This window comes from Heptranchias perlo, unplaced genomic scaffold (genome assembly GCF_035084215.1).
Source record: "Heptranchias perlo isolate sHepPer1 unplaced genomic scaffold, sHepPer1.hap1 HAP1_SCAFFOLD_54, whole genome shotgun sequence".
NCBI classification, from domain to species: domain Eukaryota; kingdom Metazoa; phylum Chordata; class Chondrichthyes; order Hexanchiformes; family Hexanchidae; genus Heptranchias; species Heptranchias perlo.
This window is the reverse complement of record NW_027139559.1, coordinates 2,316,895-2,388,983: the sequence shown is the minus strand read 5'-3', so window position 1 is coordinate 2,388,983 and position 72,089 is coordinate 2,316,895. Positions and strand designations below refer to the sequence as shown.

General features: G+C 44.2%; 2 non-coding genes across 2 annotated transcripts; one reads left to right on the top strand and one right to left on the bottom strand.

The window, feature by feature from the left end:
* The first annotated feature begins 35,464 nt into the window (after window positions 1-35,464).
* On the top strand, window positions 35,465-35,537 carry trnap-ugg (transfer RNA proline (anticodon UGG)). The gene has a single exon. It is a non-coding gene; the product is annotated as a tRNA-Pro (tRNA).
* Window positions 35,538-40,474: 4,937 nt separating this feature from the next.
* trnai-uau (transfer RNA isoleucine (anticodon UAU)) lies at window positions 40,475-40,570 on the bottom strand. Its single transcript has 2 exons — window positions 40,533-40,570; window positions 40,475-40,510 (listed from the first exon to the last, which is right to left on the bottom strand). It is a non-coding gene; the product is annotated as a tRNA-Ile (tRNA).
* Window positions 40,571-72,089: the final 31,519 nt, after the last annotated feature.

The following is a 72,089-nucleotide window of genomic DNA, read 5'->3' as shown; positions in this document are numbered from 1 at the left end:
CTAAGGAGTCTTCCGTCATGTTACTGAACGTTTAAGTGATCATTTCTTTCAATAATTTAAAACACCTTCCAACGATTGTCCAGTCCCACAATGTCTCGACAGGAAGCTGTAGTGAAATTCCCGGCCACATTCAAGATTCACCGCAGGGACCTCAGAGGTTGTGATCGTCCGCAAACTTCCATTCAAATTAGGAACCAATGATAGTATTTTGGACTGGTTCAGTGTCATAGCCGATTGACCACAATATCTCTATGGCACAGAGCCCGGGGGCGGAGCGGTTCCGACAGAACATAAAAGAGGATTGAGTTCTGATGCTGGGAATTTTTTTGTTGTTCTCATCATTTAATGATTTCAGCAATTAGAGAAAAGGGATATTTCAGCATATTTTTCAACTGCTCTCTGAATTTAGTCTGGGTCACAGCATAAATACAAGTGTTTGTGCAGCAACTCAGGAGCTGGAGCATGAATCCCAGTTCCATTAGAAAGATAGGCGGAATTGCAGACGGACGTATGAAATCCAACACCCGCACCCATATAGAATACAACATAAACATCGCCCATAACAGCATGAAATTCCCCGAGATGACGAACAGTAAAATAATGGACTTCCTTCGACTCGTAATTTCTGGGTCACTGGGACTCTCTTCACTGCTGTGGTCCCGGAGTCTCCTGCGGGCTCTGTTGGCCACTACAATGTGTCTGACGATTAAAACATTGAGCAACAGAATCAGAACAAATGCGACCCCCGGGGTTACAATATAATGCAGGAGTTCGATTGATCCCCCCACCCGGGAATATTTTAAACCACCATCATCACTACAAAACCAGGGAAGGTTGCCAAGAGCATACCCACTCGATAACATAAAGTACCAGGTGATGTTCTTCAAACAGCTCAGCACAGTCACTGTTCCCAGAACCACAGCCGCCGTTTTCTCGGTGCAATATTTAGTTTTCAGTTTCTGGCAACAAATGGCCAGAAATCGATCAAAGGTGAAAGTGACGGTGAACCAGACAGAACAGTCTGTCGCTGCATAAAGCAGGACGGCGTGGATATTACACACGCGGATGTCGGACAGGAAAGCAAAATGTTCGAAATAAACAATCGGAATCTGTCTCAATATCAGATCGATGACAACGACCACTAGATCCGCCGCTGCCATGGCCACCAGGTACCGAGTGACACATTTGGAGAGACCGCACTTTCCTCGCGACAGGATCACAATCGTCACTAAGTTAACTGTAAGGAAGGTAAATGAAGAGGGAAATTATACATCAGGCTGGGAGCAAAAGCAGCAGTTTGATGGAGTTCGGGGTGAAATTTGCTGATTTTTTACTGCATCCAGTGATGGGTCTGATTATTATACTTGTGATACGGCTTTCTACTGGAGACAGAGTTTAAATATAATAATAGTGATTGGACTGTGAAACAGAGAAACAAACAGGGATTTCTGCTGGAATCAGGAGTGGATTGAGAACTAAATAAAATAAAGGAATTAAATTACACATGAAAGATAATCGGTTTCCAATGAATCACATCCCCCTGTATTGGTAGAGCCTTTGATCCACGTGTAAATATTAATACTATCCGTGGTTCCAAAGTCAACTTTGTCATAATCTGTGGACCCACTTGTCAACATCGTACCGTCATTTTAACTCTTGTCGATATGGCCACAGATTCTCGGCGCCACTATAAACATTCGGGAAGTCCAGAGATCCAACTTTAAGTATTGGTAATTTCTCCGGATCCCGTGTTAATGTGGTATCGTCTCTAAAAACCTCTGAAATTTTGGTACAGTCACTAAATCCCCCATTAATGTTGATCTTTCCATTCAATCTCCAGACCGTGTTAGTCTAGACAAGCGTCAATGGACAGTGTCAATATTTCAGACAGTAAAATAATCTTAGAGCATACAAGGAGGACACTCGGCCCAACGTGCCCATGCCGGCTCTTCTGGAAGAGTTATCCAATTATTCCCACTCCCCTGCCCTTTCCGTAAAACCCTGAAAATGTTTCCTTTTCAAGTGTCTGTCCAATTACCTTTGGGAAGCTACTGTTGAATATTCTTCCACCACCTTTCAGACAATACATTCCAGATCATAACAAGTCGCTGCATAAAAAAAATCTCCTCATCTCCCCCTGGTTCATTTCCCAATGATCTTAAATCCGTTCCTTTGGTTACCGACCCTCCTGCCAGTGGATACAGTTTCTACTTTCTAACTCTCTCAAAACCGCTCATTAATTTGAACACCTTTATTAAATCTCCCCATGGCTTTTTTCTGCTCTAAGTGAACAATCCCAGCTTCTCTAGTCTCTCCACACAATGAAATCCTTTATGCCTGCTACCATTTTAGCTAATGGCCTCTGCACTCTTTATTTGACGAACTTTCAAAAGTATGGTGACCAGAATTGGGCACAATAACCCAGCTGAAGCCGAACGAAGCAGTGGCAGAGCGTGTACATATTCAGGCAGACGCCAGAATGCGCCAGTGATTACATGCATGGGTGAGTCAATATTTACAGGGTTACCAGGGAGCGTGCCCATTCAGGAAACACCGAGTGCGTTGATATGTACAGATTCTGTAACAATAAGTCAATGCAAACCTAGGACACAGGACCAGGAGTAGGCCATTCAGCCGCTCGAGCCTGTTCACCATCCAATTCGTTCATGGCTGATCTGCATCTCAACACCTTTTAAACCCCTTTTGATCCATATAATTTGTTAATAAACATAAAGCTATCGATTTCAGTCCAGAAAATGTCAATTGACCCAATGCACACAGCCGTTTGGGGAACAGTGTTCAAGGTTTCCACTTCCCGTTGGGTCAAAAAGTGCCTCCTGATTTCGCTCCTAAATGGAAGAATTTGCCCGCTCCCTTTGGATTCCACCAGAATAGAAAACATTTGTCGGTATCTACCCGATTCAATCCATTTATGACTTTAAAAACTTCGATTAGATAACTTCTCAGATTTTAAACGAAAGGGAATACAAAAAAGTTTATGCATCCCACAAGTACTGACACGCACAAAGGAACATCCAGTAAAGAGTGAGAATCACTTTTGAATAACTTATAATGACTGACACACAAATAGAAAGATCCAGCAAATACTGACACTAATTTAAAAACATCCTGTAAATACTGATACTCAACCACGAACATCCTGTCAAAACTGACACTCAACAAGGAACATCCTGTAAATATTGACAATCAACCAGGAACATCCTGTAAATACTGATAATCAACCAGGAACATCCTATAAATACTGACACTCAACCAGGAACATCCTAAAAATACTGACACTCAAACAGGAACATCCTGTAAATACTGACACTCAACCAGGAACATCCTATAAATACTGACAGTCAACCAGGAACATCCTGTAAATACTGACACTCAACCAGGAACATCCTGTAAATACTGACAGTCAACCAGGAACATCCTGTAAATACTGACACTCAACCAGGAACATCCTGTAAATACTGACACTCAACAAGGAACATCCTGTAAATACTGACAGTCAACCAGGAACATCCTGTAAATACTGACACTCAACCAGGAACATCCTGTAAATACTGACACTCAACCAGGAACATCCTGTAAATACTGACACTCAACCAGGAACATCCTAAAAATATTGACAGTCAGCCAGGAACATCCTGTAAATACTGATACTCAACCAGGAACATCCTGTAAATACTGACACTCAACCAGGAACATCCTGTAAATACTGACACTCAACCAGGAACATCCTGTAAATACTGACAGTCAACCAGGAACATCCTATCAATACTGACAGTCAACCAGGAACATCCTGTAAATACTGACACTCAACCAGGAACATCCTGTAAATACTGACACTCAACCAGGAACATCCTGTCAATACTGACAGTCAACCAGGAACATCCTATAAATACTGACACTCAACCAGGAACATCCTGTAAATACTGACACTCAACGAGGAACATCCTATAAATACTGACAGTCAACCAGGAACATCCTGTAAATACTGACACTCAAGCAGGAACATCCTGTAATAACTGACACTCCCTCAGGAAAATTGTCTAAATGATGTTTCTCACCTAGGAACATCCTGTAAATACTGACACTCACTCAGGAATACCCTGTAAATACTGACACTCACTAAGGAACATTATTGAAATACTGACACTAAGCGAGGAACAGACTGTAAATACTGACACTCACCTCGGAGCATCCTGTAAATATTGACACTCACCGAGTAACAGGCGGCAAATACTTACACTGACACAGAAACATCCTGAAAAAATTGAAACTCACCCAAGAACATCCTCTAATTTCTGACATATACCTATTAACAATCTATAAATACTGACACTCACCGAGTAACATCCTGTAAATACTGACACTCATCTTAGAGCATCCTGTAAATACTAACACTCAAACAGGAACATGCTTTGAATACTGATACTCACGTAGGATCTGCCTGCAAATACTTACTCTCACTCAGGAACATCCTGATAAAATTGAAACTCACCCAGGAAGATCCTCTAAATACTGACATTCACCTTGGAACAATCTATAAATACTGACGCTCACCTAGTAACATCCTGTAAATACTGACACTGACCAAGGAACATCTTCTAAATACTGACACTCACCCAGGAACATTCTATAAATACTGACACTCACCCAGGACCCTGCTGTAAATACAAACAGTCAACGAGGATCATTCTGTAAATAATGTGATTCACCTAGGAATATACTGTGTATACTGAAATTCATCCAGGAGCATTCTGTAAATCCTGACACTCACGCAGGACCATGCTGTAAATACAAACACTCAAACTGGAACATTCTGTCAATAGTGACACACACTCATGGACATCCTGCGAATACTAACAGATGCTCGGGAACATCCTGTAAATAATGACGCAATCAGGAACATCCTGTAAATACTGACACTCATTCAAGAATGAACTGTAAATACTGAAACTCACTCAGGAGCATCCTGTAAAAACTAACACTCACTCAAGAACATCCTGTAAACAATGACACAAACTCCGGAACAGAATGTAAATATTGACACTCACCCAGGAACGAACTGTAAATAATGACACTCACTCTGGATCGTTCCGTACATACTGACACGCACTCGGGAACATCGTATAAATACTGAGACCTACCCAGGAACATTGTTTTAGGAAGGAATCTCGCCGAGGAGCATCCTGTAAATACTGACACTCAAGCGGGATCTTCCTGAAAATACTGACAGACACTCAGGAACATCCTGTAATTACGGACACACACTCAGGACCTTCCTGTAAATACTGACACTCACTCGGGAACACCTTGTAAAAAAAGACACTCATTCAGGAAAATCCGGTAAATACTGACACTCACTCAGAAAAATCCTGTAAAAACTGACACATATTCAGGAACATCCTGTAAATACTCACGCGCTCAGGAACATCCTGTAAATACTGAAACTCAAAAAGGAACATCTTGTAAAAACTGACAATCAATAAGCAACATCTTATGAATACTGACACTCACACAAGAATATTCTGCAAATACTGACACTAACTCAAGAACATCCGGTAAATAATGACACTAGCCCAGGAACATTCTGTAAATACTTACACTCACCTGGTACATCCTGCAAAAAATACATCACGCAGGAAGATCATGTAAATACTGACACTCACCTTGGAACAGCCTGCAAATACTTACGCTCACTAAGGAACATCCTGAAAAAAAAGGCAATCGCTGAGGAACATCCTCTAAATACTGACACTCACCTCTGAACAATCTATAAATACTGACACCCACTCAAGAATATTCTGTAAATACTGAAACTCTCTCAAGAACATCCTGTAAATAATGACACTCGCCCAGGAACGTCCTGTAAATAATGACACTCATCCAGGAACATTCTGTCAATACTTCTACTCACCTGGTACATCCTGCTAATAAAACATCACACAGGAACATCCTGTAAATATTGACACTCACCTGGTACATCCTGTAAATCCTGACACTCACCCAGGAACATCCTGTAAATACTGACACTCAAACAGGAACATTGTTGAAATACCGAAACTAACCGGGCAACACCCTGTAAATACTGACACTCACCTCGTAACATCCTGTAAATACTGACACTCATTCAGGAACATCGTCTAAATACTGACACTCACCGAGAAACAACCTATAAATACTGACACTCACCGAGGAACAACCAATAAATACTGACACTCACCGAGGAACAACCGATAAATACTGACACTCACCGAGAAACAACCTATAAATACTGACACTCACCGAGGAACAACCTATAAATACTGACACTCACCGAGAAACAACCTATAAATACTGGCACTCACCGAGGAACAACCTATAAATACTGACACTCACCGAGAAACAACCTATAAATACTGACACTCACCGAGGAACAACCTATAAACACTGACACTCATTCAGGCAAAACCCGTAAATATTGAAACTCACTCAGGAACTGCTTGTCAATCCAGATACACACTCGGGAACATCCGGTAAATAATAACACTCACTCAGGATTATCCTCTAAACACTGACAGTCACTCAGGAACATCCTGTTAATATTGATACACACCCAGCAACATCCTGTAAATACTGACATTAAAACAGGAACATCCTGAAAACACTAACAGTTATTCAGGAACATCCTGTAAATACTGACACTCACTCAGGAACATCCTGTAAATATTGAAACTCACTCAGGAACGGCTTGTAAATACAATCACTCACTCAGGGACATCCGGTAGATAATGACACTCACTCAGGATCATCCTGTAAATAGTGACACTCACTCAGGAGCACCATGTAAATACTGACACGCACGCTCGAACTTCCTGCAAATACTGGACTCACAGAGAAACATCCCGTCAATACTGACATTCACTGAGCAACATCCTGCATAGACAGATGCTCAACAGCTTGATCCAGTAAATACTGACACTCACTCAAGAGCATCCTGTAAATACTGACACTCACTCAGGATCGTCCTGTAAATCCTGACACTCACTCAGGAAGATTATGTAAATACTGAAACTCACCTAGGAACATCCTCTAAATACTGACACTCAAACAGGAACATTCTTGACATACTAAAACTAACCGGGCAACATCCTGTAAATGCTGACACTCAAACAGGAACATTCTGCAAATGCTGACAGTCACCCAGGGACATCCACTAAATACTGACACTCACCTATGAACAATCTATAAATACTGACACTCACCTCGTAACATCCTTTAAAGGCTGACACTCATTCAGGAACAACCCGTAAATACTGACACTCATTCAGGACCATCCTGTAAATATTGAAACTCACTCAGGAACGGCTTGTATATACAAACACTCACTCGGGAACATCCGGTAAATAATGACACTTACTCAGGATTATCCTGTAAATACTGACACTCACTCACGAACATCTGGTAAATACTGACAGTCACACAGGAAAAACCTGTAAATACTGATACACACTCAGCAACATCCTGTAAACACTGACACTAACACGGAACATCCTGTAAATACTGACAATAAAACAGGAACATCCTGTAAACACTGACACTTATTCAGGTACATCCTGTAGATACTGACACTCATTCAGGAGCAACCCGTAAATACAGACACTAATTCAGGAACATCCTGTAAATACTGACACTCACTCAGAAAAATCCTGTCAATGCTGAGCCTCAGAGAGGAACATCAAGTAAATACTGGCACAGAATCAGGAAAATCGTTTAAATAATGGCAATGAAATCGGAAAAATCTGTAAATACTGAGACTCACCCAGGAGCCACCTATAAATAATGACACTCATGCAGAAAGATCCTTTAAATGTTGACATTCGCTCAGTAACATCCTTTAAATACTGACACAAATTCAGGAACATCCTGTAACCACTGACAGTCACTCAGGAACAACCTCTAAATGCTGACACTCTACAAGGACATTCCGTTCATAATGACACTCTCTCAGGAAAACCCTGTAATTACTGACACTCATCCAGGAACTACCTGTAAATGTTGACAATAACCCTGGAATGATCTGCAAATAATAACACTCGCACAGGGATCCAAATACATTTTTGTGAATCACCAGGAGTTCCCATAATTACATCTCCCATCCCAGAAAACCCATACAGAAAATGGGACATGCCAGTCGATATCGGAATTACATCTCCCATTCTAGAAACCTACACAGATATAAAGACTTAGCAGGACACCTCCGCAATTACATCAACCATCCCAGAGACCGCTTAAAGATATAAAGACCTAAGAAGAGTGCCCGTAATGAGATCACCCATCCCGGAAACCCCATATCGATATAAAGACTTATGAGGAGACACCTGTAACTACATGTAACATCCCAGAATCCCCACATAGATATTCAAAACTTGCAGCAGAACCCCGTAATTTTATCTCTCATTCCAGAAAACCCATAGAGGTGCAGAGTCTTACGAGGAGACCCCAAAATTACATCGCCCATCCCGGAAAACCCATATTGATAGAGAGACTTCCGTGGAGTCCCCGTAATTACATCTCCCATCACGGAAAACCCACACAGATATAGGGACAGACCAAGAATTCCTGTAATTATAACTTCCATTCCTGATACCCCATACAGATTTAAAGACATCCAAGGAGACCTAGTTTCCATCCTGGAAACCAAATTTTGATGTTGAGTGACCAGGGGATCCCTTAATTGTATTTCCAATCCTGGAAACCCCATATCGATATAATTTCTCAGCAGAAGACCTCCGTTAGTACATCTCCCATCGGAGATACCCTATATAGATATAGAGACTGAAGAGGACAGCCCAGAATTACATCTCCCATCCCGGATAACTCATGTAGCCACAGAGACTTAGAATGAAAACCCGTCATTTCCTTACATCCTGGAAACCGATCTCGATATAGAGGTTCACGAGGAGGTAATTGAATCTCCGATCCCGACAACTCCATATGGATATAGAGACTTACCAGGAGATCCCGGAATTACATCTCGCATCCCAGAAACACATGTAGATATCGGACTTACCAGGAGACCCCGTAATTACATCTCACATCCTGGAAACACATGTAGATATCGGACTTACCAAGAGACCCTGTACTTACATCTCGCATCCTGGAAACACATGTAGATATGGAGACTTACCAGTGGACCCCGTAATTACATCTCGCATCCTGAAAACACATGTGCATATGGAGACTTACCAGTGGACCCCGTAATTTCATCTCGCATCCTGGAAACACATGTCGATATGGAGACTGACCAGGAGACCCCGTAATTACATCACGCATCCTGAAAACACAAGTAGATCCAGAGACTTACCAGGAGACCCCGTAATTACATCACGCATCCTGAAAACACATGTAGATATAGGGATTTACCAGGAGACTCCGTAATTACATCTCGCATCCTGGAAACACATGTCGATATCGAGACTTACCAGGAGACCCGTCATTACATCACGCATCCTGAAAACATATGTGGATATAGGGATTTACCAGGAGACCCCGTAATGACATCTCGCATCCTGGAAACACATGTCGATGTCGAAACTTACCAGGAGACGCCCTAATTCCATCTCGCATCCTGGAAACAGATGTAGATATAGAGATTTACCAGGAGACCCCTTAATTAAATCACCTTCCCGGAGATCCAATATAGATATCGAAACTTACCAGCAAACATCGTAGTTACACATTGCGTCCCGAATACCCCATATACATATGCAGGCTTAGCAGGAGCTCCAGGAGAAGTGAAGATGAGGCAGTAAATTACGAGAACAGTAATACAGTGAAAGGTAGTTTACAAAACTAAAAGCTGGATATAGAGGCTTATCAACAATGGCATCATCAGCGAGGAGCAGACAGTAAACGGGAAGAACAGTATGACAGTTAAACACGTGTTATAGAATTAATAGCTGATATAGAAGTTCCCAGGGACACCGACAGCAGCGAGGAGGGAATTGTAAATGACAAGAATAATAATACAGTGAAACCTGTTTTATGGAGTGAATAGGCGAATATAGAGAATAACCAGGAACACTAACTGCAGAAAGGAGGGGATGGTAGCTCACAAGAAATGTAATACGGTAAAACGTGGGACATATACATAATAGCTCGACATTGAACTCAGCACGATCACCAAAATCAGCGAACTGGAAGAAATAAATGAGAGGAGCAGGCGTACAGTTAATCGTGGATTATAGAATCGATAGGTTGATATAGAGAATTAACAGCAAGGAAGGGGAAGTAAATGAGAAGAACAGTAATAATACAGTTAAACATGGTTTAGGGAATTAATAATAAAGAATATTACCAGGGACACCTGCAACAGCGAGGATGGGATAGTAAATCTTTTGAATAATCAGAAGTGCCAAATATATCCGAACAGCTAATCTTAGTCTATCATAATTTGCAGAAAGATAATCAAACTCCCAGGAGAAACTCCTGCCCATTGTTGTAACATTCCAATCGATTGTAACCAGATTATGACCCATTGTTGTAACATTCCAATCTATTGTCCTCAGATTATGGCCCATTCTTGTCACATTCAATTTATTGTTCTCCGATTCACACGCTTTCTCCTCCTCTCTGTCGAGCCGCTGATCCCTGTTAAGGCCGGAGGTGGTACTTCACCTGACATATGGGATAACACATTGCATGGAGCTCCATATTTATATCAAAGGGAAACTCTCCAGTGAAACAATTAGGGCCCGTGGAGGCTGACTTGAATTACAGTCACAGAATAAACAGGTTCAGTTAACGCCTTTCAACCCAATACATTTTATATCACAACATATATTTATCCAAATATTTCACAGTTGTAAATCTAAAAGCTCAGCACATTATTTTAACTAATATTTGAAAGAACAGCAACTATGAGACCCGCAATCTGACAGCATCTGTATGAAGCGAGAGCAGCTTCAATTACAGATTGCAGATTACTTCTGAACGTGATTTATTAATTAATTTCAGTTCGTTTCTACCCATTTCTAAAGGGTTGGGTTTACACTGAGAGATAGAAACAGAATCATTTGATCAGTCAGCTTGAAGACCACCCTGCCAATATTGGTGTAATCTCTGGATACCCCTTTAATATTTGGAAATCAAACGATTATATTGCAAATATTGGTACCGCTTCTGGATCTACCTTTAAGTATCGGTAATTCACACAGTCTATTGGTCTCCCTGCAAATATTCCTATAGACTACGATAAAGGCTCTGGATAATTCTAAAATTATTGGGCCATCTCAAGATTTCCCAGTATTATTGAAACATCTCTGGATAACCCACTTAAATATTAGCAAAATCCCTGCATCCCTCTCTAAATACTAACAAACTGTCTGCATCCCATGTAAATATTAGTCCAGTATCTCCATGCACAAAGAATTTCAGTGCAGTCTATGAATCTATTGTAAATATTGTTTTTTTTCTGGATCGCTTTGCAATCGTTGTAGAGTGTGTGGTTCCCCTGAGATAAGAATTACAGCCTTAACCTCTCATTATTTAATGGCAAGAACTCTGTCGCCTTTGCAAATATTGGTAGAGTCTCTAAGTTTTCTCCTTTTCTATTTGAACACTAACTACATCCATTCTAAATATTGGTGCAATCCATAGACCATAGGGACTGACTGAAAGTCTACTTTCCACGGTGCACCGATACAGAAGAACATAAGATATCGGAGCATCATGAGGCGATACGACCCCTCGAGACTGCTTCGCCATTCAATCAGATCATGGCTGATCTTCTACCACAATTCCACTTTCCCGCCCGATCCCCAAATACTTTGATTCCCTTAGTGTCCAAAAATCTATCGACCTCAGCTTTGACTGTACTCAGCGACTGAGCTTCCACAGCCCGCTGGGTAGAGAAATCCAAAAAATCACAATCCTGTGAGGAAAGATTTTTTTCTCATCTCAATCCTAAATGGCGGACCAAACTCCAGAGAAAACATGCCAAATCAACACAATTTCTCCTCAAAGGACAACCCTCTCATCCCTGGAATCAATCTAGTGAACCTTCGTTGCACTATATCTAAGGCAAGTACATCCTTCCTTCGGTGGGAAGGCCCAAACGTATGCAGTAAATCAGGCGTGCACTAAACACCTCTTTAATTGCAGCAAATGTCCTTACTCTTATACTCCAACCACATGCCATCAAGCCTAACATATCATTTGTTTTCCTTATTGCTTGCTGTCCCTGCATTTTCACTTTTTGTGATTCATGTATAACGACACCGATATCCCTCTGAATATCAATATTTACCAGTCTCTCACATTTTAAATCATATTCTGCTTTTCTGTTCTTCCTACAAAGTGGATGATTTCACATTTCCCCACATTATACTTCATCTGCTGGCGATTTGCCCAATCACATAAACTGTCTTTAACCCTTTGCATCCTCTATGTGTCAATCTTATAGCTTACTTTCCCACCTAGCTTTGTACCGTCAGCAAACTTGGCTACATTACACTAGGTCGCCTCATCTAATTCATTAATATAGATTGTAAAGAGATGAGGGCCATGTACTGATCCTTGCGGCACCCCACCAGTTAAAACCTGCCAACCCGAAAATGAACTGTTTATTTTTACTCTGTGTTTTATATCTGTCAGCCGATCCTCAAACCATGCTAATATATTACCACCCAACTCCACGAGTCCTTATTTTGTATGAAAACCTCTTATGATGCACCTTATCAAACGCCTTTTTAAAGTCCAAACATGCTGCATCCACTGGTTCCCCCTTATCTGCCCTGCTAGATAGACTATCAAAACACTTTGATAGATTTGTAAAATACGATTTCCCTTTTATAAAACCGTGTTGACTCTGGCAAATCACTTTATGATTTTCGATGTATCCTTTCATCACAGCCAAATAATAGATTCTATCATTTTCGCTACCACTGATATCAGGCTAACTGGCCTTTCGCTCCCTGTTTTCTCTCAACTTCTTTTCTTGAATAGCGGGGTTACATTTGCTGCCTTAGTATCGATGGGGATCGCATTGGAATCTCGGGAATTCTGGATGATGAAAACAAGTGCATCCACTATCTCTGGAGCCATCTCTTTTAAAACCCTAGGATTTAAGCCAGCAGGTCCAGGCGAGTTGTCGGCTTTATGTCCAATTAATTTATCCACTACCTTTTCTTTCCTAATCTTAATTACTTTAAGTTCCTCACTCTCATTACATCCCTGGTTCACCACTATTTCCGGTAGCTTTTCTGCTTCGACTGTGAAGACAGATACAACATATTTGTTCAATGTCTCTGCCATTTCCTTATTCCCCATTATAATTGCTTCTGTCTCTGCCTCCCCTAAAACCATTATTTTCTAAGCAGTATTGTGTGCGGCATTGCTGTGGTCGGGGCAAGACTACCGTAACTGATGTGTGGTGCAGTGATCGTACAGTGGTTACACACGTCTTAAAAATGGGTGTAAGGATAAACTCAACAACGACAGGCCAGTCAGTTTAACCTCGGGTGTGGGGAAACTTTTAGAAACGATAACCCGGGACAAAATTAACAGTCATTTGGACGAGTGTGCATTAATTACAGAAAGCCAGCACGCATTTTTGAAGGCCAATCATGTTTGACGAACTTGATTGAGTATTTTGATGAGGTTACAGAGAGGGTCGAGGAAGGCAATGCGGTTGATGAGATGTAAAGGGACTTCCAAATGGCGTGTGAAAAATTGCCGCATAATAGGCTCGTCATCAAAGTTCAAGGCCATGGAATAAAGGGGACAGTGGCAGAATGGATACGAAATTGGCTCAGTAACAGGAAACAAAGACCTGTGGTGAACGGTTGTTTTTCCGACTGTCGGGAGGTGTACAGTGATGCTCGCCGGGGGTCGGTACTAGGACCACTGCTGATTTTAATATTTATTCATGACTTGGATTTGGTTGTACAGGGCACAATTTCAAAATTTGAAGATGACACAAAACTTGGAAGGGTAGTGAACAGTGAGGAGGAGAGTGATAGAGTTCAAGAGGATATCGACAGGCTGGTGTCAAGGGCGGACACGTGGCAGATGAAGTTCAACGCATAAAAGTGTGGAATGATATATTTCGGTAGGAAGAACGAGGAGCGGCAATATAAACTAAAGGGTACAAACTGAAAGGGGTGCAGGAACAGAGAGATCTGGGAGTATATGTGCACAAATCGTTGACGGTGGCAGGGCAGATTGAGAAAGCGGTTAATAAAGCATATGGGACCCTGGGCTTTATAAATAGCGGCATAGATTACAAAAGCAAGGATGTTATGATGAACCTTTGAAAAACACTGCTTCTGCCACAACTGGAGTATTGTGTCCAGTTCTGGGCACCGCACTTTAGGAAGGATGTGAAGGCCTTAGAGAGGGTGCAGAAGAGATTTACTAGGATGATGCCAGGGATGAGAGACATCAGAGACGGGCATAGAGTGGAGAAGCTGGGGATGTTCTCCTTAGAGGGGAGAAGGTTGAGAGGAGATTTGATAGAGGTATTCAAAATCATGAAGGGTCTGGACAGAGTAGATGGAGAGAAATTGTTCCCATTGGCGGAGGGGCCAAGAACCAGAGAACATAGATTTAAGGTGACTTGCAAAAAAACCAATGGCGACATGAGGAAAAACTTTTTTGCAAATCGAGGCTTCACATCCTTCATAAAGTACGGTGCTCAGAACTAGGCACAATACTCCTGATGTGGCCGAACCAGTGTTTCATAAAAGTTCATCATAACTTCTTTGCATTCATACTCCATGCCTCCATTTATAAAGCCCAGGATCCCGTGTGCTTTGTTCAACCTTTTTTATGATGTGGAGATGCCGCTGATGGACTGGGGTGGACAAATGTAAGGAGTCTTACAACACCAGGTTATATATAACCAGGACTGTAACCTGGTGTTGCAAAACTTTTTTTACACAGCGAATGGTTGTGACCTGGAATGTACTGCCTGAGGGGGTGGGGGAGGCAGAGTCAATCGGGGCTTTGAAAAGGGTATTGAATAAGTACTGCAATGGAAACATTGCAATGCCACGGGGATAGGGCGGGGCAGTGTGACGAGTTGGATGGCTCTTGCTGAGAGCCGGCACGGACTCGATGGGACGAATAGCCTCCTTCCGTGCTGTAACCATTCCATGATTCTATGCTGAAGTACTGAATATCACGACCAGAATAAGAACCCACGCAATCTGAACACATGGCCTTAGACCATGCGGCCATCCTCGCTCCCGGGTGCATCATTCAAATCCATTCATCAACCGGGAACGTTCTGTTTCAGATTGCCGGAAATCCTAACACGGTTAGCGAGTCGCCGTCAAAAATGTAATATGTGGTTTGTATTTTGCCCATGTTGATCGTCATCCATTCTCATTACACAAATGGTATTTTGCGACTTCGTTAAACATGTTCCGTGTTGATGTCACCATGAATCTAAGAACAATTTAAATTATCCACCTCACTAAAACACAACAGTAACTATTGCCCCCATTCTATCTTGCAAACACACCAAGTGCCGCCTCAATTAAAAAACCTGAACTCATACCACGACCCTTTCCGCCACTATTGTACAACCTCTAGTATATAAATACAAACTGTGAGTGTGTTTATTTGAATGTGATATTTATGTAATAGAAGCCTCTAATCCCTCCGTGTCTATGGAAAGTTAGTGACGAAAGTCGAATCGCGCCCTCACAATACTGGAGCATCAATGTCCGGGCTCAGGCCACTCGACCACGCTCTCTCCCAGTGTTGTCCAATGGAAATTGCTGATTAACCGCAGGTGTGGTTATGGCGACACCGTTTTGTCCACATGAACGGATTTTAGTGGAAAACATCTCCCACACACAATGCAGGGAAATGGGCCTGTGATCTCAATAATCATATTCGCCGGCGGTTTGCATGTGAACTTCAACCTTAATGTGTTGTTGATAAAATAATAAGATGAAAAGCAGATTGTGCGAGTGTTGTTTCGTCGTTGTGAGTGTTTCATTTCTTTGGTTACTGAATGGTGAAAGATGTTATGAAATACACAAATGTGAAGTCCTGTATTGTGTGTGGGAGATGTTTTCTACGAAAATCCGGACATGTGGAAAAAACGGATTCGCCACAGCCACACCTGCGGTCACTCAGCAATTTCTATTGGACAACACTGGCATAAAGCGTGGTCGAGTGGCCTGAGCCCGGACATTGATGCTCCAGTATTGTCAGGGCGCGACTCGACTTTCGTCACGAACAAAATTCCCATGGACACGGAGGGATTGGAGGCTGCGATTTCATAAATATCACAGTCAAATAAACACACTCACACTTTGTATATACACACTTGAGGTTGTACAATAGTGGGGGGCACTCGTTAATGTTCTTTAAATGAGGGGGACTAGTTGGGGTTGTATGATTGAGTGGAGCAGTAATTACCGTTGTGATTTAATGAGGTTGGGAATTTAACAAAGGTTGCACCAGATTCCTGGTGTCATAAACACGGAACATTTTTAATCAAGTCCTAAAATACCGTCTGTAAAATGAGAACGGGAGACAATTCCACACATGCAAAACACAAAAACTTTTTAAAGGTTTGACTGTATCCGTGACCATGTTAGGATTTCCTTCAGTCTGAAACAGAAAGTTATCGGTTCATTAATGGCCATTAGAACAATTATTCATCTTTTTTACAGAGTTTAATGAGTTTTGCGTAATTATTACAATAAACTGTTTTGTAATGGTTAATTCCCTGAACGGGAATCGAATCCTCGTCCTGCATTAATCATATTTGGATCACGCTGTTCTCTTCTGAGTTATTCCTATAATAATTTACAGAGCTGAGTTTCCGCAGTGTAGCGGTTATCACTTTTACCTAATATACAGAAAGTTAAAGGCTCGAAATCGAGTAGCATCATTTTGCAAACGATCTTCATTGAAAATAAATCAATTCTAACGGTGGAAGATTTCACTTGGAGGTTAAATATGAATAAAATACCATATCACACAGCCCCGGTATATTTTTTATTTCTCTCTACAGTTCTACACACATTCCAACACCACACAGATACCGGCAGTATCTCTACTTCACTCCCGTTTCCTGCTCTGAAGATGCGGACAGCTCCTCTCGAAGCTGCACATTTCGAATGGTTTCAGTTAAGAACATAAGAACATAAGAAATTGGAGCAGGAGTAGGCCAATCGGCCCCTCGAGCCTGCTCCGCCATTCAATAAGATCATGGCTGATCTGATCCCAACCACAAATCTAAAGAACACAAGAAGTCGGAGCAGGACCCGGCCACATAGCCCCTGGGCCCTCTCCGCCACCCACAGGGCATTGACCGATCCGAACTCAGCTTCATGTCCAATTTCCTGCCCGCTCCCCATAACCCCTAATTCCCTTTACTTCTAGGAAACTGTCTATTTCTGTTTTAAATTTATCTAATGATGTTGCTTCCACAGCTTCCTGGGGCAGCAAATTCCACAGACCGACCACCCTCTGAGTGAAGAAGTTTCTCCTCATCTCAGTTTTGAAAGAGCAGCCCCTTATTCTAAGATTATGCCCCCTAGTCCTAGTTTCACCCATCTTTGGGAACATCCTTACTGCATCCACCCGATCAAGACCCTTCACAATCTTATATGTTTCAATAAGATCGCCTCTCATTCTTCTGAACTCCAATGAGTAGAGTCCCAATCTACTCAACCTCTCCTCATATGTCCGCCCCCTCATCCCCGGGATTAACCGAGTGAACCTTCTTTGTACTGCCTCGAGAGCAACTATGTCTTTTCTTAAGTATGGACACCAAAACTGTATGCAGTATTCCAGGTGCGGTCTCACCAATACCTTATATAACTGCAGCAATACCTCCTTGTTTTTATATTCTATCCCCCTAGCAATAAAAGCCAACATTCCGTTGGCTTTCTTGATCACCTGCTGCACCTGCATACCAACTTTTTGATTTTCTTGCACTAGGACCCCCAGATCCCTTTGTACTGCAGTACTTTCCAGTCTCTCGCCATTAAGAAAATAACTTGCTCTCTGATTTTTCTTGCCAAAGTGCATAACCTCACATTTTCCAATATTATATTGCATCTGCCAAATCTCTGCCCACTCACCCAGCCTGTCTATATCCCCTTGCAGGTTTTTTATGTCCTCCTCACTCTCTACTTTCCCTCCCATCTTTGTATCATCTGCAAATTTTGATATGTTGCACTCGGTCCCCTCCTCCAAATCGTTAATATAGATTGTAAAGAGTTGGGGACCCAGCACCGACCCCTGTGGAACACCACTGGTTACTGGTTGCCAGTCCGAAAATGAACCATTTATCCCAACTCTCTGCTTCCTGTTCGATAACCAATCCTCCACCCATGCCAGAATATTACCCCCAATCCCGTGATTTTTTATCTTAAGTAATAATCTTTTATGTGGCACCTTGTCGAATGCCTTCTGGAAGTCTAAATACACTATGTCCACTGGTTCCCCTTTATCCACCTTATACGTTATATCCTCGAAGAACTCAAGCAAATTTGTCAGACATGACTTCCCCTTCATAAAGCCATGCTGACTTTGTCCTATTAAATTATGCTTATCTAAATGTTCCGTTACTGTCTCCTTAATAATAGACTCCAAAATTTTACCCACCACAGATATTAAGCTAACTGGCCTATAATTTCCAGCCTTCTGCCTACTACCCTTTTTAAATAACGGTGTTACATTAGCAGTTTTCCAATCTGCCGGGACCTCTCCTGAGTCCAGGGAATTTTGGAAAACTATCACCAAAGCATCCACAATCCCTACTGCCACTTCCCTCAAGACCCTAGGATGGAAGCCATCAGGTCCAGGGGATTTATCCGCCTTGAGTCCCATTATTTTACTGAGTACCATCTCCTGAGTGATTTTAATCGTATTTAGCTCCTCCCCCCCCGAGAGTCCCCTGTTTGTCCAGTGTTGGGATATTCTTAGTGTCCTCTACTGTAAAGACTGAAACAAAATATTTGTTCAGCATTTTTGCCATCTCCATGTTTCCCACCATTAATTTCCCGGTCTCATCCTCTAAGGGACCTATGTTTGCCTTAGCCACCCTTTTTCTTTTTATATAACTATAGAAACTCTTGCTATCTGTTTTTATATTTTTTGCTAATTTCTTTTCATAATCTAACTTCCCTTTCTTAATCAATCCTTTAGTTACTTTTTGCTGTCTTTTGAAGAATTCCCAATCTTCTATCCTCCCACTAAGTTTGGCTACCTTATATGTCCTTGTTTTTAGTCGGATACTATCCTTGATTTCTTTACTTAGCCACGGATGGTTGTCATTTCTTTTACACCCTTTTTTCCTCAGTGGAATAGATTTATTTTGAAAGTTGTAAAATAACTCCCTAAATGAACACCACTGCTCATGTACCGTCTTACCCTTTAATCTATTTTCCCAGTCCACTTTAATCAATTCCGCTCTCATAACATCATAGTCTCCTTTATTCAAGCTCAGTACGCTTGTTTGAGAATCAACCTTCTCACCCTCTAATTGGATATGGAATTCAACCATGTTGTGGTCGCTCGTTCCAAGGGGATCCTTAACTAGGACATTATTAATTAATCCTGACTCATTACACAGGACCAGGTCCAAGGTTGCCTGCCCCCTTGTAGGATCAGTTACATACTGCTCAAGAAATCCATCCCTGATGCACTCAATGAACTCGTCCTCAAGGCTGCTCTGCCCAATTTGATTTGTCCAGTTAATATGATAATTAAAATAGCCCATAATTATGGCTGTTCCCTTATTACATGCCCCGACTACATCCTGATTAATAATTCTTCCAGCAGAGTTGCAACTATTAGGAGGCCTGTATACTACGCCCACTAATGTTTTTTTTCCCCTTATTATTCCTTATCTCCACCCAAACTGTTTCATTATCTTGATGCTTTGTCCCAATATCATTTTTCTGTATTACAGTGATTCCTTCCTTTATTAACATAGCCACCCCACCTCCCCTTCCTTCCTGCCTGTCCTTCCTGATTGTTAAATACCCTGGCATATTTAATTCCCAGTCGTTGTCACCCTGCAGCCATGTTTCTGTAATGGCCACAAGATCATACCCATACGTAGTTATTTGTGCCGTTAACTCGTCCATTTTATTACGAATGCTACGTGCATTCAGATAAAGAACTTTCAAATCTGTTTTGTGACGCTTAGTTCCTGCTTTTTCCTTTTTTAACACTTTACCTATTACTCCATACCTTCTGTCCCTTCCTGTTACGCTTTCCTCTCTCTCCCTGCTCAGGTTCCCAACCCCCTGCCACTTTAGTTTAAACCCTCCCCAACAGCACTAGCAAACACTCCTCCTAGGACAGCAGTCCCGGCCCTGCCCAGGTGCAGACCATCCGGTTTGTACTGGTCCCACCTCCCCCAGAACCGTTTCCAGTGTCCCAGGAATTTGAATCCCTCCCCCTTGCACCAATCCTCTAGCCACGTATTCATTTGAAATATCCTCCTATTTATACTCTGACTAGCACGTGGCACTGGCAGCAATCCTGAGATTATTACCTTTGAGGTCCTATTTTTTAATTTACCTCCTAACTCCCTATATTCTGCTTTTAGGACCTCATCCCCTTTTTTACCTATATCGTTGGTGCCTATGTGCACCACGACAGCTGGCTGTTCGCCCTCCCCCTCCAAAATGTTCTGTAGCCGCTCCGAGACATCCTTGATCCTTGCACCAGGGAGGCAACACACCATCCTGGAGTCTCGGTTGCGGCCGCAGAAACGCCTGTCTATTCCCCTTACAATTGAGTCCCCTATCACTATAGCTCTGCCACTCTTTTTCCTCCCAGCCTGTGCAGCAGAGCTACCCGTGGTGCCAGGAAGTTGGCTGCTGCTGCCTTCCCCTGATAAGTCATCCCCCCCAACAGCATCCAAAGTGGCACATCTGTTTGAGAGGGGGATGGCCACAGGGGACCCCTGCACTACCTGCCTGCATCTCTTACTCTTCCTGGTGGTCACCCATTCACTTCCTGCCTGTATACCCTTTACCTGTGGTGTGACCAACTCGCTAAACGTGCTATCCACGAGTTTCTCTGCATCGCGAATGCTCCACAGTGAGTCCACCCGCAGCTCCAGCTCCGAGATACGATCGGTCAGTAGCTGCAGGTGGACACACTTCCCGCACACATGGTCGGCAGGGACACTGGTAGTGTCCATGACTTCCCACATCTTGCAGGAGGAGCATATCACGGGTGCGAGGTCTGCTGCCATGACTTGCCTTAGCTTAGTTACCCCTTTTAAATTACGTTGAAATTAGAAAATGTTAACTATACTAGGGACCTAGGTTCACTAAAAAAAAACACTATCTGCTATAAAACCTGCAGATCTTCCCTTTCTTATTACTTTACTTACAGGAAAATGGTAGAAATACTCACCTGAACCTACTCACCAATCAGCTGCCTCCCCTGTGCCGCGTCACTTTCTGACTGGTGACGTCACCCTGAACTCTGCCGCTGGTCTCAGAGTCTCGCTCTCAGAGTCAGCTCTGGTCTCGCTCTCTCCGCGCTGTTTATATCCCCGCTCTGGTCTCGCTCTCTCCCGCCTCTCACCGACTGAACTCTCGCTCTCTCCACGCTGTTTATCTCCCCGCTCTGGTCTCGCTCTCTCCCGCCGCTCACTGACTGAACTCTCGCTCTCTCCGCGCTGTTTATATCCCCGCTCTGGTCTCGCTCTCTCCCGCCGCTCACCGACTGGACTCTCGCTCTCTCCGCGCTGTTTATATCTCCGCTCTGGTCTCGCTCTCTCCAGCCGCTCACCGACTGGACTCTCGCTCTCTCCGCGCTGTTTTTATCCCCGCTCTGGTCTCGCTCTTTACCGCCGCTCACCGCTCTCAGGTCCACTACCGCTCTGCAGGAAAAGCAAGGCAAAGCAGCAGTTGATCTGTGAGGGAACATTCAAGGATCCCGCAGCACTGCCTCCCTTAATAACAATAGGTTGTAACTGCATTTCAGCCGCGGCAACAAAGCCATCAGTTTTTCGCTGTTCCCCAGCTGCCGGATTGAGTGAGGCCGCGACAAGCAGCAAGATTGAGGCCGCCTGTCCGGCCCCGCTCTCTCCAATCACCCGCTGCTGGTGGAAAGCAGCAAATGCAGCCTCAGACAGCTCATCACTGCCCCTCCCTGGGAAACAAGATAGCACGGCCCGGTCAAACCTCCACACACACCGAGCAGATGGACAGAAATGACTGGGGAGATTGTATCCCAGTCGCTGAACCATTTACAGAACCTCCCGCGCTGCGATCAGGTCGCGAGGAGACGTTTCTCCAATCCTGCACACGGTGCTTAGCTTTGAAACTGTCCATCACCACTGTGCTCGCTCACCTCCGTTGGCTCCCGATCCGCCAATGCCTCGATTTTAAAATTCTCACCCTTGTGTTCAGATCCATCTGTGGCCTCGCCTCTCCCTTTCGCTGTAACCTCCCACAGAACTACAACCCTCCGAGATCACTGCGTACCTCAAATTATGGCCTCTTGTGCACTCCATTGGCGGTTTTCCCTTCAGCTGCCTGGGCCCAAACTCTGGAATACCCGATTTAAATCCCTCCGCATCTCTCTCCTCCTTTACGATGCTCCTTAAAAACTATATTTTTGACTGAGGTTTAGTTCACCTGTCCGAATATCTCCTTTTGTGGATCTGTGTCAAATTTTATCTGATAACGCTCCTGTGAAGCTCCTTGGGACATTTTATTGTGTCAAAGGCAACAACAATTAAAGTTCTTGTTAATTTTAAGTTTTCTCACCATTCAAAGAAGTAAGGATATGACACTCAGCTTGGTAACTCCGAACCGTCTATTGCTGCACCTGATTCACCGTTTCCATCACCAGCCCAGGAGCACCCTCTCGAGAGAATGTATGTACTGTGACTGATGGTATTTCACAGGTTGAAGCACCGAGCACCAGAGTGAAGGGGGAGCTGCAAGTAATTCTACGTTTCTCCTCTGGCGAGGCTGAGAAACAACTGCCCTTGGCTGAGGGGCCCAAGGCCTCAGATCTCAGGACCCCAGTCTTCAACAGAACTTCGACTTGTTCGCACAGGCCGAATGACCAGGCCGTGGAGACAGTCACCTCCCAGATTCTGGAGATGGACGATCAGTTGTAGAAGTTGAAGAGCCTCATTTGTAAAACAGCACAGGAGGCATGTAAGGCCGTGCAGAGCACCCTGGACAATGAGGCAGTCCAGGTGATTCCTGCAGCAGCAAGGGATCTGGTGGAGATTCTTCTGGAGCGGCAGCTATGACCGCTCCAATAGATTACTGGTGTGATGCCATGAAGAGCATCATATCTCAGGGCTTTCCCAGCTTCATTGTAACAATGTGGTCTGTCTCACGCTGAACTACAGCCCAACCGAGCCCATTCCCAGCACCAATGGCCTGCAAGGAGTGGTTGCAGATGTCACTGTTTCTGATGACGTGGATACTGAGGTTGTTTCATTCCATTGTGTGGTTCTGGGCCGAACCCAATAGGCATTACATGTACAAGTGAGATGAGAGCAGAAACAGGTCCTGCAAGAACATCAACATCCCATCAGTCCAAGTCCCATTGCTGCTGATGTGTTGGACCTAACACAGAATGGCTGCAGAGAAGATAGTTTGCGTTACATTGAAAACAGGGATAAAAGTAAAACGTTTTATTCCTTATACCCAAGTTGACCGAGGAGCCCCGATATAAACAGTGTATTGATACAGGAACAAAATGTTTGACTATTCGAGATGTGGAAAGTGACTTGACACTTTGGGCTGCTTGCCAGATCATCAGTGAGTTCAATCTGGAGGAAACCTGTTGAGTGCCGCGGATCAGGTCAGAGGCTGGTGGCTACACACAGTTCCTCTAATCTCTCCACATAACTTAAGTCCCTCATCCCTGAAATCTTCCTGGTAAACCTCCTTTGTACCCTCTCCAATTCCATGACATCCTTACTAAAGTGTGGTGCCCAGAATTGTACCACATACTCCAGCTGAGGCCTAACCAGTGATTTGTAAAGGTTCAGCAAGGACTTCCTTTTTTTGTATTCAATGCCACTATTTACAAAGCCAAATATCCCATACGCTTTCTTATAAACTTGCCCTATTCTGTGAATATGCACACCCAGGTCCTCTGTTATTGCATCCCCTCCGCCTCAAAATAATATAATTTACATCATAGTGCCCCTCTCCATATTGTTCCTCACAAAGTGCATCACTTCAAACTTATCCGCATTAGATTGCATCTGCCATGTGACTGCACATTTTACCAGTCTGACCATGTCCTCCAGAAGTATTCTGCTAATTTTCCTCATTATTCACTCCATTGCAAAGTTTACACATCGAGTTGTTATAATCTGGAATGCACTGCAAGAAGGGGTGGAGGAGGCAGATTCAATTGTGACTATAAAAAAGGGAATTGGAAAATAATGGAAGAGGAAAAAAAATACAGGGCTATTATGAAGGAGCTGGAGAGTGGGACTAATTGCATAGCCGAAAACGAGCCGACATCGCGATGATGGGCTGAATGGCCTCCTCCGCTGCTGTGAGATTCAACGAACGTTAAGGGGTAAAACTCCCTGTTACCAGAAGATGGAATCTTTGCCTAAAACATTCTCGCTCACCCCAGAGGATTGTTGGAATCATAGATTCAGAGTATGGTTAAAGCACGGAAGGAGGCCATTCGGCACGTCGAGTCGGTGCCGGCTGCCTTCAACAGCAATCCAGCTAGAACCACCCCTCCGCCCTTTCCCGGTAGCACAGATTTTTTCCCCTTCAAGTCCTTATCCAATTCTCTTTTGAAAGCCACGATTGAAACTGCCTCCACCACCCCCTCAGGAGGGTGATCATTCCTGATCACAGTCACTCGCTTTGTAAAAAAGTCAGGAGCGGGGGCGAGATGGAGAAAGAGGGTGAGGAAGAGACAGAAAGAGAAAGACAAACACACACACGCACACAGCGAGTCAGAGAGAGAGATAGAGAGAGAGAGACAGAGAGATGAGGAGACAGAGAGACAGAGATAGAGATAGAGAGAGAGGCAGATTGAGCGAGGTAGAGGGAGAGAAACAGAGAGACCGAGAGATAGAAAGACAGAGAGAGACAGAACGTAGAGGGAGAGAACAAGAGGGAAAGGAACTGAGAGAGAAGGACACACACGCACAGATTGACAGAGACAGAGAGTCACAGAGAAAGAGAGTGAGAGAGGGGCGAGACGGAGAGAGAGACAAAGAGTGACGGAGAGAGAGACACAGAGAGTTCGAAGGAGAGACACAGAGAGAGAGAGAGAGATAGAGAGACAGAGAGAGAGAGAGACAAGGAGTGGGACAAAGCGATCGAGACAGATAGAGAGAGACAGGGAGGAAGGGAGAGTCAGGGAGAGAAAGGGAGAGAGACACAAAGAGAGACGGACAGAAATACAGTTAGACGGAGAGGAAACAAATATGTAATGATTAACAGGAACAAAATGAGAGAGTGAGCGAAAGGCAGACAGAGAGACAGGGAACGAGAGACAGAGAGAGACCAAGGGAAGAGGAAGATAGCGAGAGATAAGAGACAGAGCGAGAGACAGACTAGAGAGGGGGCAGAAGGGGAGTCAGTGAGAGAGCGAAAGACAAGAGGGAGAGACAGAGAGAGACAGAGAGTGAGAGGGGGACAGAGAGAGAGGGAGATGGGGAGAAAGTCAGAACGAAAGGGAGAGAGAGGGGAGATAGAGACAGAGAGAGAAACAGAGAGAGATTCACGGACAGAGAGAAAGAGAGAGACAGAGTGAGGCACAGCGAGAGAGACACACAAAGAGAGACAGAGAGAGTGTGACAGATTCAGAGAGAAAAAAGGAGAGAGAGCGGCACAGTGAGACAGAGAGAAAGACTGTGCAGTGTGAGGAAACAACTCTGAAATAATCAACAGAAACAAAAAAGAGGGGGAGAGGGAGACACTGAGAGAGTGAGGGAGAGCAGAGAGGGGGCAGACACGAGGGAGAGAGAGTGATCTTCAGAGCGAGAATGAAAGAGAGAGGAGAGAAAGAGAGAATAAAGAGAGAGAGAGAGAGCGTGGTCGGAGAGAAACAAAGCAGACTAGAAAGACAGAGAGACAGAGAGGGACAGGGAAATTGTTGAGGCAGAGGCAAGATTGAGAAAGTAAAATAAAAACAGCGAGAGAATGACAGGGAGAGAGAGAAATAGTAAGAGAGATAGAGAGAGTAGATAGAGAGGAAAAGTCACAGAAAAGAGGGAGAAAGAGAGAGACAAGGTGGAGGGACAGAGGGATCGTGAGAGAATGAGAGATCGAGATAAGAGAGAGAGACACAGAAGAAGAAAAGAGACGGAGATTGGAGGGTGATAGAGAGATAGAGAAAAAAAGCGATAGAAAAACAAAGATAGAGGGAAGAGAAAAGAAGGGAAACAGGGTGAGAGAGATAAAAAGACAAAGAAAGACAGACAGGGAGATAGAAATAAGATGGAGAGAGACAGGAGGAAACCAAAAGTGCAACCCAGCTGATGAATTCGTAGCTAATGTCTCCATATTCATATCTCATCGCCCTCACAGTGAAAAATTAGCAATTTTATTATACTTTTGGATCAGTGGATAACCTGCGGATGCCGAGACAGTTGACAATGCAGCTTTGGAGCAATAAATTCTGCAAAGTTTTACTTGATAATACAAGTCGTTCATTCAAAACGCATGTGGTAAAGAGAGTCTAATATTGATGACTTGAAATAGTTAGTGCTCAACTTGACATTGCTGTACATTGGATTAGAAAACGAGATTGGATGAACAGAAGTGGCCTGAAAGGCTGGGTGGTCTGCTGTGCGTGGCTGCGATTTATACATTGTCTGGACAGCAGTATTTGTGGTTCCCTGTTGTTTGAGGCGTATCATTTTGTCTTTCGGGCGGTTCAACTGATTGTGTTTGTGAGCGGTCCCGGGTTCAAATCCCAATCAAGTACGGCTGTACCGCCACTTACAGTGAAAATGGACTTAATTCCAGATCCTGTTTCAGAGGACAGAATGCCGAGGTTTCGTCAACGCAACGCACGTGGAGAAAAGAAAATGTCTTAAGATGTTGAGCAGGTTGAAGCTGAATATGAATGTATCCCAATTCACGCGATGTCATGAACGCCGATGAAAATGCTCCTGCATTGGACGGTAATCAAACCCCAGCTTCCTGTGCGGCAGGCAGAAATTCGACAACGAAAACACCAATGTCCGAACGGCAGTTGTCTGCTTGGAAACTTGTCTGAAAGAACAGACAGTCTCACAGGCCGCAAATGACACTGTTTGCTGGGCACACGAACCGTGGGCGGCTCTAGTGGCGCAATGGGTTAGCGCGCAGTACTCAAATTCGAGCAATGCTCGAAGTTGTGAGTTCGATTTTCCCCTGGAGCAGTTTTACCTTTTGCTTCTGAACATTTCCACCGGAGCTGGTATGTTTCTTGAAGCATCTCCTTCTTCGTGTTTTCATGTGGGCACTTGGAGTCCTCTGGCCGGCCGTATCGCAATAGCAGGTGTGAGTTTATTTGTAAATAGGCGGGAGAGGGGGCGATTCGCGACAGCATGAAATGGAAAAGGAGGCGGCACGAGATCTTTAAATCTAAAGAACCGAACACACAATTCTTCTTTTCGTGAAACAGGCATTCTTCTGTTTGAAGTGTCGTGTCGGAAAATTCGGATTTCTTTGCTCGAATAAATTAGATACTTTTTATCCCCCACCCTCTCCTTGCAGACACTTCCAGCATCATCTCCGTGGGCGGGAGAATGCAGAGACATTCAGCGCTACAAATCAATCCGTGCTGCCTCTTACCGAAACTCGGGAACAATGTGAACCATTTCAGCCTCTCAGATGCCGATGTCGCCAATTTCATCTCGTGCTGCAAGAACCCCTGGTCATTTCACAGTCACTGAAGTTCGTTTCACTTTCGCCAAAGTTGACTCCAAGAGAGAACAACGAAAAATAATATAAAATTGAGCGTTGCGTCATTGGTGGCGAAGCAAAATCGCTGCTTTCATTCCTTCCACCGTTGATCTTCCTTCAGGCTTTGAACCTTCTGCGCTCCGCAATTTTTTCACATGACCAGGGACGAGAAACAAGTTGAATGTGAAAGTGGGAGCAACAAACTGGATCAAGCGGATAGGCGGGGCGGGATATTGCAAAACAAACAGCCAAGCAACGAGGAGCGGGTCAGCTGTTACATAAGAACATAAGAAATAGGTGCAGTAGTCGGCCTTTCGGCCCCTCGAGCCTGCTCCGCCATTCAATAAGATCAGGGCTGATCTTCGACCTCGAATCCATCTTCCCGCCCGATCCCCTTTTTCCTACACGACACTTCAAACAGAAGAATGTCCATTTGACCAAAAGAAGAATTGTGTGTTCGGTTCTTTGGATTTAAAGATTTCGTGCCGCCTCCTTTCCCATTTCATGCTGTCGCCAATCGCCCCCTCTCCCGCCTATTAACAAATAAACTCACACCTGCTGTTGCAATAAGGCCGGCCAGAGGACCCTAAATGCCCACATGAGAACACGAAGTCGGAGATGCTTCATGGAACACACCAGCGGTACCTTCAAATCCGGTGGAAATGTTCAGAAGCAGAAGACTCAAATATTCCAGGTGAGGCGCGAACTCACAACCTCGGCAATTCTCGAACCTGATACTGTTATTTGAATACCGTACGCAAACCGATTGCGCTCCTGGAACCAAGTCAGAATAATAGTCTCATCAAACACTCTCATTTTCGGCCTGTAAGATTGTATGTTCTTTCAGGCAGGTTTACAAGTCGAAACATGGCGGCACCTGCCTCTTGGGCATTGGCGTTTTATTGGTCGAATTCGTGCCTGCCACAACGGAAGCGCGGGTTCGATTAACGCCCAATGAAGGAGCATTTTCATTCTGCATTCATGACACCGCGTGAATTGGGAGAATTTCATATTCAGCTTCAATCTGCACAACATCTTGAGACATTTTCTTTTCTCCAGGTGTGTTGCGTTAACTTAACCTCGGCTTCTATACACAAAGGTTGGGACACGTTTGAAACGACCTTCTGCAGATGGTAGTTGATGGTAGCTCACTTGTGAATGTTAAATCTGAGATTGATAGATTTCTGTAAACCAAGGGAATTAAGGGATATCGGGCTAAGCCGGGTATATGGAATTAGGTCACAAGTCCACCATGATCTCAGTGAATGGTGGAACAGGCTCGACGAGCTAAATGCCACTGCCACTTGCTGCCTCCTGATGTGCGCCACCTTCTCCTGTCATGGTTAAATAGCTGCCTGTATGTGTGGCCTGTGAGTTGTGGGTGTGCGGCTTGCAACAGTGGTAATGTGTAAGGGTGAGAGGAAGCCTCTGGTTACAAGAGTTGAATACTGATGGAAAGATTTTGTTGATATGTGGGGGATGGTGGGTGTATTTCGTGTTGCAGTTGGTAGGAGATGCCACTTGTGATTTGACCTCACTCACCTTGACGACTCATATCAAAGCATTGAACTTCTTCCTGCACTGTAGCCAATTCTATGATGCTGTGGGACTGGCATTGACTTCGTCCCCCGCTGCCTCCCGCTGTCTTTTGGTATATGTCTGGAGGCCTCTTGCACCACCACCCCCCACCACCCCCCCCCGACCACCACCCTCCCCCTGGGGATATAGGATGTCCCTCCTTCTGTCCACCTCTTGCACCAAGGTCTGTCAGCATCAGCAGAGAACATTGCTGCATGCACTTTCTAGGTCTGGTACCAACTCAGATCGGCAGATTGGTGAGATCTGGCGTGCAGATTGGAGGATGTGAGATTTAGTTTTGGACAACATTTATTCAATGTTTTAACATAACTCATCGGCGTGTGAATATAACGATGGAACCTGCATCTGTGTTTTACGTGTGCGATGTCTGATCTCAGTTCAGACTCCGCGCAGACAGTAGATTGATATTTTCAGCAAATAACAGGTGCCAGCGACCTTTGAAAGAATTCGAAGAAACATCTTCCCTTTAAGAGATTGAGCTCCCCTGGTGGTGGAAAGTGCGAATTGATTCCACGTCCAAGGCCCGGAATGGATCGCTGATTGCAGGTGAGTCTTCGGCCAGCCGAATCTTGCGTTCTGCCTCCACAAGGGGAATTGGGCACGGGGAAACAGCGCATCACGCTCCCTCCGCCCAGAAATGGCCCTTTTCCAATTTTTCCCCCAACGTTTTCTGCTTGCGCCAGTCGACAGGATTTCGTTATGGTGCATGGCACATGGGGCCGCGGGAAGAAATATTTCATTTAGATAGATCAATTTACCACCTCGGACGTCGAAAAGCGCTTTACAGACAATGAAGAACTTTTTGAGGTGTAGTCACTGCTGACATGTAAGAAACGATGCAGCCATCATGCGCACAGCAAGATCCCAAACACAGTGATGTTACAATGACCAGATAATTTGTTATCGTGATGTGGCTGATGGGATAAATGTTGAAAAGGGCTCCAGGGAGAAATAATCACCTTCAAAGACGGAGACGAGGTGATTGGATGAGTCCGAGTTTTGACCTTTTTAATGTTTTTCTTTCCTTATTTTCATCTTCTTCAGATTCCAACTGATCAGAAAACTGACAAGTGAAGTCTCAATGAATTTTCGATCAACCTGTCACTCAAAACAAACAATGTTATAAATAATGAAATAAAGCGGATTGAGACGGTTCATTCACTTCACTGAAACGTCTAATTCCGGTTAAACCGGCGCGGCGGAGTCACAGCAGCTCATCGCTGATCTGAACCTCAACTCCATTCAACGAAATAAACACTGGAAAAATCATGTTTCGAGACGAGTTTGCTAATTTCCTGTGAAATGAAGATCACTAAACCAGCAAAACATTCCTGCCCTGATGAAACACACAGCACGGGGATGTGTCGAATGTGTAGCAAGAAACCCGCGATTTTATTATTACACGGATAGAATCCCGTGCTCAATATTAACATTAACACTGAGCGCCAGGTCTGGATCTGACCCGTTTACCCCGTGGTGCGGGACCCCGTCGCGTTTATATTTACCAAAAAAAAGAAAATACGAAAATAATAATCACACCCAGCAGAATTGGGGATTGTTCGTATTTTACAGCACCGGATGAGGCCACTCGGCCCGTCAGTCTTGGATAGCAAATTCTGTTCACAATCTCCACTCGTTGTTGTTCACCGTGTACATTTTTAGTTAACCGATTTTACTTTTATTTTATTTCACCTCTCTCTATTTTGCAGACAGAGTGCGAAAGAGATTCGCTTTGGAGGCTGAACATTTTGATCAAATATTTGAAAATTGTTTATTCTGATTGTAGGTTTCTCGGAGATCCAGCGGGAGTTCAGTTCTCAGTTTCCGGATGAGTCGGAAACAGTAAGGCAATTTGCTGCAAGAGAGAAAACAATAAATGAACAACAGCAATAAAGTGAAAGGAAGTGAAAGATACAAGCAGAGTCTGAACCAGCCCTGCCCAGGATTTAACTTTATTTGGAGAACGAGTCCACGATGGATCGCGTGGCCTCATGGATAAGGCGTCTAACTTCAGAATTAATCGTGATATTATCAGACGATTGTAGGTTCGCGGTCGTTTTACTCGCTGGTTGAGATTGTGTCCACCGTGCGCCATCACTGTTTTGCACCCGACCGTTTCGAACAGTCGGATGGAACGGAAATCCGTAAATTCCTGTGGTTCCAGAAGTTGACCCGAAATTTTCAATATTGTCGATCTGGGTGCACGGGCAGGACATAAAGTAAACGTGACCTTATTTCTACTGTTTGGATTCAGAAATGGTCGGCTAATCCATTGTGCTCTTTATGTCTGGGTCCGAATCCCATCCGTGAACTTTTTGTATTGAACTTTTGATGCAGCCTTACTTAAGTTTTGCAGAATCAAAATGTGCTTGAATGCTATTATTATCAATCCGACACCGGTGGTTTAAGTCTGTGTTCCTGGATTGTTTATATACTGTCAAATCTCCTCTTAACCTTCTCTGCTCTAAGGAGAAAAATCTCAGCTTCTCCAATCTCCACACATAACTGAAGTCCCTCATAGCCGATACCTTTTTTGCAAATCTCTCCTACACCCTCTCGAAAGCCTTGATAACCTTCCTAGAATGTGGTGCTAATCATTGAACACAATGCTCCAGCTGAGGCCTAACCAGTATTTTTAAAAAAGTTCAGCATAACTTCCTTTATTTTGTACTCTATGGCTCTATTTCCAAAGCCAAGGATCCCATTTGCTGATTTTACAGCCGTCTCATCTTTTTCTATCACTTTCAAAGATTTGATAACTTAAACCCCCAGATCTCGATGTTCCTGCACCCGATTTAAAATTGTACCATTTATTTATATTGCCTCTCCTCATTCTTCAGAACAAAATATATCACTTCACACCTCTTTGAGTAAAATTTAATTTGCCATGTGTCTGGCCATTTCATCAGCCTGCCAATATCGTCCTGAAGTCTGTTAATATATTTGAAATTGTTTACCACATTGTCGAGTTTCGTTTCATCTGCACACTTGGAAATTCTGCCCTGTCCATCCAAGTCCATCTTGTACACTATCTATTTCAAGCCGACACTATCAGGCCTTCTTTACCAAAATCGTTTTCAATGTGCGACATGCATTATCAAGTAAGGCTTTGCAGAATGTATGAGGTAAGAAGCTACATTGTTGTCTATAAGTGCAACGGAATAAAGTGCTTCCTGATTTAGCGTGAAAATCCGAGCTCTAATTTTATGCCCCGCCCCACCCCACCACCACCAGAGGAAATAGCTTCTCTGTATCTACTCTTCCGAATCGTTTTATTATTCTGAATACCTCAATCAGATCAACCTTTCAAACAGAAGGAAACACCATCCAAGTGTATACAACCTGTCCTCATAATTTAACCATTTAAGACCAGGAATGATTCTGCACCCCCTCCAAGGCCAATATATCCTTCCTGACGCTCGGTGCCCAGAACTGAACGCAGTTCTCTCGATGTAGTCTGACCAAGGCTCTGTGCAACTGAAGCATAACTTCCTCCTCTTTGCATTCCAGTCCCCTTAAGATAAAGGCCAACATCCCATTACGTTTTGTATTGTCCACTAGATTTTAGTGATTTGTGTACATGGACACACAAATCCCTTTGCTCCTCCGCTGTTCCTAATATCTCGACATTTAGAACTTTTTCCGATTGATTGGATCCAAAGTGAAATACCTCACACCTCCCCACATTGAACTCCATTTAACACAGTTTTGCGTGTCACTTAATCTGTTTCTGTCCCTTTGTAACTTCCTGATCCCACCCACACAGGTAACTGTGCCTCCGATCTTACTGTCATTTGCAAACTTGGATATACAACTCTATATTCCTTCATCCAAGTTACTCAGAAATATTGGGAGCACATTCCCGAGTGTTCACTGAAATCAGGTACCTTAATATTTTGAGGATTCCTCTAAATCCCACGGTGTTTCCCCACAGAGGTTTCAGTGAGCGCTGCAGTAAATCTCGTCCTCGGGACTTTATTGAAAACCCTCAGTTTTTGATGTTCAATCAGAATTGTCTTTGCATCCCGTGCTGGCGAGTCAGGGATTAGTGTTCCAAGAATCAGGAATATGATCTGGAACCAGATCTTGCCGACTGCGCTACTGGAGAAATATGAGTTCGATTTTTGTTTTTGATCCGCTCGATCAGATTGAATTTGACCCAGAAACAGGAAGCGGTTTTGGTGAAACTGATCCGAGGGTGAAGCGCGAAGGTGGTTGAAGCGATGAGCTGCTCAGTGATTGGATCCAGCCCGTGTGGCTCGGGATCCCGGTCTGGTCTCGGTCGCCGACACTGTTTCCTCCCTGATCGGTTTCCATCTGCTTTCACCAATTGCCCCAGGGACCACCGTTTATATCTGGATTCAGCACCAGGCAGAGAGATAGAAACAACTGTCTGCTGTTTATTGACCTGATCGGGAGTTTAATGTCACCGACGGCTGATTCACTGAGATCTCCAGGCCTGTGCTCGGCCACCATTTGGTTTGGTTCGCTGTTACGACGCTTGTTCTCGCCGGGTGAAGAAGACAGATTTTCTCTTTCACCAAGTTGTTACAATACTGGACCAGGCTCATTTTCTGTGTGAATACCTGGGAAAAGCGGGCAGAGCAGGGACAGAGAAGGCTGTTGTAACCCGCAGTGGAACAAGGCCGAAATTTTGACGGACCAGAATTATTTCACTTTCATTATAATCCTACAATTGCTGGGACCTCGAGCCACAATGATGCATTCACGGCGTGCGCCATTGTCGATAGGTGAATGTTGCAGCAAGTGAGATACGGGATGGGGTGAATTGCCCATAATTTCTGGAACATTTGCGCCGCTCGTCCGGAAAACTCGATGAAACGATAAAAGTTGTTTTCGTCGCTCAGCCCACCGTTGCCGTCAACCGTGATGCCGAATTCGCTGTATTTACGTCATTAATCGCGCCGCAATCACTTGCAATTGGACAATAACGGCAAATGAAGTATGAGGCAGCAAGAAATGACTGAGAAAAGTCACAAACTTCAGCCTCTCAGCTTTATCTCCTGCCTTCTCACTCTCTTTCTCTCAGGTGCAACATTTTGTTTCTTTTCAATCGTTTTTGTTTCACTCTCCTGCTTTCCTTCCTTCTTTCCATCACCGCCTTCTTTCTTGGGAAAAAGGCGCTTCTGCCATCCACAACTCTGAGAGAAGCGATTTGGTGATTATTGACTCAGATCAAAAGCAGAGTGAGGTTTAGCAAGTATTCGAAACGCGGATTTCTCAACTATCAATCAATGAAAGGCCCAAAACGAGATTTACACCCCTCGACCAACGAATCTCTGGCAATTGAAACACACAGCCACTGAAAAATTTCGCCACCACCCACAGCCGATGAGCCATCCTTTCAGACGGTTCCTGCCCATCCAGTCTCGCTTTCTATTCCGATGTTCAGCACCATCGAGTTGTACACTAATTATTTCAAGTAAACAATATCAGCCTCTCTTCACCAAATTTTGAATGTACAACTTGTCTCATCAAGTAAGATTTTCTAAAATCGATATGCTCTGAAGCCACATTGCCGTTTGTGTGAGAATAGGTACACCAGGTAGACCAGCGCTGGTACATATTGCCTAATCTAAAACACACACACTTTAAACTATTGTGCAGTAGTTGTGGGAGGTCACCCACAGGAGGAGGTCAGGACCTGGTGCATCACAGACATTACTCACCAACATTTCGTGGGAAGAGATGAGAAATGTAATAGGATCAGACCAGATAGTGTGGAGTGAGTGTGGGAATACAACATGATGAATAGGGCTAGATATATGATGTACTGACAGGGGATAAGGAAGAGAAGGTCATTACTGATATCCATGGTTTCTCATGCAGAGACCGATGAACAAAAGATCGATGTTATTGCGCAGACGCATTGAAGGAAGAGACTCAACAAAGTCTCTTGGCACAGGTATCAATGCCATAACGTTGGGAAAGAGTCGCGCAAATATGGCGCCGTGGCTCAGTGGTTAAAGCACCTGTCTTGGAAACAGGGGATCCTGGGTTCAAATCCCAGCGGTACCTTTAGCTTATGTTGTTTGTCTCCATGTTTTGTTGCTCCCATTTTTCCACCCGTTTCCTCCTCCACATTTGTTACTTGCAGAACCCCTTGGTTCACTTCCCAGCCTCTCTGTGTTGACTGCCGAGTTAAATTCGTTCCGGAGATTCCCATCCACGGGTTTACAATTGCAACGAATCATCTCCGTGAGGTTAAAGTGCCCCCTGCTCCTTTATATTTCCATTAAATATAAAAATTCAGCTGTTCGCTGATATTCTGTATTTTCCCCAATCAATTAGACAGGAGGGAACGAATCTTTCTGTGAGGACGTTGGACAAACTGATTCTAGGGTAGAGCTAAACATTCATGGTGGAGATTAAACACAGACCAATACCGCGGGAGCGCTTCTGGCCAGATCCCTTTTCATTTGCTTTTCCCGTTAATCTTTCATTCGCTGTAAACCCCAGAGGCAGCAAGGAAGGACAGAGAGATCTATCTCCGATCCGTCCTCTCTACTCGACCTTTAGCCCATTACAGCAGGTGTAAAATTCCAATTGTCCCTCTCCATTTGAACAAAATATGAACAATCCTGGGACACAGACTTAAAACACCGGTGTCGGATTGATAGTAATATCATTCAAGCCCATTTTCATTCTCCAAAACTGACGGAGGGCCGCAACAAAAGCTCAATACAATTACGACACGGATGGGATTCGGACCCACACGTAAAGAGCAGAATGGATTATTCGACCATTTCTGAATCCAAACAGTAGAAATAAAATCACTTTTACACTATGTCCTGCCCGAGCACCGTGACCGAGAATGTTGAATGTGTCGGGTCAACTTCTGTCAGGAAAGGTATTTACGGATTTCCGTTCAAAGAGGTCAGTCACTGCAAGAACGATCGGGGATCAAACAGCAACGGCACACGTTGGAAGGATTGTAAAAACGACGGCGGTCGGACTCGAACCTGCAATCTTCTGATAACACTCCGATTAATACCGAAGTCAGACGCGTTATCCATTAGGCCACGCGGCCGCTGCCGCAACGTTTCAGCAAAAGATCTTAAACCCGGGGCAGGGTGGTTAAGACTCTGTTTGCATCTTTCACTTCCTTTCACTTTATTGATGTTGTTCATTTATTGTTTTCTTTCTTGTAGCAAGTTGGCTCTACTGTTTCCGACTGATCAGGAAACTGACAACCGAACTCCCGCTGGGTCTCCGAGAAACCTACAATCAGAATAAACAATGTTCAAATCTTTGATCAAAATGTTTAGCCTCCAAAGCGAATCTCTTTGCCACCCGGTCTGCAAAATAGAGAGAGTGGACATAAAATGGATATCAAATCAGTAAACTAAAAATGTACACGGAGAAAGACACAGAGCGGAGATTGTGAACAGAATTTACTGTCCAAGCCAGACGGGCCGAGTGGCCTCATCCTTTCCTGTAAAATGCGAACAATTCCCAATTCTGCTGGGTGAGATAATTAGTTTCTGATTTTCTTTTTTTGGTAAATATAAACGCGGACGGGGTCCCGCACCACGGGGTAAACGGGTCAGATCCAGACCTGGCGCTGAGTGTAAATGTTAATATTGAGCACGGTATTCTATCCGTGTAACAAAAAATCGCGGGTTTCTTGCTCTGTATTCGACACATCCCCTTGCTGTGTGTTTAATCAGGGCAGGGAATGTTTTGCTGTTTCAGTGATATTCATTTTTCAGGAAAACAGCAAACTCGTCTCGAAGCATGAGATTTCCAGTTTCTATTTCGCTAAATGGAGTTGAGGTGCAGATCAGCGATGAGCTGCTGTGACTCCGCCGCGTCGGTTCAACCGGAATTTGACGTTTCAGTGAAGTGAAGTGAACCGTCTCAATCCGGTTTATTTCTTTAGTTGTAACATTGGTTATTTTGAGTGACAGATTTATCGAACATTCATTGAGAGTTCAGTTGTTAGTTTTCTGATCAGTTTGAATCTGAAGAAGTTAAAAATAAGGAAGGAAAATATTACGAAGGTCAAAACTCGAACTGATCCAATCACCTGGTCTGCGTCTTTAAAGGTGATTCGTTCTCCCCGGAGCCCTGTTCAATATATTAAAATGCAATCTTTCTTCCTGTGGCCCCAAGTTCCAGGTACCATATCGGATCCAGTCGACTGGCGCACGAAGGAAATGTTTGGGGGGAAAATTGGATAAGGGCGGTTTTTGGCCGTGGGTAGCGTGATGCGCTGTTTCTCCTTGCCCAATGACCCTTGCGCTGGCTGGACGCAAGATTCGCTGGACGGAAGACTCACCTGCAATCAGGGTTCCATTCTCGGCCTTGCACTTGGAATCAATGCAACACGCGCTTTCCACCACCAGAGGGAGGACAATCGCTTAAAGGCAGGTTGTTTCTTCGAGATCTCTCAAAGACAGCTGGGACCTCTTATTTGCCGAAAATAACAGTCTACTGTCTGCACGGAATCTGAACTGAGATGAGACATCGCACACGTAAAGCACAGATGCAGGTTCCATCCCTATGTTTACACATGATGAGTTATCTTTAAACACTGAACAAAGGTTGAACACAACTAAATCTCACATCCTTCAATCTGCATGCCAGATCTCACCAATCTGCCGATCTGAGTTGGTACCAGGCGTGGAGAGTGCATGCACCAAGGTTCCCTGCTGGTGCTGAGAGACCTTGGTGCAAGAGGTGGACAGAAGGAGGGACATTCTATATCCCCGAGGTTTGGAGGGGGTCGGGGGGCAAGAGGCGTCCAGACATATATCCAAAAGACAGCGGGAGGCAGCGGGGGACGAAGTCAATGCCAGTCCCACAGCATCATAGACTTGGATACATTGCAGGAAGAAGTTAAATGCTTTGATATGAGTCGTCAAGGTGAGTGAGGTCAACTCTCAAGTGGCATCTCCAACGAGCTGAACCACGCAATACACCCACCATCCCCCACATACCAACAAACTCTTTCCATCAGTATTCAACTCTTGTAACCAGAGGCTTCATCTCACCCTTACACGTAACCACTGTTGCAAGCCGCCCACCCACAACTCACAGGCCACACACACTGGCAGCTATTTTGCCATGACAGGAACATCACCCAGACATACGTCCCGTTTTTTGGCAGAAGAAGGTGGCGCATATCAGGAGGCAGCAAGTGGCAGTGGCATTTAGCCCGTCGAGCCTGTTCCACCATTCAATGAGATCATGGTTGACCTGTGACCTAATTCCATGCACCCGGCTTAGCCCGATATCCGATAATTCCCTTGGTTCACAGAAATCGATCAATCTCAGATTTAACATTCACAAGTGCGCTACCATCAACTATTATCTGCAGAAGAGCGTTTCAAACGTCTCCCACTCTTTGCGCAGAGAAGCCGAGGTTAAGTTAACGCAACACAACTGGAGAAAAGAAAATGTCTCAAGATGTTGTGCAGATTGAAGCTGAATATGAATTTATCGCAATTCACGCGGTGTCATGAATGCAGAATGAAAATGCTCCTGCATTGGGCGGTCATCGAGCCCCCGCTTCCTGTGTGGCAGGCAAGAATTCGACCAATAAAACACCAACGCCCAAGCGGGCAGGTGCCGCCATGTGTCCACTTGGGAACCGACCTGAAAGAACAGACAATCTTACAGGCCGAAAATGAGAGTGTTTGATGAGATTATTACTCTGACGTGATTCCAGTAGCAAAATCGGTTAACGCGGGTATTGATATAACAGTATCAGGGCTCGAGAAATGCCGCGGTTGTGAGTTCGTGCCTCACCTTGAATGTTTGAGTCTTTTGCTTCTGAACATTTCCACCGGATCTGAAGGTACCGCTGGTGTGTTCCATGAAGCATCTCCTTCTTCGTGTTCTCATGTGAGGACTTGGGGTCCTCTGGCCGGCCTTATTTCAATAGCAGGTGTGAGTTTATTTGTTAATAGGCGGGAGAGGGGCGATTGGCGACAGCATGAAATGTGAAAGGAGGCGGCACGACGTCTTTAAACCGAAAGAACCGAAATCACAATTCTTCTTTTGGTGAAATAGACATTCTTCTGTTTTTAGTGTCGTGCATGAAAAAGCGGATCGGGCGGGAAGGTGGATTCGAGGTCGAAGATCAGCCCTGATCTTATTGAATGGCGGAGCAGGCTCGAGGGGCCGTAAGTCCGACTCCTGCAACTATTTCTCATGTTCTTATGTAACAGCTGACCCGCTCCTGGTGGCTTGGCTGTTTGTTTTGCAATATCCTGCCCCGCCTTTCCGCTTGATCCAGTTTGTTGCTCCCACTTTCACGTTCAACTTGTTTCTCGTCCCTGGTCATGTAAAAAAATTGCAGATTGCAGAAGGTTCAAAGCCTGAAGGAAGATCAACGGTGGAAGGAATGAAAGCAGCGATTTTGCTTTGCCACCAATGACGAAACGCTCAATTTTCCTTTATTTTTCGTTGTTCTCTCTTGGAGTCAACTTTGGCGAAAGTGAAACGAACTTCAGTGACTGTGAAATGACCAGGGGTTCTTGCAGCACAAGATGAAATTGGCGACATCGGCATCTGAGAGGCTGAAATGGTTCACATTGTTCCCGAGTTTCGGTAAGAGACAGCACGGATTGATTTGTAGCGCTGAATGTCTCTGCATTCGACCGCCCACGGAGATGATGCTGGAAGTGTCTGCAAGGAGAGGGTGGGGGATAAAAAGTATTTAATTTATTCGAGCAAATAAATCCGAATTTTCCTGCACGACACTTCAAACACGAAAAGAAGAATTGTGTGTTCGGTTCTTTCGATTGAAAGATCTCGTGCCGCCTCCTTTCCCATTTCATGCTGTCGCCAATCGCCCCCTCTCTTGCCTATTAATAAATAAACTCACACCTCGTATTGCGATGCGGCCGGCCAGAGGACCCCAAGTGCCCACATGAAAACACGAAGAAGGAGATGCTTCATGAAACATATCAGCTCCGGTGGAAATGTTCAGAAGCAAAAGGTAAATCTGCTCCAGGTGAGGTTCGAACTCACAACCTCGGCATTTGCTCCAATCTGATACTGTTATATAAGTACCGCGTGCTAACCGATTGCGCCACGAGAGCCGCCCACGATTAGTGTGCCCAGCAAACAGTGTCATTTGCGGCCTGTGAGACTGTCTGTTCTTTCAGACAAGTTTCCAAGCAGACAACTGCCGTTCGGACATTGGTGTTTTCGTTGTCGAATTTTTGCCTGCCGCACAGGAAGCTGGGGTTTGATTACCGCCCAATGCAGGAGCATTTTCATCTGCGTTAATGACATCGCGTGAATTGGGATATTTTCTTTTCTCCACGTGCGTAGCGTTGACGAAACCTCGGCATTCTGTCCTCTGAAACAGGATCAGGAATTAAGTCAATTTTCACTGTCAGTTGGGGTACAGCCGTAATTAACTGGGATTTGAACCCGGGACCGCTCACATACACAACCAGTTAAACCGCCCGAAGCCAACATTACACCCCTCAAACAACAGGGAACCAGGAATACTACTGTACAGACAATGTCTCAATCGCAGCAACGCACAGCAGACCACCCAACCTTTCAGGCCACTTCTGTTCATCCAATCTCGTTTTCTAATCCGATGTACAGCAATGTCAAGTTGAGCACTAACTATTTCAAGTCATCAATATTAGACTCTCTTTACCACATGCGTTTTGAATGAACGACTTGTATTATCAAGTAAATCTTTGCAGAATGTATTGCTCTAAAGCTACATTGTCAACTGTCTCGGCATCCGCAGGTTATCCACTGAACCAAAAGTATAATAAAATTGCTAATTTTTCACTGTGAGGTCGAAGAGATATGAATATGGAGACATTAGCTACGAATTCATCAGCTGGGTTGCAATTTTGCTTTTCCCGCTGTCTCTCTCCATCTTATTTCTATCTCCCTGTCTGTCTCTCTTTGTCTTTTCATCTCTCTCACCCTGTTTCACTTACGTTGTCTCTTTTTCTCTGCCCTGTCTCTCTCCCTTCCTTTCTCTTCCCTCTATCTTTGTTTTTCTATCTCTTTTTTCCTCTCTATCTCTCTATCACCCACTTATCTCCGTCTCTTTTCTTCTTCTGTGTGTCTCTCTCTCTTATCTCTATCGCTCATTCTCTCACGATCCCTCTGTCCCTCCACCTTGTCTCTCTCTTTCTCCCTCTTTTCTGTGACTTTTCCTCTCTATCCACTCTCTCTATCTCTCTTACGATTTCTCTCTCTCCCTGTCTTTCTCTGTTTTTATTTTACTTTCTCAATCTTGCCTCCGCCTCCACAATTTCCCTGTCCCTCTCTGTCTCTCTGTCTTTCCAGTCTGCTTTGTCTCTCTCCGACCACTCTCTCTCTCTCTCTCTCTCCCCGTCTTTATTCTCTCTAACTCTACTCTCTCTTTCATTCTCGCTCTATATATCACTCTGTCTCCCTCTTGTCTTTCTCTTTCTCAGTGTCTCCCCTCTGCCCCCTCTCTGCTCTCCCTCTCATTCTCTCAGTGTCTTCCTCTCCCCCTCTTTTTTGTTTCTGTTGATTATTTCAGTGTTGTTTCCTCTGTCTTTCTCTGTCTCACTCTGCCTCTCTCTCTCCTTTTTTCCCTCTGACTCTGTCACACTCTCTCTGTCTCTCTTTGTGTGTCTCTCTCGCTGTGCCTCTCTCTGTCACTCTCTTTCTCTCTGTCCGTGAATCTCTCTCTGTTTCTCTCTCTGTCTCTATCTCCCCTCTCTCTCCCTTTCGCTCTGACTTTCTCCCCATCTCCCTCTCTCTCTGTCCCCCTCTCACTCTCTGTCTCTCTGTCTCTCCCTCTTGTCTTTCTCTCTCTCACTGACTCCCCTTCTGCTCCCCTCTCTGCTCTGTCTCTTGCTCTCTGTCTCTTATCTCTCGCTATCTTCCTCTTCCCTTGGTCTCTCTCTGTCTCTCGTTCGCTGTCTCTCTGTCAGCCTTACGCTCACTCTCTCTTTTTGTTTATGTTAATCATTACAGATTTGTTTCCTCTCTGCCTCACTGTATCTCTGTCCGTCTCTCTTTGTGTCTCTCTCCCGTTCTCTCTCTGACTCTCCCTGTCTCCCTGTCTCTCTCTCTCTCTGTCTCTTTCATTGTCTCTCTCTCTCTGTCTCTCTCATCGTCTCTCTCTCTCTCCCCCTGTTTCTGACTATGTCTCTTTGTATGTCTCTGTCCATCTATGAGACTCTATGTCTGTCTCTGTCTCTCTATCTCTGTCTTTCTGTCTGTCTCTCTATCTCTCTCCCTGTGTCTCTCCATCTAACTCTCTGTGTCTCTCTCTCCATCACTCTTCGTCTCTCTCTCCGTCTCGCCCCTCTCTTACTCTCTTTCTCTGTGACTCTCTGTCTCTGTCACTCTGTGCGTGTGTGTCCTTCTCTCTCAGTTCCTTCCCCTCTCGTTCTCTCCCTCTACGTTCTGTCTCTCTCTGTCTTTCAATCTCTTGGGCTCTGTTTCTCTCCCTCTACCTCGCTCAATCTGCCTCTCTCTCTGTCTCTCTGCCTCCTCATCTCTCTGTCTCTTTCTCTGTATCTCTTTCCCTCTGACTCGCTGTGTGCGTGTGTGTGATTGTCTTTCTCTTTCTGTCTCTTCCTCACCCTCTTTCTCCATCTCTCTCCCCTCCTGACTTTTTTACAAAGCGAGTGGTTGTGATCAGGAATGATCACCCCCCTGAGGGGGTGGTGCATGCAGATTCAATCGTGGCTTTCAAAAGAGAATTGGATAAGCACTTGAAGGGGAAAAAATCTGTGCTACCGGGATAGGGCGGAGGGGTGGTTCTCGCTGGATTGCTGTTGCAGGTTGCCGGCACCGACTCGACGTGCCGAATGGCCTCCTTCCGTGATTCAACCATTCTCTGCATCTATGATTCCAAATATCCTCTGGGGTGAGCGAGAACGTTTTCGGCAAAGATGCCATCTTCTGGTAACAGGGATTTTTACACCTCAACTTTCGTTGAATCTCACAACACCGGAGGAGGCAATTCAGCCCATCATGGCGATGTCGGCTATTTTTCGGCTATCCAATTAGTCCCACTCTCCAGCTCTTTCATAATAGCCCTGCAATTTTTTTCTCTTCCATTATTTTCCAATTCCATTTTTATAATCACAATTGACTCTCCATCCTCCACCCCTTCTTGCAGTGCATTCCAGATTATAACAACACGATGTGTAAACTTTGCAATGGAGTGAATAGTGAGGAAAATTAGCAGAATTCTTCTGGAGGACATAGTCAGACTGGTAAAATGTGCAGTCACATGGCAGATGCAATCTAATGCGGATAAGTGTGAAGTGATGCACTTTGTGAGGAACAACATGGAGAGGGGCACGATGATGTAAATTATATTATTTTGAGGCAGAGGGGATGCAATTACAGAGGACCTGGGTGTGCATATTCACAGAATAGGGCAAGTTTATAAGAAAGCTTATGGGATACTTGGCTTTGTAAACAGTGGCATTGAATACAAAAACAAGGAAGTCCATGCGGAACCTTTACAAATCACTGGTTAGGCCTCAGCTGGAGTATGTGGTACAATTCTAGGCACCACACTTTAGTAAGGATGTCAAGGAATTGGAGAGGGTACAAATGAGGTTTATCAGGAAGATATCAGGGATAAGGGACTTAAGTTATGTGGAGAGATCAGCGGACCTGGATGCAGCCACCAGCCTCTGACCTGATCCGCGGCACTCTGCAGGTTCGCTCCAGATTGAACTCACTGATGATCTGTCAAGCAGCCCAAAGTGTCAAGTCACTTTCCACATCTCGAACAGTCAAACACTTTGTTCCTGTATCAATACACTGTTTCTGTCCGGGCTCCTCGGTTTTATCCCTGTTTTCAATGTAACGTAACCGATCTTCTCTACAGCCATTCTGTGTTAGGTCCAACAAATCAGCAGCAATGGGACTTGGACTGATGGGATGTTGATGTTCTTGCAGGACCTGTTTCTGCTCTCATCTCACTTGTACATGTAATGCCTAATGGGTTCGGCCCAGAACCACACACTGGAATGAAACAACCTCAGTATCCACGTCATCAGAAACAGTGACATTTGCAACCACTCCTTGCAGGCCATTGGTGCTGGGAATGGGCTCGGTTGGGCTGTAGTTCAGCGTGAGACAGACCACATTGTTACAATGAAGCTGGGAAAGCCCTGAGATATGATGCTATTAAGGTCATCACACCAGTAATCTATTGGAGCGGTCATGTCTGCCACTCCAGAAGAATCTCGACCAGACCCCTTGCTGCTGCAGGAATCGCCTGGACTGCCTCATTGTCCAGGGTGCTCTGCACGGCCTTACATTCCTCCTGTGCTGTTTTACAAATGCGGCTCTTGAACTTCTACAACTGATCTTCCATCTCCAGAATGTGGGAGGTGACTGTCTCCACGGCCTGGTCATTCAGCCTGTGCGAACAATTCGAAGTTCTGTTGAAGACTGGAGTCCTGAGATCTGCGGCCTTGGGCCCCTCAGCCAAGGGCAGTTGTTTCTCGGCCTCCGCAGGGGAGAAACGTAGAATTACTTGCAGCTCCTCCTTCACTCTGGTGTTCGGTGCTTCACCCTGTGAGATACCCTCAGTCTCACTACATACATTCTCTCGAGAGGGTCCTCCTGGGCTGGTGATGGAAACGGTGAATCGGGTGCAGGAATGGACGCTTCGGAGTTACCAAGCTCAGTGTCATATCCTTATTTCTTTAAATGGTGAGAAAACTTAAAATTAACAAGAACTTTAATTGCTGTTGCCTTTGACACAATAAAATGTTCCAAGGAGCTTCACAGCAGCGTTATCAGATACAATTTGACACTTATCCACAAAAGGAGATATTCGGACAGGTGAACGAAAACTTAGTCAAAAAGTTAGTATCTAAGGAGCGTCATAAAGGAGTGGAGAGAGGCGGAGGGGTTTAAGTCGGGTATTCCAGAGATTTGGGACCAGCCAGCTGAAGGAAAAACCGCCATTGGTGGAGCGAATAAAATTTGGGAGTGCACAAGAGGCCATAATTTAAGGTACGCAGTGATCTCGGAGGGTTGTAGGTCTGTGGAAGGTTACATCGAAAGGGAGTGGTAAGGCCGCAGAGGGATCTGAACACAAGGATGAGAATTTTAAAATCGAGGCATTGGCGGACCGGGAGCCAATGGAGGTGAGCGAGCACAGTGGTGATGGACAGTTTCAAAGCGAAGAACCGTGTGCAGGATTAGAGGGACGTCTCCACGCGACCTGAACACAGCACCGGAGGTTCTCTAAATGGTTCAGCGACTGGGATACAATCTCCCCAGTAATTGCTGTCCACTTGCTCGGTGTATGTGGAGGTTTGACCGGGCCGTGCTATCTTGTTTCCCAGGGAGGGGCAGTGATGAGATGTCTCAGGCAGCATTTGCTGCTTTCCACCGGCAGCGGGTGATTGGAGAGAGCGGGGCCGGACAGGCGGCCTCAATGTTGCTGCTTGTCGCGGCCTCATTCACTCCGGCAGCTGGGGAACAGCGAAAAACTGATGGCTTTGTTGCCGCGGCTGAAATGCAGTTACAAACTATTGTTATTAAGGGAGGCAGCGCTGCGGGATCCTTGAATGTTCTCTCACAGATCAACTGAAACCAGTCGAAATGTGCAGCTTTTAGAGGAGCTTTCCGCATCTTCAGAGCAGGAAACGGGAGTGAAGGAGAGATACTGCCGGTATCTGTGTGGTGTTGGACTGTGTGTAGAACTGTACAGAGAAATAAAGAATATACCGGGGCTGTGTAATATGGTATTTTATTCATATTTAACCCCCCAAGTGAAATCTTCCACCGTTTGAATTGATTTATTTTCATTGAAGATCGTTTGCAAAATGATTCTACTCGATTTCGAACCGTGAACTTTCTGTATATTAGGTAAAAGTGATAACCGCTACACTGCGGAAACTGAGCTCTGTAAATTATTATCGGAACAACTCAGAAGAGAAGAGCGGGATCCAAATATTTTCAATGCGGGAGGTGGATTCGATTCCCGTTCAGGGAATTAACCTTTACAAAAGAGTTTATTGTATTAATTACACAAAACTCATTAAACTCGGTAAAAAAAGATGAATAATTGTTCTAATCGCCATTAATGAACCGATAACTTTTTGTTTCAGACTGAAGGAAATCCTAACATGGTACCGAGACAGTCAAAACTTTAAAAAGTTTTTGTGTTTTGCATGTGCGGAATTGTCTCCCGTTCTCATTTTACAGACGGTATTTTAGGACTTGATTAAAAATGTTCCGTGTTTATGACACCAGGACTCTGGTGCAACCTTTGTAAAATTCCCCACCTCATTAAAACACAACGGTAACTACTGCTCCACTCAATCATACAACCCCAACTAGTGCCCCTCATTTAAAGAAACTTAACTAGAGCCCCCCACTATTGTACAACCTCAAGTGTGTATATACAAAGTGTGAGTGTGTTTTTTTGACTGTGATATTTAAGTAATGGCAGCCTCCGATCCCTCCGTGTCTATGGAAAGTTTGTTAGTGACGAAAGTCGAATCGCGCCCTGACAATACATGGAAATGGACTTCACATGTGTGTATTTCAGAACATCTTTCACCATTCAGTAACCAAGGAAGTAAAACACTCACAACGACGAAACAACACTCGAACACTCTGAATTTCATTTATCATGTTATCAAAAACACATTAAGGTTGAAGTTCACATGCAAACCGCCTGCGAATATGATTATTGAGATCACAGGCCCATTTCCCTGCATTGTGTGTGTGAGATGTTTTCCACTAAAATCCGTTCCTGTGGATGAAACGTTGTCGCCATAACCACACCTGCGGTTAATCAGCAATTTCCATTGGACAACACTGGGAGAGAGCGTGGTCAAGTGGCCTGAGCCCGGACATTGATGCTCCAGTATTGTGAGGGCGCAATTCGACTTTCGTAACCATCTTTCCATAGACACGGAGGGATTAGAGGCTGCTATTACATAAATATCACATTCAAATAAACACACTCACACTTTGTATTTACACACTAGAGGTTGTACAATAGTGGCGGAAAGGGTGGCGGTATTCGTTCAGGTTTTTTAATTGAGGCGGCACTTGGTGTGGTTGCAAGATCGATTGGGGGCAATAGTTACTGTTGTGTTTTAGTGAGGTGGAGAATTTAAATTATTTTAAGATTCATGGTGACATAAACACGGAACATGTTTAACCAAGTTCCAAAATACCGTCTGTAGAATGAGAATGGATGACGATCAACATGGACAAAACACAAACCACATATTACATTTTTGATGGCGACTCGCGAACCTTGTTAGGCTTTCCGGCAATCTAAAACAGAACGTTACCGGTTGATTAATGGATTTGAATGTTACACCCAGGAGCGAGGATAGCCGCAGGGTCTAAGGCCAGTTATTCAGATTGCGTGGGTTCTTATTCTGGTCGTGATGTTCAGTAATTCAGCACAGAATCAGAGAATGGTTACAGCACGGAAAGAGGCCATTCGGCCCAGCGAGTCCGTGCCGGCTCTCAGCAAGAGCAATACAACGAGTAACACTGCCCCGCCCTATCCCCGTGGCATTGCAATTTTGCCATTGCAGGACTTATCCAATTCCCATTTAAAAGCCCCGATTGACTCTGCCTCCACAAACCCCTCAGGCAGTACATTCCAGGTCACAACCATTCGCTGTGTAAAAAAGTTTTGCAACACCAGGTTACAGTCCTGGTTATATATAACCTGGTGTTGTAAGACTCCTTACATTTGTCCACCCCAGTCCATCACCGGCATCTCCACATCATAAAAAAGTTTGAATAAAGCATACGGGATCCCGGGCTTTATAAATAGAGGCATGGAGTACGAATGCAAAGAAGTTATGATGAACTTTTATGAAACACTGGTTCGGCCACATCAGGAGTATTGTGCCAAGTTCTGAGCACGGTACTTTAAGAAGGATGTGAAGCCTCGCTGTGCAAAAAAGTTTTTCCTCATGTCGCCTTTGGTTATTTTGCAAGTCACCTTAAATCTTTGTCCTCTGGTTCTTGACCCCTCCTCCAATGGGAACAATTTATCTCTATCAACTCTGTCCAGACCCTTCATGATTTTGAATACCTCTATCAAATCTCCTCTCAAACTCCTCTCCTCTAAGGAGATCAACCCCAGCTTCTCTAGTCTATGCACGTCTCTGATGTCTCTCATCCTTGGCATCATCCCGGTAATTCTATTCTGCAACCTCTCTGAGGCCTTCACATCCTTCCTAAATTGTGGTACCCAGAACTGGACACAATACTCCAGTTGTGGCCGAACCAATGTTTGACAAAGGTTCATCATAACATCCTTACTTTTGTACTCTGCCGCTATTTATAAAGCACACGATCCCATATGCTTTCTTCACCGCTTTCTCAACCTGCCCTGCCTCCTTCAACGATTTGTGCACATATACTCCCAGATCTCTGTGTACCTGCACCCATTTCAGTTCATCAGCTTCAGTTGATATTGCTTCTCCTCGTTCTTCCGACCGAAATCCAGCAGCGGAGAGAGAGGGGCATTCTGGGAGAAGTCGGCTCAGTCACCTCCACTGAACAGTGGGTAGCAGAAGAAGCCCTTCAGTTACGACCAGGAGGAAAAGCATCCAGCCAGCAGAGGAGACAGAGGGGCATTCTGGGAGAAGTCGGCTCAGTCACCTCCACTGAACAGTGGGTAGCAGAAGAACTGGTGTCGAGGAGCAGTTAAACCTGAAACACAATATTTGTGTTTACCTCCCTCCCTCCTCCTGCAACCAAAAAAACAGGAGGTTATTCTGAGGGACAGGATCGACAGGCATTTGGAGAGGCAGGGACTAATTAGGAACAGTCAGCATGGTTTTGTGAGAGGAAAATCATGTCTCACGAATTTGATTGAGTTTTTTGAAGGGGTAACCAAGAAGATAGATGAGGGCTGTGCAGTAGACGTGGTCTACATGGACTTCAGCAAAGCATTTGACAAGGTACCGCATGGTAGGTTGTTACATAAGGTTAAATCTCATGGGATCCAAGGTGAGGTAGCCAATTGGATACAAAATTGGCTTGACGACAGAAGACAGAGGGTGGTTGTAGAGGGTTGTTTTTCAAACTGGATGCCTGTGTCCAGCGGTGTGCCTCAAGGATCGGTGCTGGGTCCGCTGTTATTTGTTATTTATATTAATGATTTGGATGAGAATATAGGAGGCATGGTTAGTAAGTTTGCAGATGACACCAAGATTGGTGGCATTGTGGACAGTGAAGAAGGTTATCTGGGATTGCAACGGGATCTTGATCAATTGGGCCAGTGGGCCGATGAATGGCAGATGGAGTTTAATTTAGATAAATGTGAGGTGATGCATTTTGGTAGATCGAATCGGGCCAGGACCTACTCCGTTAATGGTAGGGCGTTGGGGAGAGTTATAGAACAAAGAGATCTAGGAGTACTGATTCATAGCTCCTTGAAAGTGGAGTCACAGGTGGATAGGGTGGTGAAGAAGGCATTCGGCATGCTTGGTTTCATTGGTCAGAACATTGAATGCAGGAGTTGGGATGTCTTGTTGAAGTTGTACAGGGCATTGGTGAGGCCACACTTGGAGTACTGTTTACAGTTCTGGTCACCCTATTATAGAAAGGATATTATTAAACTAGAAAGAGTGCAGAAAAGATTTACTAGGATGCTACCGGGACTTGATGGTTTGACTTACAGGGAGAGGTTACACAGACTGGGACTTTTTTCCCTGGAGAGTAGGAGGTTAAGGGGTGATCTTATAGAAGTCTATAAAATAATGAGGGGCATAGATAAGGTCGATAGTCAAAATCTTTTCTCAAAGGTAGTGGAGTCTATAACGAGGGGGCATAGATTTAAGGTGAGAGGGGAGAGATACAAAAGGGTCCAGAGGGGCAATTTTTTCACTCAAAGGGTGGTGAGTGTCTGGAACGAGCTGCCAGAGGCAGTAGTAGAGGCGGGTACAATTTTGTCTTTTAAAAAGCATTTGGAAAGTTACATGGGTAAGATGGGTATCGAGGGATATGGGCCAAGTGCAGGCAATTGGGACTAGCTTAGTGGTATAAACTGGGCGACATGGACATGTTGGGCCGAAGGGCCTGTTTCCATGTTGTAACTTCTATGAACTATGAACTGTGAGGAGGGCAAGCAAGTTGACGAGGAGGAGGATCGAGCTACTGCAGCTGCTGGAGTTATGAAGTCACAGCCAACAGGGAAGTGATTGGATGGTGACTGGTAAGTAGTTTTACTTTTCTTTTTTTTTCTTGACATTGTAGTTGTTGTTAAGCTAATTTAAAGGTTAAGTAATGGCAGAAGATCGCAGACCCGTGTCATGTTCCTCTTGTGGGATGTGGGAATTCAGGGATACTTCCTGTGTCCCTGGTTCCTTCACCTGCGGGAAGTGTGTCCAGCTGCAGCTACTGTTTGACCGCTTGACGGCTCTGGAGCTGCGGATGGATAAACTTTGCGGCATCCGCGACGCTGAGGAAGTCGTGGATAGCACGTTCAGTGAGTTGGTCACACCACAGATAAAAATTACTGAGGGTGATAGTGAATGGGTGAACAACGGACAGAGGAAGAGTAGGAAGGCAGTGCATGGGGTCCCCTGCGGTCATCTCCCTCCAAAACAGGTATACCGTTTTGGATACTGTTGGGGGAGATGACTCACCAGGGGAAGGTGATAGCGGCCAGGTTCATGGCACCGTGGCTGGCTCTGCTGCACAGGAGGGCAGGAAAAAGTGTGGCAGAGCTATAGTGATAGGGGACTCGATTGTAAGGGGAACAGACAGGCGTTTCTGCGGACGCAACCGAGACTCCAGGATGGCATGTTGATCCCTGGTGCAAGGGTAAGGGATGTCTCGGAGCGGTTGCAGGACATTCTGGAGGGGGAGGGTGAACAGCCAGTTGTCGTGGTGCATATCGGTACCAACGATATAGGTAAAAAACGGGATGAGGTCCTACAAGCTGAATTTAGGGAGTTTGGAGTTAAACTAAAAAGTAGGACCTCAAAGGTAGTAATCTCAGGATTGCTACCAGTGCCACGGGCTAGACAGAGTAGGAATGACAGGATAGCTAGGATGAATACGTGGCTTGAGAGATGGTGCAAGAGGGAGGGATTCAAATTCCTGGGACATTGAAACCGGTTCTGGGGGAGGTGGGACCAGTTCAAATTGGACTGTCTGCATCTGGGCAGGACTGGAACCAATGTCCTGGGGGGAGTGTTTGCTAGTGCTGTTGGGGAGGGTTTAAACTAATGTGGCAGGGGGATGGGAACCGATGCAGGAAGTCAGTGGGAAGCAAAGTGGTGACAGAAACAAAAGGCAGTAAGGGAGAGTGTACAAAACATGACTGGACAGATGGGCTGAGAAAGCAGGGCAAAGACCAAGGGAAGTCTAGATTAAAATGCATTTATTTCAATGCAAGAAGTCTGATGGACAAGGCAGATGAACTCAGGGCATTGATGGGTACATGCGACTGGGACGTTATAGCTATTACTGAAACATGGCTAAGGGAGGGGCAGGACTGGCAGCTCATTGTTCCAGGGTACAGATGCTATAGGAAAGATAGAGCAGGAGGTAAGAGAGGAGGGGGAGTTCCGTTCTTGATTCGGGAGAACATTTCGGCAGTAGTGAGAGGGGATATATCCGAGGGTTCGCCCACTGAGTCTATATGGGTAGAACTGAAAAATAAGAAGGGAGAGATCACTTTGATAGGATTGTACTACAGACCCCCAAATAGTCAACGGGAAATTGAGGAGAAAATATGTAAGGAGATTACAGACAACTGCAAGAAAAATAGGTTGGTAATAGTAGGGGAATTTAACTTTCCCAACATTGACTGGGACAACCATAGCATTAGGGGCTTGGATGGAGAGAACTTTGTTGAGTGTATTCAGGAGGAATTTCTCATTCAGAATGTGCATGGCCCTACTAGAGAGGGGGCAAAACTTGACCTCCTCTTGGGAAATAAGGAAGGGCAGGTGACAGAAGTGTTAGTGAGGGATCACTTTGGGACCAGTGATCATAATTCCATTAGTTTTAAGATAACTATGGAGAATGATAGGTCTGGCCCAAAACGTAAAATTCTAAATTGGGGAATGTCCAATTTTGATGGTATTAGACAGGAACTTTCAGAAGTTAAGTGGGAGAGTATGTTGGCAGGCAAAGGGACGTCTGGTAAGTGGGAGGCTTTCAAAAGTGGGTTAAACAGGGTTCAGGTTAAGCACATTCCTTATAAAGTGAAGGGCAAGGCTGGTAGAAGTAGGGAACCTCGGATGACTCGGGAGATTGAGGCCCTAGTCAAAAAGAAGAAGGAGGCATATGACATGCATAGGCAGCTGGGATCAAGTGGATCCCTTGAAGAGAATCGAGATTGCTGGAGTAGAGTTAAGAAAGAATTCAGGAGGGCAAAAAGGGGATATGAGATTGCTTTGGCAGATAAGGCAAAGGAGAATCCAAAGATCTTCTACAAGTACATAAATGGCAAAAGAGTAACTAGGGACAGAGTAGGGCCACTTAAGGATCAACAAGGTCATCAATGTGCGGAACCACTAGAGATTGGTGAGATCCTGAATGACTATTTCACATCGGTATTTACGGTTGAGAAAGGCATGGATGTTCGGACTCTTGGGGAAATATATAGTGATGTCTTGAGGAGTGTACATATTACAGAGAGGGAGGTGCTGGAAGTCTTAACGCGCATCAAGGTAGATAAATCTCCGGGACCTGATGAAATGTATCCCAGGACGTTATGGGAGGTTCGGGAGGAAATTGCGGGTTCCCCAGCAGAGATATTTGAATCATCGACAGCTGCAGGTGAGGTGCCTGAAGATTGGAGGGTAGCAAATGTTGTGCCTTTGTTTAAGAAGGGCGGCAGGGAAAAGCCTGGGAACTACAAACCGGTGAGCCTGACATCTGTAGTGGGTAAGTTGTTGGAGGATATTCTGAGAGACAGGATCTACGGGCATTTGGAGAGGCAGGGACTGATTAGGAACAGTCAGCATGGTTTTGTGAGAGGAAAATCATGTCTCACAAATTTGATTGAGTTCTTTGAAGAGGTAACCAAGAAGATAGATGAGGGCTGTGCAGTAGACGTGGTCAACATGGGCTTTAGAAAAGCCTTTGACAAGGTACCACATGGTAGGTTATTACATAAGGTTAGATCTCACGGGATCAAAGGTGAGGTAGCCAATTGGATACAAAATTGGATTGACGGCAGAAGACAGAGGGTGGTTGTAGAGGGTTTTTTTTCAGACTGGAGGCCTGTGACCATCGGTGTGCCTCAGGGATCGGTGCTGGGTCCGCTGTTATTTGTTATTTATATTAATGATTTGGATGAGAATTTAGGAGGAATGGTTAGTAAGTTTACAGATGACACCAAGATTGGTGGCATTGTGGACAGTGAAGAAGGTTATCTAGGATTGCAACAGAACTTGATAAATTGGGCCAGTGGGCCGATGAATGGCAAATGGAGTTTAATTTAGATAAATGTGAGGTGATGCATTTTGGTCGATCGAATCGGGCCAGGACCTACTCCGTTAATGGTAGGGCGTTGGGGAGAGTTATACAACAAAGAGATCTGGGAGTACAGGTACATAGCTCCTTGAAAGTGGAGTCACAGGTGGATAGGCTTGTGAAGAAGGCATTCGGCATGCTTGGTTTCATTGGTCAGAACATTGAATACAGGAGTTGGGATGTCTTGTTGAAGTTGTACAAGACATTAGAAAGGCCACACTTGGAATACTGTGTACAGTTCTGGTCACCCTACTATAGAAAGGATATTATTAAACTAGAAAGAGTGCAGAAAAGATTTACTAGGATGCGACCGGGACTTGATGGTTTGACTTATAGGGAGAGGTTAGATAGACTGGGACTTTTTTCCCTGGAGAGTCGGAGGTTAAGGTGTGATCTTATAGAAGTCTATTAAATAATGAGGGGCATAAATAAGGTAGATCGTCAAAATCTTTTCCCAAATGTAGGGGAGTCTATAACGAGGATACATAGATTTAAGGTGAGAGGTGAGAGATACAAAAGGGTCCAGTGGGGCAATTTTTTCACTCAAAGGGTGGTGTGTGTCTGGAACGAGCTGCCAGAGGCAGTAGTAGAGTCGATTACAATTTTGTCTTTTAAAAAGCATTTGGACAGTTACATGGGTAAGATGGGTATCGAGGGGTATGGGTCAAGTTCAGGCAATTGGGACTCGCTTAGTAGTATAAACTGGGCGCCAAGGACATGTTGGGCCTAAGGGCCTGTTTCCATGTTGTAAACTTCTATGATTCTATGATTCTAAATATATCATTCCACACTTTTCTGCGTTGAAATTCATGTGCCACGTGTCTGCTCATGCCGCCACCCTGTCTCTATCCTCTTGAACTCTATCACTATCCTCCTCACTGTTCACTACCCTTCCAAGTTTTGTGTCATCTTCAAATTTTGAAATCGTGGCCTTTACACCCAAATCCAATTCATTAATAAATATCAAAATCAGTAGTGGTCCTGGTACCCACCCCCGGGTAGCATCACTGTGCACCGCCCGACAATCGGAAAAACAACCGTTCACCACTGCTCCCTGTTTCCTGTTACTGAGCAAATTTCGTATCCATGCTGCCATTGTCCCCTTTATTCCATGGGCTTGAACTTTGATGAAGAGCCTATTATGCGGCAATTTTCACACGCCTTTTGAAGTAAATTTACACCTCATCAACCGCATTGCCCTCATCGACCCTCTCTGCTACCCCATCAAAAAACTCAATCAAGTTCGTCAAACATGATTGGCCTTCAATAAATTCGTGCTGGCTTTCCTTAATTAATCCACACTTGTCCAAATGACTATTAATTTTGTCCATATTTATTGTTTCTAAAAGTTTCCCCACTCCCGAGTTTAAACTGAGTGGTTGTTGAGTTCATCTTTATACCCTTTATTAACACGTGTGTAACCACTGTACGATCACTGCACCACACATCAGTTCCGGTAGTCTTGCCCCAACATTGCAATGCTGCACACAATACTGCTTGGAAAAGATGGGTTTTCGGGGTGGCAGAGACAGGAGAAATTATTATGGGGAATAAGGAAATGGCAGAGACGCTGAACAAATATGTTGTATCTGTCTTCACAGTCGATGGCACAAAAGGTACCGGAAGTCGTGGTGAACCAGGGGTCCATTGAGAGTGACGAACTTAAAGAAATTAAGATTATTAAAGACAAGGTATTGGATAAATTAATGGGACTAAAAGCCGACAAATCGCCTTGACCTGATGGCTTTCATCCTCGGGTTTTAAAAGAGATGGCGACAGAGATAGTGGGTGCATTTGTTTTCATCATCCAGAATTCCCTCGATTCTGAGGCAGCAAATGTAACCCCGCTATTCAAGAAAGGAAGGCGAGAGAAAACAGGAAACGACAGGCCAGTTAACCTGACATCAGTGGTTGGGAAAATGATAGAATATTTGATTGGGCTGTGATGAAAGGACACATAGAAAATCATAATGTGATTACCCAGAGTCAACACGGTTTTATAAAAGGGAAATCGTATTTGACAAGTCTTCAAAGTGTTTTGATGGTCCAACCAGCAGGTCAGATATGGGGGAACCAGTGGATGTGGCATGTTTGGATTTTATAAAGGCGTTTGATAAGGTGCATCAAAAGAGGTTTCCATACAAAATAAAGACTCGTGGAGTCGGGGGGTAATATATTAGCATGGTTTGAGGATCGGCTGACAGACATAAAACACAGAGTAAGAATAAACAGTTCATTTTCGGGTTGGCCGGTTTTAACTAGTGGGGTGCCGCGAGGATCAGTCCATGGCCCTCATCTATTTACAATCTATATTAATGACTGAGACGAGGCGACCTCGTGTAATGTAGCCAAGTTTGCTGACGGTACAAAGCTAGGTGGGAAAGTAAGCTATGAGATTGACACATAGAGGATGCAAAGGGTTAAAGTCAGTTTAAGTTATTTGGCAAATCGGCAGCAGATGAAGTATAATGTGGGGAAATGTGAAATCATCCACTTTGTCGGAAGAATAGAAAAGCAGAATATTATTTAAAATGTGAGAGACTGGTAAATATTGGTATTCAGAGGGATATCGGTGTCGTTATACACGAATCACAAAAAGCTAAAATGCAGGGACAGCAAGCAATAAGGAAAACAAATGATATGTTAGGCTTGATGGCATGTGGTTGGAGTATAAGAGGAAGGACATCTTGCTGCAATTAAAGAGGTGTTTAGTGCACGCCTGATTTACTGTATACGGTTTGGGCCTCCTGACCGAAGGAAGGATGTACTTGCCTTAGATACAGTGCAACGAAGGTTCACTAGATTGATTCCAGGGATGAGAGGGTTGTCCTTTGAGGAGAAATTGTTTTGATTGGGCATTTTTTCTCTGGAGTTTGGTCCGCCATTTAGGATTGAGATGAGAATAAAATCTTTCCTCACAGGATTGTGATTTTTTGGATTTCTCTACCCAGCGGGCTGTGGAAGCTCAGTCGCTGAGTACAGTCGAAACTAAGGGAATCAAGGTATTTGGGGATCGGGCGGGAAAGCGGAATTGTGGTTGAAGATCAGCCATGATCTGATTGAATGGCGGAGCAGGCTCAAGGGGTCGTATCGCCTAATGATGCTCCGATATCTTATGTTCATCTGTATCGGTGCACCGTGGAGAGTAGACTTTCAGTCAGTCCCTATGGTCTATGGATTGCACCAATATTTAGAATGGATGTAGCTGGTGTTCAAATATATAAGGAGAAAACTTAGAGACTCTGCCAATATTTGCAAAGGCTACAGAGTTCTTGCCATTAAATAATGAGAGGTTAAGGCTGTAATTCTTATCTCAGGGGAACCACACGCTCTACAACGATTGCAAAGCGATCCAGAAAAATAAACAATATTTACAATAGATTCCATAGACTGCACTGAAATTCATTGTGCATGGAGAGACTGGACTAATATTTACATGGGATGCAGACAGTTTGATAGGATTTAGAGAGGGATGCAGAGATGGTGCCAATATTTATGTGGGTTATCCAGAGATGTTTCAATAATACTTGGAAATCTTGAGATGGCCCAATAATTTTAGAATTATCCAAAGCCGTTATCGTAGTCGATAGGAATATTTGCAGGGAGACCAATAGACTGTGTTAATATATACAGTAAAATCCAACAAATTACCGATACTTAAAGGTAGCTGGCGAGCTGGCGATAAACTGGCGAGCAAAATAAAGGAAAATCCTAAGATGTTTTATAAGTATATTAAGGGTAAGAGGATGACTAGGGAAACAATAGGGCCCATTAGGGACAAAAATGGCAATCTGTGTGTGGAGCCGGCAGATGTAGGAGGGGTTCTAAATGAATTTTTTGCATCTGTTTTCACTATGGAGAAGGACGATGTAGACATAGAAATACGGCAGGGGGACTGTGATATTCTCGAACATATTAACATCGAGCGGGAGGAGGTATTGGCGGTTTTAGCAGGCCTAAAAATGGATAAATCCCCAGGCCCGGACGAAATGTATCCCAGGCTACTGTGTGAGGCAAAGGAGGAGATTGCGGGGGCTCTGACACATATATTCAGAACCTCTCTGGCCACAGGGGATGTGCCAGAGGACTGGAGAACCGCTAATGTAATACCATTATTCAAGAAGGGGAGTAGGGAAAAACCGGGGAACTACAGGCCAGTGAGCCTAACATCAGTGGTAGGAAAATTATTGGAAAAAATTCTGAAGGACAAAATTAGTCTCCACTTGGAGAAGCAAGAATTAATCAGGAATAGTCAACATGGCTTTGTCAAGGGAAGATCATGTCTGACTAATTTGATTGAATTTTTTGAGGGGGTGACTCGGCGTGTGGATGAGGGTAACGCAGTGGATGTGGTGTACATGGATTTCAGTAAGGCCTTCGATAAAGTCCCCCACAGGAGACTGGTCAAGAAGGTACGAGCCCATGGAATCCAGGGTGCCTTGGCACTTTGGATACAAAACTGGCTTAGTGGCAGAAGGCAGAGGGTGATCGTCGAAGGTTGTTTTTGTGACTGGAAGCCTGTGGCCAGTGGGGTACCACAGGGATCGGTGCTGGGTCCCTTGCTGTTTGTGGTCTACATTAACGACTTGGATATGAATGTAAAAGGTATGATCAGTAAGTTCGCTGATGATACAAGGATTGGTAGGGTGGTAAATAGCGAGGAGGATAGCCTCAGTCTGCAGGACGATATAGATGGGTTGGTCAGATGGGCGGAACAGTGGCAAATGGAATTTAACCTGGAAAAGTGCGAGGTGATGCACTTTGGAGGGACAAACAAGGCAAGGGAATACACAATGAATGGGAGGACCCTAGGCAAGACAGAGAGTCAGAGGGATCTTGGTGTGCAAGTTCACAGATCCCTGAAGGCGGCGGAACAGGTAGATAAGGTGGTAAAGAAGGCATATGGGATACTTGCCTTTATTAGCCGAGGTATAGAATATAAGAGCAAGGAGGTTATGATGGAGCTGTATAAAACACTGGTTAGGCCACAGCTGGAGTACTGTGTGCAGTTCTGGTCGCCGCACTACAGGAAGGATGTGATCGCTTTGGAGAGGGTGCAGAAGATATTCACCAGGATGTTACCAGGGCTGGAGCGCTTCAGCTATGAAGAGAGACTGGGAAAATTGGGTTTGTTTTCCTTGGAGCAGAGGAGGATGAGGGGGGACATGATTGAGGTGTACAAAATTATGAGGGGCACAGATAGCATGGATACGAAGGAGCTTTTTCCCTTCGTTGAGGGTTCTATAACAAGGGGACATGGATTCAAGGTAAAAGGCGGGACGTTCAGAGGGGATTTGAGAAAGAACTTTTTCACCCAGCGGGTGGTTGGAGTCTGAAACTCACTGTCTGAAAGGGTTCTGGAGGCGGGAACCCTCAACATTCAAGAAGCATTTGGATGAGCACTTGAAATGCCATAGCTTACAAGGCTACGGACCAAATGCTGGAATATGGGATCAGAGTAGACCGGGCTGATGGCCGGCGCGGACACGATGGGCCGAAGGGCCTCTATCCGTGCTGTATAACTCTATGACTCTAGATCCAGAGACGGTACCAATATTTGCAAGATAATCCTTTGATTTCCAAATATTGACGGGGTATCCTGAGATTACACCAATATTGGCAGGGTGGTCTTCAAGCTGACTGATAAAATGATTCAGTGTGAACTCAACCCTTTAGAACTGGGTAGAAACTAAATGAAATTAATTAATAAATCACGTTCAGAAATAATCTGCAATCTGTAATTGAAGCTGCTCTCGCTTCACACCGATGCTGTCAGATTGCGGGTCTCATAGTTGCTGTTCTTTCAAATATTAGTTAAAATAATGTTCTGAGCTTTTAGATTTACAACTGTGAAATATTTGGATAAATATATGTTGTGATATAAAATGTATTGGTTTGAAAGGCGTTAACTGAACCTGTTTATTCAGTGACTGTAATTCAAGTCAGCCTCCACGGGCCCTAATTGTTTCACTGGAGAGTTTCCCTTTGCAATAAATATGGAGCTCCGTGCAATGTGTTATCCCATATTGTCAGGTGAAGTACCACCTCCGGCCTGAACAGGGATCAGCGGCTCGACAGAGAGTGGGAGAAAGCGTCTGAATCGGAGGACAATAGATTGGAATGTTACAACAATGGGCCACAATCTGAGGACAATAGATTGGAATGTTACAACAATGGGTCATAATCTGGTTACAATCGATTGGAATGTTACAACAATGGGCAGGAGTTTCACATGGGAGTTTGATTATCTTTCTGCAAATTATGATAGACTAAGATTAGCTATTCGGATATATTTGGCACTTCGGATTATTCAAAAGATTTACTATCCCATCCTCGCTGTTACAGGTGTCCCTGGTAATATTTTATATTATTAATTCCCTAAACCATGTTTAACTGTATTCCTGTTCTTCTCATTTACTTCCCCTTCCTTGCTGTGGTTGCTGCACCTGGTAATTCTCCATATTAACCTATCGATTCTATAATCCACGATTAACTGTACGCCAGTTCCTCTCATTTATTGCTTCCAGTTCGCTGATTTTGGAGATCGTGGTGAGTTCTATATCGAGCTATTATTTATATGTCCCACGTTTTACCGTATTACATTTCTTGTGAGCTACCATCCCCTCCTTTCTGCAGTTAGTGTTCCTGGTTATTCTCTATATTCACCTATTAACTCTATAAAACAGGTTTCACTGTATTATTATTCTTGTCATTTACAATTCCCTCCTCGCTGCTGTCGGTGTCCCTGGGAACTTCTATATCAGCTATTAATTCTATAACACGTGTTTCACTGTAATATTGTTCTTCCCGTTTACTGTCTGCTCCTCGCTGATGATGCCATTGTTGATAAGCCTCTATATCCAGCTGTTAGTTTTGAAAACTACCTTTCACTGTATTACTGTTCTCGTAATTTACTGCCTCACCTTCACTTCTCCTGGAGCTCCTGCAAAGCCTTCATATGTATATGGGGTATTCGGGACGCAATGTGTAACTACGATGTTTGCTGGTAAGTTTCTATATCTATATTGGATCTCTGGGAAGGAGATGTAATTACGGGGTCTCCTGGTAAATCTCTATATCTACATGTGTTTCCAGGATGCGAGATGTCATTAAGCGTCTCCTGGTAAGTCTCTTTATCTACATGTGTTTCCAGGATGCGAGATGTAATTACGGGGTCTCCTGCTAAGTCCGACATCTACATGTGTTTCCAGGATGCGTGATGTAATTACTGAGTCTCCTTGTAAGTCTCTACATTTTTTGTGTTTCAAGAATGCGAGATGTAATTACGGGGTCTCCTGCTAAGTCTGATATCTGCATGTGTTTCCAGGATGCGTGATGTAATTACGGGGTCTCCTGGTAAGTCTCTATATCCATATGGGATTGTCGGGATCGGAGATGTCATTACGGGGTCTCCTCGTAAACCTCTATATCTATGTCGGTTTCCTGGATGTAAGGTAATTACGGGTTTTCCTTCTAAGTCTCCATAGCTACATGATTTATCCGGGATGGGAGATGCAATTCTGGGCTGTCCTCTTCAGTCTCTATATCGATATGGAGTTTCGCCGATGGGAGATATAATTACGGAGGTCTTCTGCTGAGAAATTATATCTATATGGGGTTTCCAGGATTGGAAATGCAATTAAGGGATCCCCTGGTAAGTCTGTATCGATATATGGTTTCCAGGATGGAAACTCGGTCTCCTTGGATGTCTGTAAATCTGTATAGGGTATCAGGAATGGGAGTTATAATTACAGGATTTATTTGTCTGGCCCTATATCTGTATGGGTTTTCCGTGATTGGAGATGTAATTACGGGGACTCCACGTAAGATTCTATATCAATATGGGTTTTCCGGGATGGGCGATGTAATTTTGGGGTCTCCTCGTAAGACTCTGCACCAAAATGGGGTTTCTGGAATGGGAGATAAAATTACGGTGTTCTGCTGCTAATTCTGAATGTCTATGGGGGATTTCTGGGATGTTACATGTAATTACATGCGTCTCCTGTTAAGTCTTTATATCGATATGGGGTTGCCGGGATGGGTGATCTAATTACGGGCACTCTTCTTAGGTCTTTGTAATTGCGGAGATGTCCCGCTAAGTCTTTATATCTATGTAGGGTTCCAGAATGTGAGATGTAATTCCGATATCTACTGGCATGTCCCTTTATCTATATGGGTTTTCTGGGTTGGGAGATGTAATTGCGGGGACTCCTGCTCATTCATTATAATTTATATGGATCTTCTGGGAGGGTAAATGTAATTACATGTTCTCTTGGTAAGTCTCTTTATCGATATGGGGTTTCTGGGAAGGGCGATATAATTGTGGAGTCTCCTGGTAAGTAGTTACACCGATATGGGGTTTCCGGGAAAGAAGATATAATTACAGGGTCTCCTGTTAAGTCTCTAAATCTATATGGGTTTTTTCGGGATGGAAGTTTTAATTCGAGGGTCTCTTGGTAAGTCTCGATATAGATATGGGGTTTTCGGGATGTTAGATATAATTCCAGGGTCGCCTGCTGAGCCTCAATTACTTTCTGGGGTTTCGAGGATGGGAGATGTATTTAAGCAGGTCTTCTGGGTGCGAGATTTAATTCAACATGGGTCCCTGGGAGTGAAGCTCTATGATCGGGTGCCTGAGTGCGAGGTTGCTTTAAGAGGGCCCTTGGGGTGTGTCAGTATTTACAGTGTGTCCCGGACAGAGTGTCAATATTGATATATAATCCCTGGGATTGTGTCAAAATTCACAAGTAGTGTAATTGAAGTTGTCAGTAATTACAGAATGTTTTCGGAGTGGATGAGAATTTACAGGGGTTCGTACAGTGAGACAAGTTTCGCAGGGAGTCCCCGGGAATGTTTAAAATCAAGTTCTGAACCTTGGAGTGTCTCAGAGATGCCATAGAATCCTCGGAGAATGTAATTATTAATAAATAGTACAGGAAGCATGTCACTATATAGACAAGGTCTAGGAGTATGTCAGAATATACACAGGGTCTGGGAGTATGTCACTATATCCACAGCGTCTGGGAGTATGCCACTATATACACAGGGTCTGGGAGTATGTCAGTGTATACAGCATGATGCGAGTTGCGTTTCAGTATTCGTGGGATGTTCGTAGGCGAGTTCCAGGATTTATAGGATGTTTCTCAGTGAGTATCAGTATTTACAGGATGTTCTTTCGTAAAGGTCAGTATTTAACGAATGTTCCTGCATGAGTGCCAGTAATTGAAGCATGTCCCTGGGCGAGTGATATTATTCACTGGATTTTCCTGCATGAGTCTCAGTAATTACAGGAAGTACCGTATGGAGTGTTACTATTTACAGGATGTAGCTGTGAGGGTGTCCTTATTTAGAGGAAATTTCTGAGTGAATGTCAATATTTACAGGATGTTCCTGAGTGAGTGTTAGTATTTAGAGAATGTTCCTGGGTAAGTGTCAATGCTTACAGGATGTACCTGTGTGAGTGTCAGTATTTACAGGATATTCCTGAGTGAGTGTCATTATTTACAGATCATTCCTGTGTCATTATCAGTATTTACAGGTTGTTCCTGGGTTACTGTCAGAATTGACAGGTTTTTCCCGAGAGAGTGTGAGTATTAACTGAATGTACTTGTATGAGTTTCAGTATTTACAGTATGTCCCAGAGTGTATGTCAGTACTGACAGGATTTTCCAGGGTGAATGTCAGTATTTACAGTTTATTCCTGGTTCACTGTCAGTTTTTACAGGATGTTCCTGAGTGAGTGCCAGTATTTACAGGATGTTCCTGAGTGAGTCATTATTTACGGATTATTCCTTGGTCAGTGTCAGTATTTGCTGCTTTTTCCTGAGCGAGTTTCTATATTTGCAGAATGTTCCTGTGTGAGTGCCAGTACTTACAGGATCTTCCTGCATGATGTTTATATTTACAGCATGTTCCTGGGTGAGCGTCTTTTTTTAGATGATGACCCTGGGCGAATGCCAGCATTTACAGGATGTTTTCGAGTGAATGTCAGTATTTACAGGATGTTCCTGAGTGTGTGTCAGTATTTACAGGATGTTCTTGAGTCAGTGTCTGTATTTGGAGGATGTTCCTGAGTGAGTGTCTGTGCTTACAGGATGTTCCTCGGTGAATATTCTTATTCACAGGATGTTCCTAAGTGATTCTCAGTTATTACAGGATGTTCCTGGTTCAGTGACGTAATTTGCAGGATGATCCTTACGACTGTCAGTATTTACACGATGTTCCAGAATGAGCGTCTGTCTTAACCCGACGTCCCGAGTGAGTGAGAGTATTTACAGAAAAGCCCTTGAGTCAGTAGCAGTATTTGCAGGTTGTCCCTGAGTGCATTTCTGTGTTACAGGATGTTCCTGTGTGAGTGTCAGAATTCACAGGATCTTCCTGGGTGAGTATCGTTATTTACAGGATGAACCAGGTGAATGTCAGTATTTGCAGGATGTTCCTCTGTGAGGGTCAGTATTGACACGATGTTCATGAGTGAGTGTCAGTATGTACAGGGTGTTCCTCTGTGAGTGTCAGTATTTACAGGATGTTCCTGGGTGAGTGTCAGTATTTACATGATCTTCCTGCTTGATGTTTTATTCACAGGATGTACCAGGTGAGTGTCAGTATTTATAGGATGTTCGTGAGTGAGTGTCAATGTTTCAAGGAGCATCCTGAGTGAGTGTCTTTATTTACACAATGTTCCTGAGTGAGTGTCAACATTTACAGGATGTTCCTAAGTGAGTGTCAGTATCTACCGGATATCCCTGAGTGAGTGTTATTATTCACAGATCATTCCAGGCTCATTGTCAACATTGTCAACATTGTTCTTGGATAAGTGTCAGTATTTACAGGGTTTTCCTGAGAGAGTGTCACTATTAACGGAATGTCCTTGTAGAGTGTCAGCATTTACAGGTTGTTCCTGAGTGACTGTCAGTGGTTATTGGATGTTCCTGAATTTGTTTCAGTATTTAAAGCATGTTACTGAGTGAGTGTCAGTATTTGCAGATTATTCCTGCGTCAATGCCATTATTTACAGGGTGTTCCTGATTGTGTGTCAGTATTTACTGGATTTTCCTCTATGAGTCGCAGCATTGACAGGATTTTTTCTGATTGAGTGTCAGTATTTACAGGATGTCCCTGAGTGAGTGCCACTATTTACAGGATGATCCTGACTGAGAGTCATTATTTACAGGAAGTCCCTGAGTGAGTGCCACTGTTTACAGGATGATCCTGACTGAGTGTCAGTATTTACAGGATGATCCTGAGTGAGTGACACTATTTTCAGGATGATCCTGCCTGAGAGTCATTATTTATTGGATTATCCTGAGTGAGTGTCACTATTTTCAGAAGGTTCCGGAGTCATTGTCAGTAATTACAGGATTTTTCTGATTGAGTGTCAGTATTTACAATATATTCCTGAATGAGTGCCCATATTTACAGGTTGATCCTGAGTGAGAGTCTGTATTTACAGAATGTTCCTTCGTGATTGTCAGTATTCACATGATGTGCCTGGGTGAGTGTCAGTATTTGCTGGATGTACCTGGTGAGTATCTGTATTTACAGGATATTTCTGAGTGAATGTCATCATTGATGGGATAATACTCTGTGGGTCCAGTATTTAGAGGAAGTTCGTGCGTGAGTGTCAGCATTTACAGGATGCTCCTGAGTGTCAGTATTTATAGATTGTTCGTTGGTGAGTTTCAGTATTTAGACGATGTTCCTGTTTGAGTGTCAGTATTTACAGGATGTTCCTCGGTGAGTGTCAGTTTTTTCAGGATGTTCCTTAGTGAGCGTAAGTATTTACAGGCTGTTCCGAGGGGAGTGTCAGTATTTACATGATCTTCCTGGGTGAGTGTCAGTATTTACAGGGTGTTCCTCGGTGAGTGTCATTTTTTTCAGGATGTTCCTTATTGAGCGTAAGGATTTGCAAGCTGTTCCTGGGTGAGTGTCAGTATTTCAAGAATGTTCCTGTTGGAGTGTTACTATTTACAGAATGTTCCTGGTTTAGTGTCAGTATTTACAGGATGTTCCTGGATTAGTGTCAGTATTTACAGGATGTTCCTGGGCGAGTGTCATTATTTACAGGATGTTCTTGAGTGAGTGTCAGTATTTACAGGAAGTTGCTTATTGAGTGTCAGTTTTTACAGGATGTTGATGAGTGAGTGTCAGTATTTATAGGATGTTCCTGAGTGCGTGAGGATTTACAGTTTTTACAGGATTTTTCTGAGTGAGTGTCAGTATTTACAGGATGTTCCTACCTGGGTGTCAGTATTTACAGGACGTTACTAGGTGAGTGTCAGTATTTATAGATTGTTCCTAGGTCAGTGTCAGTATTTAGACGATGTTCCAAGCTGAGTGTCAGTATTTACAGGAATTTACTGTTTGACTGTCAGTATTTACAGGATGTTCCTCGGTTAGTGTCAGTATTCACAGGATGTTCCTAGCTGAGTGTCAGTATTTACAGGATGATGCTAGGTGAGTGTCAGTATTTATAGATTGTTACGAGGTGAATGTCAGTATTTAGAGGAGGTTCTTGGGTGAGTGTCTGTAATTACAGGATGTTCCCATATGAGTGTCAGTATTTACAGGATGTTCCTAGGTGAGTATCATTATTTACACAATTTTCCTGAGTGAGTGTCAGTATTTACAGGATGTGCCTGGTTGAGTGTCAGTATTCATGGGATGTTCCGAGGTGTCTGTCGGTATTTACAGGATGTTCATGGTTGAGTATCAGTATTTGTGGGATGTCCCTCGCTGAGTATCAGTATTTACAGGATGCTCTTAGCTGAGTGTCAGTATTTACAGATTGTTTTTAATTTAGTGTCAGTATTTGCTGGATCTTTCTATTTGTGTGTCAGTAATTATACGTTATTCTCAAGTGATTCTCACTCTTTACTGGATGTTCCTTTGTGCGTGTCAGTACTTGTGGGATGCATAAACTTTTTTGTATTACCTTCAGTTTAAAATCTCAAAAGTTATCTAATCGACGTGTTTAAAGTCATAAATGGATTGAATCGCGTAGATTCCGACAATTTTTTTCTATTCTGGGGGAATCCAAAAGTAGAGGGCAAATTATTCCATTTCGCAGCGAAATCAGGAGGCACTTTTTGACCCAACGGGTAGTGGAAACCTTGAACACTCTTCCCCAAACGGCTGTGTGTATTGGATCAATTGACATTTTCGAGAATGAAATCGATAGCCTTTTGTTTATTAACAAATTATATGGATCAAAAGGGGTTTAAAAGGTGTTGAGATGCAGATCAGCCATGAACTAATTGGATGGTGAACAGACTCGAGCGGCTGAATGGCCCACTCCTGGTCCTGTGTCCTAGGTTTGCATTGAATTATTGTTACAGAATCTGTAGAATATCAACGCAAACGGGGTTTGCCTGAATGGGCACGCTCCCTGGTAACCCTGTAAATATTGACTCACCCATGCATGTGAACACTGACGCATTCTGGCTTCTGCCTGAATATGTAAACGCTCTGCCACTGCTTCGTTCGGCCTCAGCTGGATTATTGTGCCCAATTCTGGGAACCATACTTTAGAAAGTTAGTCAAAGAAAGAGTGCAGAGGCCATTTGCTAAAATGGTAGCAGGGATAAAGGGTTTCATTATGTGGAGAGACTAGAGAAGCTGGGATTGTTCACTTAGAGCAGAAAAAAGCCATGGGGAGATTTAATAAAGGTGTTCAAAATAATGAGGGGTTTTGAGAGATTAAAAAAGTAGAAACTGTATCCACTGGCAGAAGGTTCGGTAACCAAAGGAACGGATTTAAGATCATTGGGAAATGAAGCAGGGGGAGATGAGGAGATTTTTTTTTTTATGCAGCGACTTGTTATGATCTGGAATGCATTGTCTGAAAGGTGGTGGAACAAGATTCAACAGTAGCTTTCAAAAGGTAATTGGACATATACTTGTAAAGGAAACATTTTCAGGGTTATACGGAAAGGGCAGGGGAGTGGGACTAACTGGGTAACTCTTTAAAAGAGCCGGCACGGGCACGGTGGGCCCAGTGTCCTTCTTGTATGCTCTAAGATTATTTTACTGCATGAAATATTGACACTGTCCATTGACCCTTATCCAGACTGACACGGTCTGGAGACTGAATGGAAAGTTCAACATTAATTGGGGAATTAGTGACTGTAACAAACTTTCAGGGACTATACCACATTAACACGGGATCCGGAGAATTTACCAATAATTAAAGTTGGATCTATGGAATTCCCGAATGTTTATCGTGGCGCCGAGAATCTGTGGCCATATCGACAAGAGTTAAAGTGACGGTACGATGTTGACAAGTGGGTCCACAGATTATGACAAAGTTTACTTTGGAATCACGGATTGTATTAATATTTACACGTGGATCAAAGGCTCTATCAATATTTACAGGGGGATGTGATTCATTGGAAACCGATTATCTTTCATGTGTAATTTAATTCCTTTCTTTTATTTAGTTCTCAATCCACTCCTGATTCCAGCAGAAATCCCTGTTTGTTTCTCTATTTCCCAGTCCAATCACTATTATTATATTTAAACTCTGTCTCCAGTTGAAAGCCATATCACAAGTATAACGATCAGATCCATCACTGGATGCAGTAACAAACCAACAAATTTCACCCCGAACTCCATCAAACTGTTGCTTTTGCTCCCAGCCTGATGTATAATTTCCCTGTTTATTTCCCTTCCTTACAGTTAACTTAGTGACGATTGTGATTCTGTCCCGAGGAAAGTGCGGTCTCTCCAAATGTGTCACTCGGTACCTGGTGGCCATGGCAGCGGCGGATCTACTGGTCGTTATCATCGATCTGATATTGAGACAGATTCCGATTGCATATTACGAACAATTTCTTTTCCTGACCGACATCCGCGTGTGTAATATCCACGCCGTCCTGCTTTGTGCAGCCACAGACTGTTCTGTCTGGTTCACCGTCACTTTCACCTTTGATCGATTTGTGGCCATTTGTTGCCAGAAACTGAAAACTAAATATTGCACCGAGAAAACGGCGGCTGTGGTTCTGGGAACAGTGACTGTGCTGAGCTGTTTAAAGAACATCACCTGGTACTTTATGTTATCGCGTGGGTATACTCTTGGCAACATTCCCTTTTTTTGTGCTGTAGAAGGTCGTGTTCAATATTCCCGGGCATGGGGAGCAATCGAACTCCTTCATTATATTCTAACCCCGGGGGTCGCATTTGTTCTGATTCTGCTGCTCAATGTTTTCATCGTCAGACACATTGTAGTGGCCAACAGAGCCCGCAGGAGACTCCGGGACCACAGCAGTGAAGAGAGTCCCAGTGACCCAGAAATTACGAGTCGAAGGAAGTCCATTATTTTACTGTTCGTCATCTCGGGGAATTTCATTCTGTTATGGGCGATGTTTATGTTGTATTCTATATGGATGCGGGTGTTAAGTTTCATAGGTCCGATTGTAATTCCACCGATGTTTCTCATGGAACTGGGATTCATGCTCCAGCTCCTGAGTTGCTGCACAAACACTTGTATTTATGCTGTAACCCAGACTAAATTCAGAGAGCAGTTGAAGAATATGCTGAAATATCCCTTTTCTCTGATTGTTAACATCATTAAATGATGAGAAGAACGGAAGAATTCCCAGCATCAGAACTCAATCCTCTTTCATATTCTGTTCTACCCGCTCCGCCCCCGGGGTCTGTGATATCGAGATATTGGGGTCAATCGGCTATGACACTGAACCAGTCCAAAATGCGATCATCGGTTCCCAATTTGAATGGAGGTTTGGGGACGATCACAACCTCTGAGGTCCCTGCGGTGGCTCTTGAATGGGGCCGGGAATTTCACGACTGCTTCCTGTCGAGACATTGTGGGTCTGGCCAATCTTTGGAAGATGTATTAAATTATTGAACGAAATTATTAATTAAATGTTCAGTAACATGACGGAAGACTCATTTGAATATCAGCAAACTTAAATGGACAACAAGTGAACATTTACAAGAAACACCCGGTAAACATTAACAGACTCAAGGAAACACGCTGTAAACTTTCACAGTCGCACAGAATGGCCCTGTAAATAAATCCCGTCTCACAGAAACTCCCTGTAAATATTAACATTCACAGAAACAACATGTAATCATTAACAGTTTCACAGAAACACCATATAAATATCAACATTCTCAGAAACACCCTGTAAATATTAACAGAATCACAGAAACCACCTGTAAACATTAACAGTTTCAAATAAACACCCTAAAATATTAACTGTCCCACAGAAGCACCCTGTAAATATTAACAGTGTCACAGAAAGACCTTATAAGCATTAATGCACTCACAGAAACTTCCTGTAATTAATAACCGTCTCACAGAAACAACCTGTAAAGAACAGATTCACAGAAACAGGTTGTAAATAATAACATACTCACTGAAAGACCTGTAAATATTAATATAATCACAGAAATACTGTAAACATTAAGAGATTCAAGGAAACACTCTGTAAACATTAACAAGTCTCACAGATACACGCAGCAAGTACTAAAATACTGACATCATTCCAGACTAATACATTGCCAGGCACTTCCTGTCAGCAACGAATCAACCCCAGAGACCCCCAGGATGTGTTAACAAACTGACAGACGCTTCATGTAAATATTACCGTTGATGAACAGACACCCTGTAACAACCAAAACACTGCCAGAGACTTCCTGTAAACACGAACATAATCCCAATGACTCATGAATATTAACACACCGATAGATTACAGAGGTTAATATTAAAACTCTCACTGAGACACTCTGTACTTCATTGTCCACGGCCAGAGACACCCTGTGAACTGTAAAACACTCCCATTGATCTCAGCAATATTAACACCCTGAAAGGGACAGAGGTGAATATTAACAACAATAACTCCCATTTATACAGCGCCTTTAACGTTGTTAAACGTCCTAATGCGTTTCACAGGAGCGATTATCAAACAAAATTTGACACCGAGCCGCCGAAGGAAATATTCGGACAAGTGACCACATTAATCGTGAAGTGGTAAGTTTTTAGGAGCGTTTAAAAGGGGGAAAGGAAGTTTGAGAGGCTGAAAGGTTTAGCGAGGGCACTTCAGAGGTCAGGCAGCTGAAGGCATGGCCGCCTTGGTGGGGCGATGAAAAGCGGGGAAAAGCAAGAGACCAGAATTGGAGGGGCGCAGAGATCTCGAAGGGTTGTCGGGCTGGTGGAGGTTACAGAGATAAGGTGGGGCGAGGCCGTAAATGGATTTGAAGACAAGGATGAACATTTTAAAATCGAGGCGTTGCTGGACCGGGAGCCAATGTCGGTCAGCGAACACAGAGGGATGATGGGAGAACGGGGCTTGATTCGAGTGAGAATTACGGCAGCAGAGTTTTGGATGAGCTCGAGTTTGCAAAGGGTACAAGGTTGGAGGCCGGCCGGGAGAGCATTGAAGTAGTTGAGTCTGGAGGTAACAAAGGCATGGATGAGGGTTTCAGCAGCAGGTGAGCTGAGACAGGGGTGGAGATGGGCGCTAAGGTGGTGAACGGTGTGGTTCAGACTCACACATTGTCCAGGGAGAGGGATGGAGTCGGTGTCGAGGGAATGGAGTTAGTGGCAGGGACCGAACACAACGGCTTCGGTTTTCCCAACGTTAAATCGGAGGAAATTTCTGTTCATCTAATACTGAATGACGGAGAAGCAGCCTGACAAATCAGAGGCAGTGGAGGGGTCGGGAGAGGTGGATGGGATGTGGAGCAGGCTCTCGTCAGCAGCCTGAACTGGTTCCTCCCGGACTGAGCAGGATTACTATTGCAACAACACATCATCAGTGGTGCGAAAGTAACCTGTCTCACGACGGTCTGATCGGAGCTAACGTTCAATATTGGAGTGTGAACAATCCAGCGCTGGGTGAAGTCTACTTCACAATGAGAGGAACAGCCGACATCGAAGGATCAAAAAGAGACATCCCGACGAGCGCTGGATCGCCACAGGCCGTCTGGAACCTGACGTTGTGTTTTCGGATGATCTCGATGAGGCGCAGCATGTAGAGGAGAAATAGGCGGGGGCCAAGGAGAGAGCAATGCGGGATTCCGGGAGTAAAGGTGCGGGAGCGGGAAGAGAAGCCATTGCAGTTGATTCTCGGACGATGACTGGATTGGTGGGAATGGACCAGGCGATGGCATTCCCTCCTC